The 72,089-nt window shown below is 35.4% G+C and overlaps 1 long non-coding RNA gene across 1 annotated transcript; it reads left to right on the top strand.

Moving 5' to 3' along the window:
- Nucleotides 1-36,465: 36,465 nt before the first annotated feature.
- Nucleotides 36,466-61,864, top strand: LOC132659677 (uncharacterized). The gene is made up of 4 exons (XR_009600346.1): nucleotides 36,466-36,635; nucleotides 42,638-42,682; nucleotides 47,344-47,443; nucleotides 56,752-61,864. It is a non-coding gene; the product is annotated as an uncharacterized LOC132659677 (long non-coding RNA).
- The last annotated feature ends 10,225 nt before the right edge of the window (nucleotides 61,865-72,089 follow it).

Raw genomic sequence — 72,089 nt, 5'->3', positions numbered from 1 at the left:
TTGGAGAAATGTCTATTTAGTTCTTTGGCCCATTTTTGATTGGGTCGTTTATTTTTCTGGAATTGAGCTGCATAAGTTGCTTGTATATTTTTGAGATTAGTTGTTTGTCAGTTGCTTCATTTGCTATTATTTTCTCCCATTCAGAAGGCTGTCTTTTCACCTTGCTTATATTTTCCTTTGTTGTGCAGAAGCTTTTAATTTTAATTAGATCCCATTTGTTTATTTTTGCTTTTATTTCCAGAATTCTGGGAGGTGGATCATAGAGGATCCTGCTGTGATTTATGTCTGAGAGTGTTTTGCCTATGTTCTCCTCTAGGAGTTTTATAGTTTCTGATCTTACATTTAGATCTTTAATCCATTTTGAGTTTATTTTTGTGTGCGGTGTTAGAAAGTGATCTAGTTTCATTCTTTTACAAGTGGTTGACCAGTTTTCCCAGCACCACTTGTTAAAGAGATTGTCTTTACTCCATTGTATATTCTTGCCTCCTTTGTCAAAGATAAGGTGTCCATATGTGTGTGGATTTATCTCTGGGCTTTCTATTTTGTTCCATTGATCTATATGTCTGTCTTTGTGCCAGTACCATACTGTCTTGATGACTGTGGCTTTGAGCAATCCCACTTCTGGGCATACACACCGAGGAAACCAGAATTGAAAGAGACACATGTACCCCAATGTTCATTGCAGCACTGTTTATAATAGCCAGGACATGGAAACAACCTAGATGTCCATCAGCAGATGAATGGATAAGAAAGCTGTGGTACATATACACAATGGAGTATTACTCAGCTGTTAAAAAGAATTCATTTGAATCAGTTCTGATGAGATGGATGAAACTGGAGCCGATTATACAGAGTGAAGTAAGCCAGAAAGAAAAACACCAATACAGTATACTAATACATATATATGGAATTTAGGAAGATGGCAATGACGACCCTGTATGCAAGACAGGGAAAGAGACACAGATGTGTATAACGGACTTTTGGACTCAGAGGGAGAGGGAGAGGGTGGGATGATTTGGGAGAATGACATTCTAACATGTATACTATCATGTGAATTGAATCGCCAGTCTATGTCTGACGCAGGATGCAGCATGCTTGGGGCTGGTGCATGGGGATGACCCAGAAAGTTGTTATGGGGAGGGAGGTGGGAGGGGGGTTCATGTTTGGGAATGCATGTAAGAATTAAAGATTTTAAAATTTAAAAAATAAAAAACTAAAATTAAAAAAAAAAAAAACAAAAACAAAGGCTGAAGAAGAGTAATTATGCCTGTGATTAATGAAAAGAAATAAAGAAAAATTATCAAACTCAAATAATTAAGCACATGTCAATTTATTCATATTGATAGTACTTTAATTCATTTAATAGTGTATGCTGCCGCTAAGTCACTTCAGTCATGTCCGACTCTCTGTGACCTCATAGACGGCTGCCCACCAGGCTCCCCCGTCCCTGGGATTCTCCAGGCAAGAACACTGGAGTGGGTTGCCATTTCCTTCTCCAGTGCATGAAAGTGAAAAGTGAAAGAGAAGTCGCTCAGTCGTGTCTGACTCTTTGCGACTCCATGGACCACAGCCTTCCAGGCTCCTCAGTCCATGGGATTTACTTTTAGTGAATAGGAAAAGTGATGTTTAGCATTTCTATATTCAATGAAAATATTTATTTAAGAATGCTCACTTGCTTTATACTTACCCTTAAAATATAATTTAATATTAAAAATGATTTTATCATATTGTTATCCAAATCTCTAAATTGTGATTTATGGATTTACCAAGCATAGGTAGCATATGTACTTTAAAATACTAGATTATAGTATTTTATTTTAGTTATAATAATAAAAATTTATCAGTATTTTTGAGCCTGAGAAAACTATGTCAAAATCCTAATCATGTATTGTTTTTGCCATCTCGCTTAACTTATTCCTTTTTTTAAAATTTTTATGAGAGTATAATTGACTTCTAATTTTTAATTAGTTTCAGGCATACAGAAAAGTAAATCAGTTATACATATATCCATCTTTCTAAGATTTTCCCCATATAGGCCAGTACAGAGTATTGAGTAGTAGTCCCTGTTCTGTAGTAGGTCCTTGTTAGTTATCTGTTTTATATATAATAGTGTTTATATGTCAATCCCAGTCTCCCAGTTTATCCCTTTTCCCTTTACCCCTTGATAACAATAACTTTTCTGGGGCTCCAAAATCACTGCAGATGGTGACTGCAGCCATGAAATTAAAAGATGCTTACTCCTTGGAAGAAAAGTTATGACCAACCTAGATAGCATACTCAAAAGCAGAGACATTACTTTGCCAACAAAGGTCCATCTAGTCAAGGCTATGGTTTTTCCAGTAGTCATGCATGGATGTGAGAGTTGGACTGTGAAGAAAGCTGGGCGCCGAAGAATTGATGCTTTTGAACTGTGGTGTTGGAGAAGACTCTTGAGAGTCCCTTGGACTGCAAGGAGAGCCAACCAGTCCATTCTAAAGGAGATCAACCCGGGATTTCTTTGGAAGGAATGATGCTAAAGCTGAAACTCCAGTACTTTGGACACCTCATGCGAAGAGTTGACTCATTGGAGAAGATTTTGATGCTGGGAGGGATTGGGGGCAGGAGGGGAAGGGGACGACAGAGGATGAGATGGCTGGATGGCATCACTGACTCGATGGATGTGAGTCTGAGTGAACTCCGGGAGTTGGTGATGGACAGGGAGGCTTGGTGTGCTGCAATTCATGGGGTCGCAAAGAGTCAGACACGACTGAGCGACTGAACTGAACTGAACTGAACAATAACTTTGTTTCTACATCTGCTGTGTGTTCCAGTCTACCCTTAATCTCTACTTTATATCCATCTTCACTCCTGATTTCTGTTCTTGTGAACCTCAAGCTCCCTGAATCAGACAGAGAGAACAGTCTTGCACAGTCTTGCTTAAGAAACTCCCAGAGTGCTGCTGCTGGTGGTGTTTTTTCCCTCTGGTTGAATGCTGGACAGTTAAATCAAATACTGTGACAAGCCATAAGAAAGCAGTATCTTGGAGTGGTAATTCTGTCCACATATATTGGAATATATCCATAATCAAGTATTCAAAATATAATTGTTAAGGAAAAGTTCAGATTTTCTCAGGAAAAATTAAGGAATTAGATATGACTTATCTGTCCTATAGTCTACAGAGATTTCACAGAAATATTGTATTGATTGCTTCTGTAAGCCAATAGCCAGTTATAAAAATAAGTTATTATGACAGTTATTATTTCACAAGGTCATTTTTACAAGTAGGAAAATAGCAACTGTGAAATACCACTCATTTTTGGTGTTTCCTTCTCCATATTTAATCTAATTTGGAAAGAGTAGTTTTACTAGGCCAATTTCTAAAGGAAATGCAGAGATTAGATAATGAATGCTTAAATAAAGAAAGCTAAAAGTATGTATTTAAAACTTAAAAAAAGAGTCCAAAACAAACTTTTCCTGCTGTGTTCTAAAGGAATAAGTGACGCTGTTGCCTTCATCTCGGTCTGTGGCTTTTACTCTTGCTATAATTTCTCCAACAAGGTTTTTTTTCCAGTCACATTAATAGAATTCAGAAGAAATGGTCTACAAATATGGTGATCAAAAGATGTTGCAAATGCAAAGCTGTATGCACATACCTGCCTAGTTCTGATAACTTGCAAAGAATCTTTTGGATTTGTAGTAGTACTATGTTTATCATGTCAAGAATTTGAGTTCCAAAGGTAATCAAATGTTAAGAAAATCCGTTTCTGGCAGTAAGTTGTGTAATCTTTGCATAAGCAATAATTTTTAATCATTTAGTCTCTGGAATCATGACAGATAGCAAAGATAATCATGACATCAAAGAAATAAAGCTGAAAGACAGAGTGAAATAGTGCACCTCTGTATTCCAAATATCAAATGTATGGAACAGTTGGCAACTGAACATAAGGGATTAAATATTTTCATTTTCATCTTCTTATCTGGTATGTTGAATTCCAAAGTCATAACTTATTAAAGCAAGTTATCAGGACATTTATTTTAAATTTATTGTTCATCTATTTAAAGTATATTTCAAATCCCTGATCAGTTTCTAGAACATTTCTGAAACTTAAATTTCTTTCTTATTAAAACTTCCATTCAAGCATCAGACATTTATCAGTAACCTACAGTATATTATTCCAGTTTATACACATAATAAGCTGGTTTCTGCTTATTAGATCTTATTGCTAGTGGTGAACATGTATATAAATAACTACAGAACTGTGTAATAGATACTATAACTTTGCTGCATATTTTAAAGGAAAGGAAAGGCTAAATCTGGGGTCAGAAGAGAAGTTCAGTGGGATTAAAGGAAAAGGGAGGTGAGTGGGTGAGCCCATTCCTCTGAGCAACTTTCTTGACCACCACAATCTAATGTGGTTTCTCCTTTACAATGTGCTTTCTCCTTTTACCATAGTATAATATAACTCGCAATATCTACACGCTGTGCCACTTTGAATCATTTTCTTTTCTGTTTCATTAATTGTGACTTAATATACTATGTCTCTTAAGAAATGAAAACAATATTTTGTGGCCATACCAATATTTTCATAATTTTGATATTATTTGTAATATCTAGCATTGAAATCTACTAAGCAAGTAAAATAAATTTATGCTTATAAAAAGCATGCAGGTGACAAAAATTATTTTAAAAATTGATAATACCTCTAGCCCAAGTGTAGGTAGGCAGGTAGGGTAACTATCCCCAGAAATAAGAGAAAAGCTAAGAAATAAAAGCTCCATATTTGCTTTTATTATTCAGATAATATAAAAATGAATTCGAGGACTGAGGCAATGTAACTCTTCTTAGTCATCTGTAGAGATATAACTTAGGGGTAGAAGTAAAATAATTTGAATATTACAATGTTTCTTTTCCTCTTCATCAATCTAAGAAGTATTTAATTTTGCTTAGATTGTAGTAATATATTTGGTTACAACACTTTGATGTAAAGAAAAACATCTAACATTCATTCATAATCTGAAAATGTTTTTGAAAGCTACAATTATAACCTCAGAGTACGGAAGTTAAGTAGCTTAAATTAAACATTTAAAACTACATTTTAAGGTATACTTTTCCTATAATTTAAAATTAATATATAACAACAAGACAACATTACAAAACTTTTACAGAAGAAAACTGAAAGACACAAAAGTGCTTTCACCATATTATAATATTGTTCATGTCTATATTTTCCAATATTTTATAAAATGTATTTTAATTTATATTGCTACATATATCAAATTTGTATATAGTAATATATTTTACTATAATCTAGTAATATATTTTGCTATAATATAGTACTATATATTACTATAATCTAGTAATATATTGTATTTAATATATTTTAATATATAAAAATATAACTATATTTTTGTATTTTAATATATTAGTAATATATTTTAATATAACCCTACAATATATTTCTATGTAGTTACATAATCTTTATTATTATTATTTATAATATATGTGAAAAATTTAGTTCGGTATTCTCTTATGGTTACACTTTAAATATGCTTACTCAAATTGAGGTTTCTCATCATTTATGTTTCTAATTGTGATAATCAATGTCTCTTGACAGAACAGAACTGTTCAATATTTTGCTCTCAGTTTGAGCTGGAAAACCTGGAAAAGAGTTTAAAAAGGTTATACTATTTAGTAATACATATATATCTTTATAGTATGTCTCCAGTTAGGTTTTTGTTGTAGTATTCTCCAGTTAGATATAGACTTATTTTTCTCCTAGGCGATTAAAAGAAATAAACGTGCTTTCTCAGTTAATTCGATTAATTGTATATTTCAAAATAGCTTCATTTCATATGCCATTAAGCCTCACTCAAATGTGTAGCTTAGATGTATGCCTAGATTTAGACTAAATTGAACAAAAAGATAATGAGTGAATCATGGAGTCAGTTATTAACTAAAAGTACAATGCACTTAAAATATTCACAGAGCAAGTTGTTTAATTCTAACTCCTGGAAACAGAACTATGAGTTACTCTTTGGGATCAAGAACAGGAGATAACTTCTAAGAATGCATCAGATCTCAAATATTTTCCTCATTATCCTGTCACACATCTTACCCTTTAGACATTATTTGTTCAGACATACAATAAGTGTTCTTTTGAAAAGAAAAAAACACTCCTGAGGCAATAAGGCATCTATTATACTTATCTGAAGGAAACATTAAATGAGCCCTTCATGTACAAGAGCCTGTGCTGAGTTTGGAGTTGTCAATGATTGTTCTTAAATCTCTTGGATAGGTACTAACATATAAAATGTCATAAAATTAATTGGTTAGTTACATAATAGAAAGATGAGGTAGGTCTTAAAGGACTTACTAGAGATTTGGTTGAATATGTGAGTCAAGGCAAGCAAGGGAAGTAAGGTAGGGAATGAGCACAAGTATGGAGCTCAACTGCTTAATATGTATGTAGCTCATATGTACAATCTTCATTTTTCTCACCTAATTTTAACCTCATATAGTAGTCCTAACACTAAAATCACTTAAAAGATAGGTATCATCGGCTTCTCCATCCTACTGTGACATTTAACATTTCCAAATTTAAACGGAAATCATTGGCTTTCTTCTACCCTTTGTATTCTTTGGACTAGAAGGTTGCGATGATCTTGTTATTAATACCTCCTTCTCCTAAATATGGGCTTCCCTGGTGGCTCAGACTGTAAAAGCGTCTGCCCGCAATGCGGGAGACCAGGGTTCGATTCCTGGGTCGGGAAGATCCCCTGGAGAAGGAAATGGCAATCCACTCCAGCACTCTTGCCTGGAAAATCCCATGGACAGAGGGGTCTGATAGGCTACAGTCCATAGGGTCGCAAAGAGTCGGACACGACTGAGCGACTTCACTTTCACTTTCTCCTAAATATCTATTCAGCAGCAAATTCACTATTTTTTTCTATAAATTCTTGCGTTTGCTTTCTATGACTATTTTCTCAACCACATTATTTAAATAATAACGTGGAGAATTTCTGAAAATGAAAATGTTTTACCAATGCCAATAATAATAATTTATCCCTTATTTCTCAAATTTCAGACTCCATTTCTGTGTACACAGGGTATCACAATAGCCATCTAGCTCTTTCCTTTCCAATCAGTTGTTCCTACTAATACATCATTCTCTACTCCCCAACAGTGCTTTCCTTATTTTTCTCATGGACATATAAGATTTTTTCCCTTCTTTCCTACCATATTAGTGCAGATTCATCTATAAAGTTAATACCTCATCTTTCCTTGGGCTACCTGTGTGTTTCGTCATTCTAAGTGGGACAGGATATGAATGTTCAATAAGAAACTTGACTTTTAATTTTTTTTTTCCATCAGTGATGTTCAGAATAAATGTTAGTGTATTGATTTAACTTTACCTAATTAGAAAGTTATTTAAAGTCTTTCGTATTGAAACTTCTTTAGCTAGATCTCAAAAAAATTAAGACATGACCTCTATGCTTTGAAATCTGCAAAGACTGGATCTTGATATTTGGTTAGCTGCATAATCCTTATTAGTGGATCACATACTATTACTCTTCCTTTAAAATAATAGTGTGTTAATTTTTCAGGCAGAGTTCAGAGTTACAAATAATCTTGTCACTCTGCAGAATAATAAATATATTAATTACATGGTATCCAGAATCAAAGTCCAAGGGATCATTGCCTCTCACACTAACAATGCCAACTATAGAATCCATTCCAAAAGAATTTGCTCCTTGCTTTGGTCCAGATAACTTTGTCTCAATGGAGTACTAGCAAAACAAAATAATACATTAATCACACTGAAATGAAAAGGTATTTGGAAGATCACTAAGATACAACAATGGTGCAAATATATAGTAATAGAAAGTTATTTTTTCACATTAATTTCTCTCTGTATTAAAGCCATTGTAATATACTGATGAAGAATACAAGAAAACTAAGTGTTCTTTAGTTCATTAACCCAACCAAAAGATTTATTTTTATAGAGCCACATAACACTATACATATTTCTTTACAAGAATTCCAAAAATAATATCTGATTTTGCCAGTTAATATACCTCTGAAAGAATGTACAAAATAAACTCATTGTCACTGTTTGACTTCTTAGAAATGAGATAAGAATTATAATGATATAAACTAATTTCAAATACTAATACAGCTGAAAACAGTTTATAATTTATCTTACTTCTTGATTGCACTTTTTATTTATTTGCCACCATGTTTGACAAGAGGTGAGAGTAAATAAATCTTTCTTAAAAGTGTCTGAAAAAACATTCGAAATTAGGTTAAATTTGGTTAAAGAAAAGTTCAGTTATAACCATATATTTTAAAAATGTGATAGGATCTAGACTTTAACAGTGTAACTCTGTCTATCCAGACACTAAATTTTAAAATACACCTGCTGAGCTCTGTTCTTGCAAATGACACAATTGGTAATAACTATTTTCAACTGGATCATAGGCTATTTTTTTAACCTATTGGAAAGATATTATCAAATAGGAAAAGTCTCATATTTCTTAACAGTTTCATATTAATTTTATACTGGCTGGTCTACAGCAAACTATTTTTAAGCAGAGCTTTTGAGAACCTTGGGTGACAACAGCCTTGTATCACTGGAGGTTAACTGGAAATCAACAGAACAAGGGATTAAGTGACTTCCCAAGATTAAAGCGTTAGTTAGTGGTAAAGTCCTAACTTGACCCAGGTCACCTGAAGCACCATTAGTTCACCCGCATTCAGTGCTCCATCACTTCATACTATGAATTACTAAATTGGAAGAAAACTCTCTCAATACATGTTTAAAAAGAACAGCTGCAGAACAAGCATGCTGACTTTTGTAGTCCAATGTACCACTAAAGTCTCCATTTAAAGATTTGTAGGTTCTTTTTATTTTGCCAAATCTCTGAGAGACTTTATAACCATGAGTCAATTATGAGAAAAGCAAGTTTCTTACAGTCAGATATCTAGTAATTAGGACAATGAAAGATCAAAAATATAATCACATTCACATGTGACATTGGAATAACTAGAAAAATGAAACAGTTCTGAATAGAATCCCAAAGGCAAAGCGCCAGTTTCAGCTCAGTGTTGACATCTTTCTTGCAGCTGTCCACCTCTATTAGAAGTTGTATAATTTTCTTATTTTCATCAAGAAAAATTCTTCTTATAAAAATGTTATTTCCAGCATTAATGTGAGTATTGTGATAGAGTATTTGCCAAATTCATTGTGCTCTTTTTTAATTATCAAATTAAATATATTAACCAATCTTGAAAAATATGTTCAAAGCATAGCACTGTGCTCAGAAAAGTCCCCAGCAATGCTTTCCTGATTTTTCTCATGGAAATAACAGAAATTGTTCTTTCCTACAACATTAGCTTCAAATTTATATATTAGGCTTATATCCCATCTTTCATTGGCTGCTGCTGCTGCTGCTAAGTTGCTTCAGTCGTGTCCAACTCTGCAACCCCATAGATGGCAGCCTACCAGGCTCTTCCGTCCCTGGGATTCTCCAGGCAAGAATACTGGAGTGGGTTGCCATTTCCTTCTCCAATGCGTGAAAGTGAAAAGTGAAAGTGAAGTCGCTCAGTCGTGTCTAAATCTTAGCGACCCCATGGACTGCAGCCCACCAGACTCCTCTGTCCATGGGATTTTCCAGGCAAGAGTGCTGGAGTGGGGTGCCATTGCCTTCTCCCTTTCATTGGCTACCTATGTGTTTTGCCATTCTAAGTGCATATATGTTTTTCACCCAGTGATCACCACCTACCATCAGTCTCTCACCATTTGAAGAGTCCTCATCTGTGGCTGTCACTCTATAAATGGACTGATATATGAACAGTTGTCATCAATTTCTAAGGTAGCTGTGAAACAAAAATCAACATGTATCAAAAATTAACATATATGATGCTTTCATTAGATCTTTATATAGTAAAAACAGGACAAGATTAATTTTAGGTTGTACGGTAGGGCTGGGTTAATATTTTAAGATAGAGATCTATTTTTTCTTATTTTTGTATTTTTCCCTTTAGCTTCCTGCCATCTTTCTTGCTCCTTTTCCTTACTTCCTAGCACTGTCTGTGGCAACTATAGCTTAAACAAAAAGAACATGACATGTATACTGACAGATTACACCATGAGAAGCCAGCCAGGTTTTCTATTAAAGATTTTTGTATTCCAGTTTCTAGAACCGATGGAGGTATGTGTGGAGGAACTCTTTCTTACAGAAATATGTTTGTGGACATTTGTCATGGTTGTGGTTGACCTCCAACTCTCACACACCACCTAAAATTTCCCCAAAACCTTGACCAATTGGGTTGGAAAAAAAAAGCCCAGAAACTACAATGTAACATGGGTAGAGTGACTTCAGGAAAGACGCAGGTTAGTTGTTTTATTTATTTACTTTCTGGTGTCTTGTGTTTCTCATATGTGTTTCTGTGTGTGTTTTATTACAATCCATAGAGTAGAAGTTTGGAATAGAATTTAACACAAAATGTAAGACATTTTCAACTTTTCTGTTTCTTACACACCTGTTTTTGAACTAAATTTATACATCATGGTACATTTTAATAGGTTGGCCAACTAAATTTAATTATCTTTGTTTTTCTAATGTTGTTGTTCAGTCAACAAGTCGTGTCCAGCTCTTTTCAACCCTAAGGACTGCAACACACCAGGCTTCCTCTCCCTCACCATTTTCTAATATAATTACATTTAAAGTGAGTGACTAGGAAATGCCAGGGGTAGCTGTCTTAAAGCATGTAGCAAATAATTTCTCCAAAAGCAATACAGTAATAAGGAAGAAATTTGTCCTCAGAGGAACCAGGAGATAGAATGTGACCAAACTTCATATTTTAAAAAAAAAAAAAAGAAAAAAATGAAAAATTTAACAAATCCTGGAAAATAATATCACAGTTGTTCATCCCACCATAAGGCTTGTGTCTAGCAAAGGATGATGCAGAAAAGTTTCTGGTAAGAGAAAAAACAAAGCAAACTACAGGCCTAAGATTGATGTAAAATTACCGTCAGAAAGAGTAAGTAAAACTGTAAAAGAAAAGCCCTAAAGCTTCTATTACGTTGAAAGCACCATGCTTAGTACTCTAAGGAAATGCACAATGAAAAAAGCAACTTTCATATCCCCCAATTTTTTTCTTAAAGGCAAGTAATAATAAAAACAAAACTGATTTTAAAATATAAATATTTTTAAACGGAACAGTGAATGAAGTAAACTGTGCACTAGAGATATACTGGGGGCTTCCCTAATGGCTCAGCGATTAAGAATCTGTTTGCCAATGCAGGAGGCGCGAGTTTGATCCCTGGGTTCAGAAGATCCCCTGGAAAAGGCAACAGCAACTCTTTCCAGTATTCTTGTCTGGGAAATTCCATGGACAGAGGAGCCTGGCAGGTTATAATCCATGGGGTCCAAAAAATCAGATACAACTTAGTGACTAAATAACAACAAGATATACTGGCATCTACACACTATCTCAATCAGAAATTTGCACTTAAAAGTTTTTTTTTTTTAAATTTTCCAACATTTAGACAAAAGTCAGATTCTGTAACACATCATATGTATAAGCCTGAACTATTTATTGAAAAGAAAATTAATATATAAATGAGTGCATTGGCCTCTCATTGCTGTTAAGCAAGTCCTATTCTATTTATATTCATCTTTCTACAAAAATTACTTCAAATTTTAGCCTTTTGCCTCAAACCTCTTACTTCTTGTCTATCCTACTTCCCAAAGACGAGCTCTCTTCTTACAACACAGAGTAAAGAGAAACTGTTAGACTAGTGATAGCTTACTTTTTCTCATAAGATCTGTGGTCCCACTTACATTTGCATCATTTCCCTTTCTTTTATAGTAAAAGGATAGAACTGCTTATTATTAATGATAATCCCTGTCCACTGGAAGGTATATTCCCCTTCTTATTTCTCAGGAACTTAACTCTATATCCCTCTTTCAAATACTCCCTCACTACTGTCTACTTTGTATTACCACTTAAACATACTCAAATCTCTTCCTTTAAAAAAAGCAGCCTAATTGTAAACTCACTTTAGCGATGCCTCTGTCTCTCTGCTAGAATTTCGTGTATTTCTTCACCTCCCGCTCAGTCTTTAGTCCAGTCTACTAGAGCTTCTGCCCGCTATGAACATCAATTTTGTTTTCCAAAATGTCATCAAAAGTCTATATAGATAGAGCCAATCATACTCACTGTCCATCTTATTTCATTTCTCTTTGGCCTTTATACAGTTGATGCTTGCTTTTCTTCTTGGTAGAAAAACATTATTGCAAATCAATAGGATGTGCTCTAAAATTTTCAATACCTTTGGAAAAATTGCCCTGGAAAATTAAACTTGGCATAGTTCCTGAAGAGCCATTAAGTTCTCAGATTAGACAAAATACTTGTACAGCTTTTCAAATCTGAATCAACAACTTCTAAATAACCTGAAGTCTCCTTTATCTACCACCCTAATCTGTAATCCTTGAGTGCACACTTCACCGCCTCATGTCCTGAACCTCATATCCTGGGCAGAGCCAGCACTAGGAACAGAAACAGTAAGGACACAAGTGCCCTCAGTATGACAGAGAAGGAGGCTGAGAGCCCAGGGGATCTTGGGAAAGATTATGTAGAGTCTTAACACATTGATCAAGAGAGAAAGGTGAAACAAAACAAAACAAAAAAAACTATGAAGGGATTCTAGTTAATTGTTCACATCCATAACCAATATAGTTATTGAACTTGTATATATTTTTAGATTAGTTTATTGGAGTATAATTTATTTACAATGTTGTGTTCCTTTCCGCTATATACCAAAATGAATCAGTTATGTGTGTGTGTGTGTGTGTGTGTGTGTGTGCACGCTCAGTTGTTCAGTTGTGTCCAACTCTTTGCAACCTCATGGACTCATGAACTGTAGACTATCAGGTTCCTCTGTCCATGAAATTTTCCAGGCAAAAATACTGGAGCAGGTTGCTATTTCATACTCTAGGGGATCTTCCAGACCCAAGGATAACCAAAGTCTCCTGCATTGGAAGGCAGATTCTTTACTGCTGAGTCAACTGGGAAAGCTTATATGTAAAACAGTTTTTCTTCTTCCAATTTAGAGTCCTTTAATTTCTTTTTCTTCTCTGATTACCATGACTAGAACTTCTAAAACCATACCAAATAAAATTGGAATGGATATACTTGCCTTATTCCTGATCTTAGAGGAAATCCTTTCATTATTCACCATTGAGAATGATATTTTATATGGATTTGTCATATATTGCCTTTATTATGGTGAGGTATATTCTCTGTATGCCCACTTTCTGGAGAGATTTTGTTTTATCACTAATGGATGGTGAGTTTTGCTAAAAACTTTTTCTACATCTATTGAGATGGTCGTTTGGTTTTTATTCTTCAATTTGTTAATGTGTATCACATTTCCTGATTTAAGTACATTGTTGTATCATCTTTTTAATGAGTTGTTTAATTTAGTTTCCTAGCATTTTGTTGAAGTTTTTTTTTTTTTTTTTGCACTTATGTTCATCAGTGATATTGGCCTATAATTTTCTTTTTTGGTGTTGTGATATCTTTGGTGGGTTTTGATATTGAGGTTATGGTGGCCTTGTAGAATGAGCTTGGGAGTGTTCCTTCCTCTATGATTGTTTGGAATAGTTTGAGAAGGATAGGTGTTAACTCTTCTCCAAATTTTGTTTGAAAGACTGCCTGTGAACATGTGTATGTTTTTGTGTTTGTATGTGTGTACAAGTTTGTTTTGAAAATTAATAGCACATGGTATCAGAGAACTTTAATTGTGAAAATTAGAAAGAAGAATGCTTTTGAGTCAAAATAATAAATATTACATTTCTAAATGTAATCAGTATGGTATAATCTACAGTTTTTAAGAAAATGAATGTGATATTTGAGCACAGTATAGTAAAAATGTGTGTAAAAACATCCTTATATTTTTATAATTAACTTTCAAGATAGGCAATAAGACAGTTTAATTAAATAAATAATAGATTTTGGCTTATGTGGTCCAAACTTCAAAATGGTAAATTTAAAATTTCTTTAATATTTTCTTAAAAAATTATAATTTACATTCATGATTCTTCAGAGAAAAATATAATGATCCATGTTTCCAAATACTATATATTTCATTATCCAATATAGTTGATACATAGCACTGTATAAGTTTAAGGTGTACTGTGTGATGATCTAACTTACATACATCATAAAAAGATTATTACAATAAGTATACTGAACATTCATCATTTCATATAGATGTGAAATTTTTAAAAAAATTTTTAATTGTCATGAGAATTCAAAACAACTTTCATATATAATAGGCAGCAGTGTTAATTATGTGTTCATGCTGTAATGTACATCCCTAGAAATTATAACTGGAGTTTTGTACCTTTTGACTGTCTCCATCCAATTTTCCCTCCCTCCAACTCCACCTCTGATAACCACAAATCTAATCTCTTATTTGTGAGTTTTTTTGAAATATAATTGACCTATGACACTATGTTTGTTCCTGTTAATCAACATAATGATTTGGCATTTCTATACACTTCAAAACTATCACCATGATAAATCTTACCGTACAGAGATGTTGGATAATTATTGACTATATTTCCCACACTGTGTTTCATACCTGTGAGTCATTTATTTTGCAATCTGAAATGTGTACCTCTTAATTTCCCTCATCTATTTCTTTCTTCCCTCTTTGGCAACCACCTGTTTGTCTCCATATTTATAACTATTTCTGATTTGTTTATTCATTTGTTTTGTTTTTTATATTCCACATACAAGTGATATCACACAATATTTGCCTTTCTCTGACTTATTTAGCATAATATACTCTAGGTCCACTTGTTGTCACAGACAGCAAGATTTATTTTTTCATGCCTGAATCATATTCTATTATACATATATAGGCAACAACTTCCTTATCCATTCATTAATTGATGGTTTGTTTCCATATCTTTGCCATAATAAATATTAATAATACTCCAATGAACATAGGGGTACATATATACTTTCTAATTAATGTTTTTGTTTCCTTTGGATAAATACCCAGGAGTGAAATTGTTGGATTATATGGTAGTTCTATTTTTAAATTTTTGAGGAATTTCCATACTGTTTTCCATAGTGGCTGTAAAAACTTACATTCCTACCAATGGTGTACCAGGGTTCCCTTTATCCACAGTCTCATTTCCCTGAAGTTTAGTTATGCTCAGCATCTTCCCATGTGCCTATTTTTCATGTATATGTCTACTTTGGATAAGTGTTTATTCAAATCCTCTGCCACTTTTAAATAAGGATGTGTGTTTTTTTAATTTTTTTTGATGTTGAGTTCTATGAGTTCTTTGTATATTTTGAATTTTAATCTCTTATGAGATATACCACTACCCAATATATTCTCTCATTTAGTTCGCATTTCATTTTGTTGATAGTTTGCTTCACTTGCAATAGTTTCAAGTTTGTTGGAGTCTAATTTGCTTATTTTGACTTTTATTTCCCCTGAGGAAGCATATCAAAAAATATTCTTAAGATTCATGTCAGAGAGCATATCTCCTATGTTCTAGATATTTTATGATTTCAGATCTTACATTTAAGTCTTCAATTTACTTACAGTTTATTTTTGTACATGTTGTGAGAAAGTAGTCCAGTTTGATTCCTTTATATGTAACTATCCAGTTTTCCCAACACTATTTATTGAAGAGACTGTCTTTTCCTCATTGTATATTCTTATCTCCTTTGTCATAGATTAGCTGACTATATAAGTTTGGGTTAATTCTGGGCTCTCTATTCTGTTTATTAATCTATGTTTCTAAGTCTGTGCTAGCACCATACTATTTTGATGACTATAGCTTTGTAGGACTGTTTGAAGTAAAGGACCGTGATACTCCAGCTTTTTCTTTTTCCTCAAGATTGTTTCACTGTTTAGTGTCGTTTGCATTTCCAAACACATTTTTATATTATTTTTTCTAGTTCTGTGAAAAAATGCTATTGATATTTCTATAGGAATTGCATCTAATCCATAGATTTCCTTGGATAGTATGATCATTTTTATAATATTAATTCTTGCACTTCATATGCACAGTGTCTCTATTTGTATTATTTTTAGTTTCTTTTATCAGTTTCTTACAGTTTTCTGAGTACAGGTCTTTTCCTTCTTTGGTTAGTTTTATTCCTGTGTATTTGTTTCTCTTGACACAGTAGTAAATGTGATTGTTTTCTTAAGTTATTTTTGTAATGGTTCATTTTTAATATATAGAAATGCAACAGATTTCAGTATATTGATTGTGTATCCTGAAGCTTTACTGGATTCATTGACGAGCTTGGGTAGTTTCTTGGTGGCATTGTGAGAATTTTCTATGTTTAATATCATGTCATCTGTGAACAGTGACAATTTTACTTTTTCCTTTCTCATGTAGATTACTTTTATTTCTCTTTCTTGTTTGATTGCTGTATATGCCACTTCCAGTGCTATTTTGAATAAAAAAAATGGGCGTCCTTGTCTTTTTCTTGATCTTAGAGGAAGTCCTTTTGGCCTTTGAGCACTAAATATAATTTTAACTGTGGACTTATTGTGTGTGACCTTTATTATATTGAGGTATGTTCTATCTGTACTCACTTTATTGAGTTTTTTATCAAAAATAGATGTTGAACTTTGTCAGATCTTTTTCTGTGTCTATTGAGATGATCATAGGATTTTAATTCTTCAATTTATTCACTTCTCAATTAATGTGGTGTACCATTGATAGATTTGTGGATATTGAGAAAAACCCTTCTATGTCTGGGATAAATCCCACTTGATCATTGTGTGTGATTCTCTGTGTTTTCCATTTTATTGGCCTATAATTGTTTACAGTAATCCTTTATGATTCTTTTCATTTCTGTGGTGTTGGTTATAGCTTTTTTTAAATTTCTGATTTGATTAATTTGTGTCATCTCTGTTTTTCTTGATGAGTCTGGGTTAAGGTTTATCTATTTCATTTATGTTTTCAAACAATCTCTCTTAGTTTTATTAATCTTTTCCAGTATTTTTAGGCTCTATTTTTATATATTTTTGCTCTCATGTTGATTATTTTTTTCCTCTTATTCAGGCTTCCCTAATAACTCAACTGATAAAGAATCCACCTACACTGCAGGAGACCCCAATTTGATTCCTGGGTTGGAAAGATCCCCTGAAGAAGGGATAGGCTACTCACTGCAGTATTCTTGGGCTTCCCTGGTGGCTTAGATGGTAAAGAATCCACCTGCCATGCCAGAGAGCTGGGTTCAATCCCTAGGTTGGGAGGATCCCCCGGAGAAGGGCATGGCAACCCATTCCAGTATTCTTGCCTGGAGAATCCCCAAGGACAGAGGAGCCTGGCGGGCTACTGTCCATAGGGTTGCAAAGAGTCAGACACACCTGAGCAGCTAAGCACAGCACAGCACTCACTCTGAGTTTTGTTTGTTCTTATTTTTCTCATCCCTTTATGTGTAGGTTTAGGTTGTTTGTTTGAGATTCTTCTTGTTTCCTGAGTTAGGCTTGCATCATATAAACATCCCTCTTAGAACTACCTTGTGCTTCAGCCCAGAGACTTTGGTTTGCTGTGTTTTCATTTGCATTTTTGAAATGGCATTTTTAAAATTCTTCTTTTGATGTGTTCAGTTATCCATTGAGTGTTCTTTAGTAACATGTTGTTTAGCCTATATGTTTGTGTTTTGCAAGTTTTTTAAAAACATATAATTTATTTCTAGTCTCGTAGTATTTTGGTCAGAAAAAATGCTTGATAGTACGGCAGTTTTATTAAATGTATTGAGATTTGTTTTGCTTCCTAGATTATGATCTCTTCTGGAGTATGTTCCATGTGCATTTGAAAAGAATGTGTATTCTGCTTCTTTTGGATAGAGTATTCTGAATATATGTGTATTCAGCCTCTTTCGTATAGAATGTTCTATATGTATCTGTTAAGTTTATTTTGTCAAATGTGTCATTTAAGGCTGGTGTTTTCTTATTGACTTTCTGTCTGGTAGATCTGTCCATTGATATAAGAGGAGTTCTAAATTAAGGGATAGTAATGTGTTTCCAAAATACTGCATTTTAATTGGATTGATAAAGAAAATTTCTGTCAGGCACATGATCAAATGAAGTGGTACCTTGAATTCACGCATTGATATCCAGCGATTAGAGTTGTAAGGACATTCTGAAAGAAGAAAAGTCAAAGCTTCAAGGCATTTTGAATTATGAAATATGAAAATGAATAGAAAATATAAATAGTAGTAGTAAAAAAGAAAAGCAAAAATGCTTATATTATTTTATAAGATCATGTCCATTTGTATGTGGGCTGTGCTTAGCCTCTCAGTCGTGCCACTCTTTGTGACCCTAGAACCATGACCCATCAGTCTCCTCTGTCCATGGGATTTCCAGGCAAAAATACTGGAGTGGGTTGCCATTTCCTCCTCCAGGGGATTTTCCCAACCTAGGGATTTTGTCTCGCGTTTTCTGCATTGTCAGGAGAGTTCTCTTTGCCACTAGTGTCACTTGGGATTAATGATTGATTAATTACACCTGGGCTTTGATCCCACCTGTCTTTTACTTGTTCATGTATCTTCAATCACCAAGTCAAGTGGATTCTCCCAAGTTCTTTATAAATTTACCCAAGCATCGTCCTTTAAAACCAAATACCCCAGACAAAGCTTTTACCCAAATGGTTCTGCCACTGACTTCTCTGCAGTTTCATGTGCAGGTTTCTAAAACATGGTTTCAATTTTCACAGCCTCACTCCTGATTCTGCTCCATTCTGGTTTCTTCCTCTAAAACACCAATACAATATTTCTCGCTAGATTCATTACATTTCATTATTCCCATATCACTAAATAAGTGCGACGAACATTTTAAGACCATCTTACTTGACTGTAGAATTCAAGTCTGCTAACCAAGGGCACTCTCTTTCAAGAACCTCTTCCTTTGCCATTCAGGGCACAACTTTCTCTTTTTTCTACTACCACGTTCGCTGCTCCTTACTCTCCTTGGCAAGCTAAGCTTCTCCCCCACGTTGTTAAGTGTAGGAGTTTCTTAAGGTTTGGCCCTATGCCTTACTTTCTTCTAATTCTCTACTCTCTAGCTAAGTAATTTTATCCCAGTTTATGTTTTCAATTACAAAACATTTATAGCCCTAGGCAAGACCTGTGAGCTTCACTGCTTACTTAAATCTATCCTTCGATATAACAAAGGCATAATTAAGCAAAATGTTCAAAAGTGAACTCATAATTTTTCTCCCCAAATTTGATCTATTTCTAGATTTTCCTAATTTAACTGAGAATCTCCAAGCCACTTATGCAAATCATAAACCTCAGAGTCCTCTTCACTTCGTTTATATTTAATTCAGTACCAGATATATTGACTGGTAAATAAATTGTTTATTTACCCTTAACCTATCTCAAGACTATCTTTTTATCTCCATCACCTTCCTTGGTCAAATTATACCATCTCTAGTCTGAAACAACCTGATAACTGGACTTCCTCCCTATTCTCAATGGGTCTTCAAACTACTGCTGATAAGTCAAATCTATACTGTTGCCTATTGCTGTATGGCCTTCTGAGCAAAGGATGTTTTCTTCATATTTAGGTAGTTTTAAAAAATCAAAAGAAAGAGTAATATTTTTGGCACTGAAAGTCCAATTTCAGTGTTTATCAAGCATTAACAGAATATATGTATTCTTGGGCTTCCCTTGTGGCTCAGCTGGTAAAGAATCTGCCCACAATGTGGAAGACCTGGGTTCGATCCCTGAATTGGGAAGATTCCCTGGAGAAGGGAAAGGCCCCACTCCAGTATTCTGGCTTGGAGAATTCCATGGACTGTATAGTCCATGGGATCGGAAAGAGTTGGACAAGACTGAGTGACTTTTACTTTCACTTTCAACAGAACACATACACACTCACTTGGTTATGTAGTGTCTGTTGCTGCACTTTTGCTATGCTGGTAGATTTGATAACAGAAATATAGAGCATAAATGATGCTCTCATCACTTCACACAGTATAAATTGCAGTAATCCAGTCACAATAGCATTCTGAGTACCATGTTATTTTTTTGTTACCATGCCTACCCATTATGGCTAAATAAAAGAAGAATAGAAATGTGGACTTTGAATGCCACACTTTAAAGGTGTGAGGGAGTGTGGATTACTTTCAAGGCACAATGGATGTGGCAAAGCATTGTGCTTCTTATACAAAGTGTTCTGCTTCAGCAATACGTGAACCATGAACTTCCAGATGTTCAAGCTGGTTTTAGAAACGACAGAGGAACAAGAGATCAAATTGCCAACATCCACTGGATCATCAAAAATGCAAGAGAGTTCCAGAAAAACATCTACTTCTGCTTTATTGACTATACCAAAGCCTTTGACTATGTAGATCACAATAAACTGTGGAAAATTCTGAGAGAGATGGGAATACCAGACCACCTGACCTTCCTCTTGAGAAACCTGTATGCATGTCAGGAAGCAGCAGTTAGACTGGACCAGTCAGTTAGAACAGACTGGTTCCAAATAGGAAAAGGAGTACATCAAGGCTATATATTGTCACCCTGTTTATTTAACTTATATGCAGAGTACATTATGAGAAATGCTGGGCTGGAAGAAGCACAAGCTGGAATCAAGATTGCCGGGAGAAATATCAATAACCTCAGATATGCAGATGACACCACCCTTATGGCAGAAAGTGAAGAGGAACTAAAAAGCCTCTTGATGAAAGTGAAAGAGGAGAGTCAAAAAGTTGGCTTAAAGCTCAACCAACATTCAGAAAACGAAGATCATGGCATCTGGTCCCACCACTTCATGGGAAATAGATGGAGAAACAGTGGAAACAGTGTCAGACTTTATTTTTGGGGGCTCCAAAATCACTGCAGAGGGTGACTGCAGCCATGAAATTAAAAGACACTTACTCCTTGGAAGGAAAGTTATGACCAACCTAGATAGCATATTGAAAAGCAGAGACATTACTTTGCCAACAAAGGTCCGTCTAGTCAAGGCTATGGTTTTTCCAGTGGTCATGTATGGATATGAGAGTTGGACTGTGAAGAAAGCTGAGCGCCAAAGAACTGATGCTTTTGAACTGTGGTGTTGGAGAAGACATTTGAGGGTCCCTTGGACTGCAAGGAGATCCAACCAGTCCATTCTAAAGGAGATCAGTCCTGGGTGTTCATTGGAAGGACTGATACTAAAGCTGAAACTCCAGTACTTTGGCCACCTGATGCGAAGAGTTGACTCATTGGAAAAGTCTCTGATGCTGGAAGGGACTGGGGGCAGGAACAGAAGGGGACAACAGAGGATGAGATGGCTGGATGGCATCACTGACTCGATGGACATGACCCTGAGTGAACTCCGGGAGTTGATGGACAGGGAGGCCTGGCATACTGCAATTCATGGCGTTGCAAAGAATTGGACAGGACTGACTGAGTAACTGAACTGAACTGAAACTGATAAAAAAATGCAATGTATTAAAGAAGTATAAGTCTAAGTACTCACCTCTGTATTCTCATTTGACATAAAAACAATGGTCAGAAAAAATGGTAAATATGTGACAAAATATCTCATCATGACAGCTTTTATTCACAAAAATAAAAATGAAGCTGCCACCAAAATAAGATTCCGAGTGGCTCATTTGTCATCCAAGCAAGGAAAACTATTCACTGATGTTGGCTTATTAAACCCCTTTAACAATTAAAAGGGAACCTTTCCTTCCAAAAATGAATACATTCAGTAGTATATTTGTGTTAAAAATTGTAACCAATTGTTAGTATTATTATATTTTAAAATTTTATTTCTTAATAAGAATTTATACAGATTTGTTTCCTTCGTTGTTACATAAGCACAATATAAATAATATTTTTTATTTTGCCTTTTAGACTTCAAAACCCAACTTATTTACTATCTTATCCTTCACAGCATCTGCTGATACCTATTCTACCTTTGTCACCTTCAAATCGTCCTCTCCCCTCAAACAGATGGATCTTTTAAAAACACCTATCTGCTTATAATATTTCAAAGAATTCCTGCTACCTTTAGGGGAAAGATCAACATTCTTAAAATACCTGTATTACCTTTCAGTATTCATTTTGTGTCATATTACTTAGTGATGTCTCATTTTCTGCCACTAAATTTTCAGCTCTTACCTTGTTCTGTACTGTCTCAAGGCTTTTTACATGTAGTTCCTTCTACACGAAGATACTCTTCCCTATCTTGTTTATTTACTGACATCAGAGTTTTGATCTAAAGGAAATTATCAGTTCCTTAGAGGAAGCTTCCCTAAAAGTCTGACTTGATCAATGCCTACACACAAATGCACTCACACACACACACACACACACACACACACACACACACACACACACATTATGGGCTTTCATAATATGAAAACATCCTTTGAACATTAAGAGCAGTAAAAATAAATTACTCTGAAGCATTTTCACAAACAAGGGTTTAAATTTATGTATTAAGTTGTCAAGACCCTTTATATATTTTTTTTTCTCTCCTGCCATGTTCTTCTTGATGTAAGTCTTTTAAAGAATCTCTATTGCACCTACAGGGATTGTGGGAAAGAGCTCAAGAGGGAGTGGATATATATACTTATGGCTGATTCACATTGTTGTACAGCAGAAACAAACACAATATTGTAAAGTGATTATCTGCCAATTAAAAAAATAAATCAATATAAATTTGCAAGCCACCCAAGATGGACAGTCATGGTGGAGAGTTCTAATAAAGGGTGGTCCACTGGATACGGGAACAGAAAACCACATTGCATTCTTGCCTTAAGAACCCCATAAACAGTATAAAAAGGCAAAAAGATATGACACAGAAAGATGAACTCCACAGGTCAGTAGGAACCCGATATGCTGCTGAAGAAGAGCAGAGAAATAGCTCCAGAAAGAATGGAGAGACTGAGTCAAAGCAGAAACAATGCCCAGATGTGGATGTGTCTGGTGGTGAAAGTAAAACCCAATACTTTAAAAAACAATTATGGATAGTAACCTAGAATGTTAAGTCCATGAATCAAAGTAAACTGGAATTGACCAAACAGGAGATAGCAAGAGTGAACATCAACATTTTAGGAATCATTGAACTAAAATGTATGGGAATAAGCAAATTTAATTCAGATGACCATTGTATATGCTACTGTGGGCAAGAATCCCTTCGAGGAAATGAAGTAGCCCTCAAAGTCAACAAAGGAGTCCAAAATGCAGTACTTGGGTGCAATCTCAAAAAATGACAGAATGATCTTGATTGGTTTCCAAGGCAAACCATTTACAATCAAAGAAACCCAAATCTATGCCCCAACCAGCAATGCTAAAGAAGCTGAAATGGAACAGTTTCATGAAGACCTACAAGAAAATTAGAGATATCAGGGGAACATTTCATGCAAAGATGGGCACAATAAAGGACAGAAATGGTATGGACCTAACAGAAGCAGAAGACATTAAGAAGAGGTGGCAACAATACACAGAAGAACTATACAAAAAAATCTTAATTACACCGATAAGCAAGATGATGTGATCACTCATCTAAAGCCAGACATCTTGGAGTGCAAAGTCAAATGGGTCTTGGGAAGCATCACTATGAACAAGGCTAGAGGAGGTGATGGAATTCCAGCTGAGCTATTTCAAATCCTAAAAGATGATGCTGTGAAAGTGCTGCACTTAATATGCCAGCAAATTTGGAAAACTCAGCAGTGGCCACAGAGCTAGAAAAGCTGGAATCAAGATTGCTAGGAGAAATATCAATAACCACAGATATGCAGATGACACCATCCTTATGGCAGAAAGTGAAGAAGAAATAAAGAACCTCTCGATGAAAGTGAAAGAGGAGAGTGAAAAAGCTGCCTTAAAACTCAACATTCCAAAACTAAGACTATGTGATCTGGTCCCATCACTTCATGGGAAATAGATGGGGAATAATGGAAACAGTGACAGACTTTAATTTCTTGGACTCCAAAATCACTGCATGTGGTAACTGCAGGCATAAGATAGAAGACACTTGCTCCTTGGAAGAAAAGCTATGACAAAACTAGACAGCATATTAAAAAGCAGAAACATTGCTTTACTGACTAAGATCTGTCTAGTCAAAGCTATATTTTTCTAGTAATCATGTATAGATGTGAGAGTTGGACTATAAAGAATGCTGAATGCCCAAGAATAAATGCTTTTGAACTGTGGTATTGGAGAAGACTCTTGAGAGTCCATTGGGCTGCCAGGAGGTCAAAGCAGTCAATCCGAAAGGAAATTAATGCTGAATATTTGTTGGAATATTTGTTGATGCTGAATCTGAAACTCCGATATTTGGCCACCTGATGCAAACAGCCAACTCATTAGAAAAGACCCCGAGGCTGGGAAAGATTGAAGGCAGGAGGAGAAGGGGACAAGGGAGGACAAGATGGTCGGATGGCATCACCAACTCAATGGACATGAGGTTGAACAAGTTGCGGGAGATGGTGAAGGACAGGAAGGCCTGGGTGCTGCAATCCATAGGGTCACAAAGAGTCAGACATGACTGAGTGACTGGACAACAACAACAAGACCTTCTAGAACTAACACCAAAAAGATATCCTTTTCATCATAGGGGATTGGAATGCAAAAGTAGGAAGTCTAGAGATACCTGGAATAACAGCAAGTTTGGCCTTGGATTACAAAATGAAGCAGAGTGAAGGCTAACATAGTTTTGCCAGGAGAACGCACAACTCATAGCATACACCCTCTTCCAACAAGAGACAAATCTACACTTGGACGTCACTAGATGGTCAATACCGAAGGTAGATTGATTATATTATTTACACACAAAAATGGAGAAGTTCTATGCAGTCAGCAAAAACAAGACTAGGAGCTGACTGTGGCTCAGATCATGAACTCCTTATTCCAAAATTCAAGTTTAAATTTCTTAAATTGAAGAAAGTAGGGAAAACCACTTGACCATTTAAGTATGACCTAAACCAAATCCCTCATATTATACAGTGAAAATGAAAACAGATTCAAGGGATTAGATTTGATAGATAGAGCGCCTGAAGAACTATAGAGAGAAAGGTACATGTACAAGACATGGCGACCAAAACCATTACCCCAAAAAAAGAAATGCCAGAAGGCAAAGTGGTTGTCTGAGGAGGCCTTACAAATAGCTGAGAAAAGAAGAGGCATGAGAGGTAAAAGGGAAAGGGAAAGATGCACCAACTAAATGGAGACTTCCAAAGAATAGCAAGGAGAGACACAAAAGCCTCCCGAAACAAACATTGCGAAGAAATAGAGGGACACAATAGAATGGGAAAGACTAGAAATCTCTTCAAGAAAATTAGAGATACCAAGGGAAAATGTCATGCAAAGATGGGCCCAATAAAGGACCGAAATGATATGGACCTAAAAGAAGCAGAAAACATCGAGAAGAGGTGGCAACAATACATAGATGAACTATTTAAAAAAAAAGATCTCAATGACCCAGGTAACCATGATGGTAAGATCACTCACCTAGAGGCAGACATCCTGGAATGCAAAGTCAAGTGGGCCTTAGGAAGCATCACTACAAACAAAGCGAGTGGAGGTGATGGAATTCCAGCTGAGCTACTTCAAATCCTAAAAGTTGATGCTGTGAAAGTGCTGCATTCAATATGCCAGCAAATTTGGAAAACTCAGCAGCAGTGGCCACAGGACTGGAAAAGGTCAGTTTTCATTCCAATCCCAAAGAAGGGCAAAGCCAAAAATGTACAAATTATAGCACAATTGTACTCTTTTCACATGCTAGCAAGATAGTGCTCAAAATTCTTCAAGCTAGGCTTCAACAGTACTGAACAGAGAACTTCTGGATGTTCAAGCTGAATTTAGAAAAAGCAGAGGAACCAGGGATTAAATTGTCAACCTCCATTGGATCTTTAGAAAAGCAAAAGAATACCAGAAAATACATCTACTTCTGTTTCATTTTCCTCACTAAAGCCTTTACTGTGTGGATCTCAACAAACTGTGGACAATTCTTAAAGAGACAGGAATATCAGATCTCTTCCATGGTGGCTCAGCTGGTAAAGAATATGCCTGCATTGTGGGAGACTTGAGCTTGATCCCTGGGTTGCGAAGATAACTTGGAGAAGGGAACAGCTACCCACTCCAATATTCTGGCCTGGAGAATTTCATGGACTGTATATTCCATGGGGTCACAAAGAGTTGGACACGACTGAGCAACTTTCACTTTCACTTTACCTCCTCTTGAGAAACCTGTATGAAGTTCACGAAGCAACAGTTAGAGCTGACATGTAACAACAGACTGCTTCCAAATTGGGAAAGGACGTGAAGGCTGTCACCTTGCTTATTTACCTTATATGCAGAGTACATCATGCTAAATGCTGAGCTGGATGAAGCTCAAGTGAAATCAAGATTTTTGGGAGAAATATCAATAACCTCAGATATGCAGATGATACCACCTTTATGGCAGAAAGTGAAGAGGGACTAAGAGCCTCTTGAAGAAGGTGAAAGAGGACAGTGAAAAAGCTGGCTTAAAACTCAATATTGAAAAAATGGAGATCATGGTATTAAGTCCCATCATTTCATGGCAAATAGATGGGGAAATAATGGAAACAGTGACAGATTTTGTTTTCTTGGGCTCTAAAATCACTGCAGATGATGACTGCAGCCATGACATTAAAGGATGCTTGCTCGTTGGAAGAAAAGCTATGACAAACTTAGCATATTAAAAAACAGAGACATTATATGCTGACAAAGATCCGTGTAGTCAATGCTTTAGTTTTTCCTGTAACCATATATAGATGTGAGTGTTGGACCATAAAAAAGGCTGAGCACTGAAGAATTGATACTTTTGAGCTGTGGTATTGGGGAAGACTCTTGAGAGTCCCTCAGACTGCAAGATCAAACCTGTGTATCCTAAAGGAAATAACCCTGAATATTCATTAGAAGGACTGCTGCTGCAGCTGAGGCTCCAATACCAGATGCAAAGACCTAACTCATAAGAAAAGACCCTGATGCTGGGAAAGATCGAAGACAAGAGGAGATGCGGATGACAGAGGATAGGATGTTTGGATGACGTCACCAACCCAATGGACATGACTTTGAACAAGCTCCTGGAGATGGTGAAGGACAATGAAACATGACGTGGGGGGTCCATGCAGTCACACAGTTGGACATGAGTGAGCACTGAACAACAACAACAATTTTTAAAAAGAATCTCTATTGTTGTTTTAATGCATTTGCTTTCTAACCTCTAATGCAAAGTGAAAATTTCTACATGAAAAACATTTTTTCCAGACTGTTCCATGGAGAGGTTATATGTTTTCTTATTTATTTGAATATCTGCACCTGATTTTTGTGTATTTATATAAACACACATTATATGCATTATTAAAAAAATCACTGAACATATCCAATCAGGGAAACATGCCTGGCATCTTTCATTATAGATAACTGTGAAAGTAAACTATAAGAAAACCTGGTATCATACTTGTACTTGAAGAAAACTGGGAATCAACAGTACAGTCTGAAGTTTCTGGAACATCAGTAATATTAATGGTCAAAACATGTCCGAAGAGACCTCCAGTAACAACTATTAGTAGAAACCTTCTGAGATCAGTTTCATAATTAAAGATTTTTGTAGATGTGATTATACCAGAATCTAATTAAGATATAATTCATAAATTATAATTAATTCAGAAAATATATTTCTATAACCATAAGTATATAGAAACATTTTCTGAATTTTGAAAGATTTTAGAACTATATATTTTAATTCTTTTATAAAGAACTTAAATGGGAAATGAATGTCATATACCCAGAGTCACACAATTAATAAGCATGGCATGAATCTGTAATTGAAAGAAAAGAAAAAAGCAGGAGGTAAAGTAGTCCCAATTTTTATTTTTTCACTACCTCACAAGGAAAAGATTTAAAATGTGAAAAAATAGAAAACACTAATTTCTTTTTAAAGAAATTATTTTCTTTTCAAAAAAGAGTTATCTTCTTTTCAAATTGTTTCACAGTTCAAACTTTTATTTTTTATTAAACTATACTTTGCTGCCAAGCAATTTCATTGAAAATTATTCCAAAGCTTACAGGGACCATAAGTCATGGAGAACATAATGTGATTGTAATATATGTCTATTTATTGTTAGCAGGAAAAAACCTGTTTTGTCTATTTTATATCCAACATCATTAGTTATTATGAGTTTACCTAAATCATAAAATAGATTTGGTATAATTTGGCACCAAGTCTTTATCAAGAAGATATCTTTGTTGTCAGAGAAAGCATATTGCTACTGTAAAGGTATTTTATATGTTACTAAGTACAGCTACAACTAATTCCCTGCTGGGCCAGTCTAAAACTAGTGTGTAAAATAATAAGCTGTTTTAAGTTAAGACAAGAACATAATGTATGGATGAAGGGGAAAAAAGACACAAACACCAATAAAATGATATTTTTTAACAGTTTTGTTAATGTGAGCTAGATTAGTCCCATTAAATCTGGTCATTTTATGGAAATGTCATCATTTGTAACAAAGAGTATCTTTTAAAGGGAGTGAAATGTTTTGGATATTCTTAGAAAGCCCTGAACCACTAAGGCTATTGAATTAGAGGTAGAAATAGTATTCTTAAATTTGGAAACGTCACGATTAGTGATAGGCAACACTTTAAAAGTATGTACTAACAGATCAAAGCTAATGAATTTAATATAAACAAAAGCTATTCTGTAACAAATTAATTTCTTTCAAGGTTTTGTTTCATTTTATGGAATGATATGTCAATTACAATTAGATCACAAAAAGAAATAGTAATAACCCAATGTAGAACTTCCTTCAAATTGAAGTAGATGTTGCATATCCCTTCCAAAAAGGACAATAAACAATTTCAAAGTGTGCTGGCAGATGAAACCTACAGGGAATGTTAATAGATTTAACCATTGCATGGTTATTTATTATAATGTTTACCAAAAAGTATCTTACAGCCATATTAATAGAAGTGAAACTTAACTGAATAATTTTCTAATTCTCCTTGAAATCTCCAGCTCAAGAAAGATTTTTTTTACTCCTTATTTTGGCATGTAGACTATAAAGGAGTAAGAGTTCCGGTATCAGTATTGACAATATGTCAATTTTCGGTTCAAGTTAATTGGTTGCACTCATCTAGGGACTCATGGTTAGACTCAGTTTCAAAGGATAAGCTGGTTTTTCTTTTTGAATAGATGTGAACATACCCTTGGAATTCAGACATAAGAGCAAACTAGGCAAAAATAGCAGATGAATCATTCAGCCAACCCACAGAATTCTGAGAAATACAACAGTGTTGTTTTAAGCAACCATATTTTTTAGTGATTTATTATGCAGCAGCAGACAATTGAAATATGAGGCATACAGAGTTGGATTAAGAATTAGAAATACAACCAAGTGTCTATTGATGTAGGAACATATATAGAGATACAAAATTAGGAGAGGGAAAATGGAATCAGGCATAGGTCTTGTGCTCAAGAGATTGAACCAGAGAAGAAAAATTGCTGCAAGTGATAGCAAAGAGAGATAAGAAAGTCTTCCTCAGTGATCAGTGTGAAGAAAGAGAGGAAAACAATAGGATGGGAAAGACTAGAGATCTCATCAAGAAAATTAGAGATATCAAGGGAACTTTTCATGCAAAGATGGGCACAATAAAGGAGAGAAATGTTATGGCCCTAACAGAAGCAAAAGATATTAAGAAAAGGTGGCAACAATACCCAGAAAAACTATAAAACAGAGATCTTCATGACCCGGATAATCATGATGGTGTGATCACTCACCTACAGCCAGACATCCTGGAATGTGAAGTCAGTGGGCCTTAGGAAGTACCACTATGAACAAAGCTAGTGGAGGTAATAGAATTACAGTTGAGCTATTTCAAATCCTAAAAGAATATGCTGTGAAAGTGCTGCACTCAATATGTCCATAAATTTGGAAAACACATCAGTGGCCGCAGAACTAGAAAAGGTCAGTATTCATTCCAATCCCAAAGAAAGGCAATACCAAAGAATACTCAGACTACCACACGATTGCACTCACCTTACACGCTAGCAAACTAAAGCTCAAAATTATCCAAGCTAGTCTTCAACAGTATGTGAACCGTGAACTTCCTGATGTTTAAGCTGGATTTAGAAAAGGCAGAGGAACAAGAGATCAAATTGCCAACATACGCTGGATCATATAAAAGGTAAGAGAGTTCCAGAAAAAAACATCTACTTCTGCTTTATTGACTACACCAAAGCCTTTGACTGTGTAGATCGCAATGAACTGTGGAAAATTCTTCAACAGATGGGAATACCAGACCACCTGACCTGCCTCCTGAGAAATCTGTATGCAGGTCAAGGAGCAACAGTTGGAACTGGACATGGAACATCTGACTGGTTCCATATCAGGAAAGGAGTACATTAAGGCCATATATTGTCACCCTGCTTGTTTAACTTATATGCAGAGTACATCATATGGAATCCCAGGCTGGATGAAGCACAAGCTGGAATCAAGACTGCCAGGAGAAATTTCAATAACCTCAGATATACAGATGACACCACTCTTATGGTAGAAAGTGAAGAACTAAAGAGCCTCTTGATGAAAGTGAAAGAGGAGAGTGAAAAAGCTGGCTTAAATCTCAACATTCAGAAAACTAAGATCATGGCAACTGGTCCCATTACTTCATGCGAATAGATGGAGAAACAATGGAAACAGTGGCTCAGTTTATTTTTAGAGGCTCTAAAATCACTGCAGATGGTGACTTCAGCCATGAAATTAAGAGATGCTTACTCCTTGGAAGAAAAGCTATGACATTCCCAGGAGCATACTAAAAAGCAGAGATATTACCTTGCCAGCTAAAGTTTATCTAGTAAAGGCTATGGTTTTTCCAGTGGTCATATATGGATGAGAGAGTTGGACTATTTAGAAAGCTGAGCACCAAAGAATTGATGCTTTTGAACTGTGGTGTTGGAGAAGACTCTTGAGAGTCCCTTGGACTGCAAGGAGATCCAACCAGTCCATCCTAAAGGAAATCAGCCCTGAATATTCATTGGAGGGACTGATGCTGAAGCTGAAACTCCATTACTTTGGCCACCTGATGGGAAGAGCTGACTCATTGGAAAAGACCCCAATACTGGGAAAGATTGGAGGGAGGAGAAGCAGATGACAGAGGATGAGACGGTTGGATGGCACCACTGATGTGATGGACATGAGTTTGAGTAAGCTCTGGGATTTGGTGATGAACAGGGAATCCTGGTGTGCTGCAATCCATGGGGTCGCAAAGAGTCAGACAAGACTGAGTTACTGAACTGAACTAAATTAATGTAAAAATACATAAGAAGGTCATTCTATGAAATGGGATCAGGATGTATACTGAAATTTCTTCCTGCAGGGAATTATTTCTTAACTAGTGCCTGAAAAATGTGAAGAGGTTGGTCACATGAAGTGAAATGAAGAAGGAAAAAGACATGATATATGTAAAAGCACACAGGCAGAAGACAGTTTTTGCCTTATGAAATGCTGCACATATGTGTATGTGTGTGCTCAGTCCGGTCCAACTGTTTGCAACCCCATGGACTGTAGCCCGCCAGGCTCCCCTTCCTTGGAAATATATAGCATGTAATGGAGAGTGACTCATTTGAATATGGAGAAATAAACAGGAAACACATCTTAAAGAGATTTGTATGTCAATTTAATGAGTTTGGGTCTTACCTTGAAGGAATAGAACTGTCAAAGATTCTAAGTGGAATAGCATTGATAAATGGTAAATGATAGATAACAAATAATCAGTGCTGTTGATCTGTTGGTACCTTACTATGCCAAAGCCTTTGACTATGTGGATCACAATAAACTGTGGAAAATTCTGAAAGAGATGAGAATACCAGACCACCTGACCTGCCTTCCGAGAAACCTATATGCAAGTCAGGAGGCAACAGAACTGGACAAGGAACAACAGACTGGTTCCAAATAGGAAAAGGAGTACGTCAAGGCTGGATATTGTCACCCTACTTATTTAACTTATGTGCAGAGTACATCATGAGAAACACTGGGCTGGAAAAAGCACAAGCTGGAATCAAGGTTGCCGGGAGAAATATCAATAACCTCAGATATGCAGATGACACCACCCTTATGGCAGAAAATGAAGAGGAACTCAAAAGCCTGTTGATGAAAGTGAAAGAGGACAGTGGAAAAGTTGGCTTAAAGCTTAGCATTCAGAAAATGAAGATCATGGCATCTGGTCCCGTCACTTCATGGGGAATAGATGGAGAAACAGTGGAAACAGTGTCAGACTTTATTTTGGGGGGCTCCAAAATCACTGCAGATGGTGATTGCAGCCATGAAATTAAAAGATGCTTACTCCTTGGAAGGAAAGTTATGACCGACCTAGGTAGCATACTCAAAAGCAGAGACATTACTTTGCCAACAAAAGTTCGTCTAGTCAAGGCTATGGTTTTTCCAGTGGTCATGTATGGATGCAAGAGTTGGACTGTGAAGAAAGCTGAGTGCCAAGGGATTGATGCTTTTGAACTGTGGTGTTGGAAAAGACTCTTGAGGGTCCCTTGGACTGCAAGGAGATCCAACCAGTCCATTCTGAAGGAGATCAGCCCTGGGATTTCTTTGGAAGGAATGATGCTGAATCTGAAACTCCAGTACTTTGGCCACCTCATGCGAAGAGTTGACTCATTGGAAAAGAATCTGATGCTAGGAGGGATTAGGGGCAGGAGAAGAAGGTGACAACAGAGGATGAGATGGCTGGATGGCATCACGGACACAATGGGTGTGAGTTTGAGTAAACTCCGGGAGTTGGTGTTGGACAGGTAGGCCTGGCATGCTGCAATTTATGGGGTCTCAAAGAGCCGGACATGACTGAGCGACTGAACTGAACTGAACGGCAGCTTACCAACTCAGTGAAGGGAAAATTGTTGAATTGGTCTGGAGATAAGAAGACAATGAGGAGGTAGATGCAAAAATCTGGAGAAAAGTTAATGGGAAGTAACTTCAAATAGTGATAATGGGATTTGGATGCATATACCAGGTTTAAAAATCCAGAGATTTTAGTGATAATCAGAGTCAGAAGGTGTGGCAAAATGAGTCAATAAGTCATGCCTATCACACAGTTTTTTGAAAGGTAGATGGCAACAAATTTATTACATATAAAGGTGTTTGTGATGTCCCGCAAAATAGTAGATGATAGAGGTTTCAGAATTCTTTGCCTCATTGTCTGACTGCTTCTGCTCCCTAGGTTACTTTTACACAAAATTTAAAGTAGTTTAGTGGGTAAAAAACAGTGCAGGTTAGAATAACTAATTTAACTTGTGGCTCAGACGGTAAAGTGTCTGCCTACAATGCAGGAGACCGGGGTTCGATCCGTGGGTCAGAAGGTCCTCTGGAGAAGGAAATGGCAATCCACTCCAGTACTCTTGCCTGGAAAATCCCGTGGATGGAGGAGCATGGTAGGCTACAGTCCATGGGGTCGCAAGAGTCAGACACGACTGAGCGACTTCACTTCACTTGGTAACTATTTCAGTAAAGTAAGTATATTAGTCTGAATTCTAGTCAGAATGTTTGAGTTTGTATATATACTTAAAGATCATCAGAATATATGTTGTAATTGTAGTCAAGAGATAGATGAGATTGCTCAGAATATGAAGCGAGAGAATAAGAAGAGTTTGAAGAAAAGAAAACCTTAGATAGCCTTGAAACACACATACATGGACAAAATAAATAGAAGAAAAATATATGTAAAAAAAAAGAACATAGAGGAAGAGTCGGAAAGGCAGGACAATCAAAAGGAGGTCACACGGATGGGGGAAAACCACCAGCAGAATGTAGTGTCATAGGAATCAAAGGATGAAAGTGTTTCAAAAGAATAGAATGCTACTCAATGTTCCAAATGCTAAAAGGAGATTCTGTAAAGTGAGGGCCAAAATACAGTACTGAATTTAACAATAAGCAGGATTGGTACATATGGTGACATGTCTCGGTGACATGTCTCAGTGCCATGATTCATCAAAATGTACGCTGAACTTTGTTCAAGAATAAATGGAGGGGCTGGAGTGGTAAAAGTGCTGTAGAGAATTGTTTAAAGATGTTAGGGCAGTTGGAAGAGGAGTGAGACACTTTATAAAAGGTCAAAAGGAAGACAAAGGAAAGAGACAGCAGTCAGGAGTGGATTTTATTAACATGGGTGGGGACTGTAAGAGACTACTGTAAACCTAATAGAAGGGAACCAACAGAAAAGAAGAAAAAATATAAGAAAAGGGGTATCAACTGTATAGCAAGATGTCTGAAGAGGGTAAAAAAGTCAAATTCAGGATAAAATTGAACCGAATGGAAGTACATGAAAGCAAGCGTGCATCTTCCTTTATGAAAAGAGAGCAAAAAGAAGTAGATCAGAAAGAACCATCTGTCTGCACGTATCAATAGAAGAATATTCCTTCTTCATTGCTTTTACTGCTAAGTCGCTTCAGTCGTGTCCAACTCTGTGCAACCCCACAGACGGAAACCCACGAGGCTCCCCCATCCCCGGGATTCTCCAGGCAAGAACATTTATTTTCCCCCAAATACATAAGTTGAATTTATCTGATAAGACAAAATATTTAACTGACTAGAAGATTTGAGATGAGACTGGAGAATATTTTAAATAGCCAAGTTGGCATGAAAGAAAATTCGACTAAAGGAATTTTGAAGGATTACTATAAAGGATGAGTCAAGTGAAAGTTAGAGTTAATATGCCGTCTTATGTTATTCTAACAATACTCATTAGCCCAAGTGTAGTGGGAAATATAAGCTATTGGATTTATCTCATGTTGAGTTTTCCTGGGTAAAAGGATAGAATAACAACAAGGCAAGTTGTCTAAGGATATTATCATGGAGAGGTTGAAAGATGGGTTCTAATGCTATATAGAGAAGTAAAGAGGTGAATAGTTGAAAGAAAATAAATCAGTGGATGTGTACCCTTGGTGATGCTGATGAGACAGTGCAGTAGTGAGGATAACTGAGAAAAAGAGGTGAAAAGAACATCAGAGTGAGATGTCCAAGATCAAGAGTGCAGAAGTGGAATTGTTCTGGTTGCTGAAAGAAGCGCTGGCTGCAGCCATGGGAGGGTGTGGACGGAAGTAAATTTAAAGTCTCCAAGATTTACACTAGAGAATGTAGAGGGGTTGTGCTTGTGGAGTGCTGGCTGGGCCATAATGTGAACATTGAAGTAACCTAAGAGACAGTGGTGGGACTTGTTATTGGGAGGAACAGAGTGATGTATTCAAGTCCCCAAGGCTTGAGGGAGAGTGATTAGTATACTTGCTAAGGAGCCAAATGTCCTGAGCTCCAAATGAGCAAGGGAATTTCCAGAGAGAATTGGAGTAATCGTAGGACTCAGCTTGGAGAATGAGAAGAATGCTGAATTCCCACTTCGTGAACCAGAGGTATGAGATGTGTGGGTGAATGAATAACATCAGCTTGAGGCATGCTGTGATTGTCCTACAGATAAACAAAGTTCAGTTAAAGCAAGAGGTAGAGAAATGTCACAAAATAAGTTGAAAAGAAAGTGACTTATTTGTTTGTTGCTGCATAATGGGGATTTTAAATCCATAAATGAAAGGTGTGAGAATGTAAGAAGAATGTGAGGTTAGATGAGGGGAGAGGAAGCCTGGAGTTGTATGGAGATGAAAATAGAAAAAAGAAAAGAGGACAAACATATATTTGTTTATCTTAGGCAATTTACAAGGATAGCAGGGATATGAGAAATAGGGAATTTAAGTGGATATACATTTTTCATATAATTAGGTTCAGATATTTCCATATTGACGATGGATAAAGACGATGAGGAATTCTTCTGGGATTCTAGCCAAGTTTTGTGATGTCACTCCCAGCAAAGATCAATTAAAAAAAAAAAAAAACTTTAGGACCAAGAGGCAGGTAATCAGGAAGCCTAAGGAGGTGGGCATTATTATAGTCTGACTATAAGGAATCAGAGCTCTCCCACCAAAGGAAGTCATCCAGTATCTTATACCTTGTAGGAGAGAAGTGGAGGGTCTAGGATTATTCAGATATTATTCAAAATTTGGAGATTTTGAGCAAAATCTCAGTTATTGAGAAGTGAGAAGGCAAGTCAACATAATTTAGTATTGACTTCTGCAGAAAGAGGCTAGGCTTGTTATCAAAGTGTGGTACTGTATTGAGCCACAAGCCTCATTGTCGAGTGAAGTCAAGTTATGCAGTGAGTGAGACAAAAAACTGTCTATTCCTGTTTTCAAAACTATTTTCTTAAATTTATAAAAATCATGTCTAGCAATATTTTAACATTTCCTGAGCATACCACACAAATATATACACAATATTGCCACTGTTTGAAATGTAGAAAACAACTATGCTATTTTAGGTCTCAGTTTAGAATTAGTACATAGTTAATTGCACTTAGCTAGGCTGCAGTCCATGGGGTCGCTAGGAGTTGGATACGACTGAGCGACTTCACTTTCACTTTTCACTTTCATGCATTGGAGAAAAAATTGGCAACCCACTCCAGTGTTCTTGCTCCCCAGGGACGGGGGAGCCTGGTGGGCTGCCATCTATGGGGTTGCACAGAGTCGGACACGACTGAGTGACTTAGCAGCAGCAGCAGCAGAGAAATCATAACCTGAGTAAAGAGCAACCTGGTAAGAAAACAAGTGGACCCTATTTCGGAGGAATTCAGAAATAGCATTTGTATTTATGACCGATCCTGTTTGAATTATGATTGTGAAAGCAAAGGGTTTTTTAATTTGGATTTTAACTGAGAGACACCATTCTGCTTTTCCTTTGAACTTATTGAGGACCTACTGTGTAGGCCACCACTTTGGCTCAGGGTACTATGGGCAACACAAGGCACAACATGTATTTCCTGTCTTAACTGACTCATTTATTAATTCTTCCTTTTAAGAAACTTTTCCATTCACTTGGCCAGAAGTTTTTTTAAATTATTTTCTTGAAATTAATGCAAAATATATATTCTGGATGATTTTTCTTATTACTCAAAGAACACTTTTTCTCTGAAAAGCATAGGATGACTCTCATGACAATTTAATAACTAAAGTTTTTATTTCTTTTGAAAATGTTTGTGGCAACACTGGAATTGTGAATCAGGACAGTAACAAGAAGCTTCTCGGGGAATTTTGTTTATTTAACTATCTGCAGCAGGTTTTACCCAAGAAATCTATCACTTAAGTTTAATTAAATATTTTTCTTTAAACTCTGAATCTTAAAAGTCTAAAATAAATAAATAATGCTGAAATTCTTTACTTGTGTCGATGGTAAAATCCTTTGTTTTACTCAGAAAGTAATAGACATCTGCATTTCCAGCTACATCCTTGTCATAAGCTCTACTTAGTTGTGTCCCAGGAAGCATGTTTTCAGGCAAATACACTGGGTTAATTAAGAACTGAATTTCTGCTGCAGTATGTGAGAACACTAAAGGGAAGCACAGATTTTAAATAAAGTGAAACATATTAAAGTTAACAGCTTTATCAGTAATTATTTCACATATTTGTCCCTATAAATTACATTTACAAATGAAATTGTAATTTTGAAAAAAGTTTAATCTAAAATTAAGTCAATTTTTTTTTTCTTTTAACCCATTTCAATATTGTTCTTCTGTGGTATACTACATGGAGCAAAACTATGAAAAATTTGAGCTACTAGCTTTACTACAATTTTATTTTAGACCTTCATTGGAAACTGTAATATAGAATGGTTATTTCTGTTAAAAGCCAGTTTCGTTAATTCCCTACTTTAGCTTATTTATCTTTTCTATCAAATCATTTTGCATATTTGAAAAAGCTGTATTTTTCATGTAAACATTTGTTGTTTTTTATTTTAAAATGCTAGTTGAAAAAAATCAGTGAAACATCCTTTCTGCATTAATTTATTTAGTTATTTTTTATTGCTTTTATTTCTGTTAGGAAAAAAGAGGCTCTGTTTTTGCTTAAGTTGTGACTCATTGTAAATTGTGTTACGCTGCACCTCTAGAGCAAAAAGCAGAAATAGCCATATCCTGTAACTCACTTCCAGAGTATGTAGTGTGACTAAAAGGCAATATAAATGATATTTAAAATAGTGCAATATTAAAACAGTTAAATTAAATATTTTATATAAATTTTGTTATATAATAGAGTTTTTGTATAGCAAATTACTCTAGGGAAAAGAGGACTCTAAAGGTAAAAAATAATACCAAAAGTAGAGTCTTGTTTGAAATAATCAAAGAATAAGTCCTGAGTTTTCTTTTTCATTTAAATACACAAACATACACACACAAGAAGAGACAGAGTAAGAGAATAAGAAAAAATAATATTCAGTGATTGAAAAGGATCTCAAAAAGGATTCAAATTCCTTAACTAACATTTAACCTTAACTTTCTTAAGAGCTAAGGAAACGTCAGAAGTTGAACAAACCTGTGCACATTAATAAATTGTTAAAGATGTTCATATCGAGACCTGTTTCCCTAATGCCCTAGCAGTACCCACTAACAAATGCATGGCTTTGTCTATTTATACAGATTCAGTCTTTACTAGAATTTAAACCAAAACGTTAATAAATATTACTCAACATTGAAACCAATAATGTTATTCTGTGTAACTGAGTGGTTAAGCACGCAGGTCATATTTCAGCGTCTGGTTCTGCTTCCCATGTGTATCAGTGAGAATATTATCAGCGAAACCAAGATCATTGTGTCGCATCAACTTAAATTACAAGTATTCGAATTTGAGGTGAGGTATCCTAAGGAGGTGTTTTGTCAAGCAGCCCAAGTGATTTGCAATTTAATCTCTCTTTACCTAGGAGAAAATGCTCTACAATTGGATAAAGAGTTATTTCTAACAAGACTCCGTATATATTTTTATACCCTAAGACAATTCAGTCCACATGTATTTCTGAGAGGCACTATCAATGGACTCAGTACCTGTTGATGTCTGAGGAGCTCCAGAGATGAGCAAGAACCATTCTTCCGTTTCCTGTTACCTAGCAAATATAATGGCGGGTTAAAATTGCTACACCACAGCAGAGTGGGTGATATGTTTCAGTAAAATAGTATCAAAATTCAGGAGACAGAGGAGACACTTCCAAAAAGGGGAAAAAGAGGAAAGCTGCAAGGAGGTGACTTCTACAAATGAGACTGTTAAGCATCAGAGTCTTTTGCTTATTCTAGTAAAATGGTTTCAGTGGGTATCTATAGATATATGTACTTTTATATATTTATAAAGTATTTATATCAAACATAACATAATAAATAATATGCTATAAAATATAAATAAAAATTAGAATAAATTTAAAAGAATGAGATAATATAATGATATATAATTATATAATGATATAATGAAGATTTCTATATAGTGTTCTACATAATGTGTTGTAATGATCATAAATATTACTGTAATGCAAAATGACATGAATATGCTACAGTAAAAAGCTTTTCTCTCTTTAAAATATTGTAAATAACATAAATTACTTTTTATGATTTTATTAATAATATTCATAATGTGGTAAAGAATCACCTAGAGAAATCTAATAATATTTCTTTAAACTTATTAATCATACAAGATACATTTGACATGTTAAACTCTTAATTTTATTTTATATAAACTGTATAAATATAATGTTGATTGTTATTTAATAATACTGAAAAGTGGGAGCAAATGAATATGCTTCATTATTATTGACAATCTAATTTTTGCATTTTATGATATATTCAGAGCCCGGGTCAATGTTCAATTTATATTTAACTTCAGTTCAGTCACTCAGTCATGTCTAACTCTTTGTGACCCCATGAACTGCAGCATGCCAGGCCTCCCTGTCTGTCACCAACTCCCGGAGGTCACTCAAACTCATGTCCATCAAGATGGTGATTCCATCCAGCCATCTTATCCTCCGTCGTTCCCTTCTCCTCCTGCCCTCAATCTTTCCCAGCATCAGGGTCTTTTCTAGTGAGTAGCTCTTCATATCAGGTGGCCAAAGTACTGGAGTTTCAGCTTCAACATCAGTCCTTCCAAGGGACACCTGGACTGATCTCCTTTGGGATGGACTGGTTGGAACTCCTTGCAGTCCAAGCAACTCTCAAGAGTCTTCTCCAACACCACAGCTCAAAAGCATAAATTCTTCAGTGCTCAGCTTTCTTTATGGTCTAACTCTTACATCCATACATGACTACTGGAAAACCATAGCCTTGACTAGATGGACCTTGGTCACAAAGTGATGTCTTTGCTTTTTAATACACTGTCTTGGTTTGTCATAGCTTTTCTTCCATGAAGCAAGTGTCTTTTAATCTGTGGCTGCAGTCACTGTCCACAGTGATTTGGGAGCACAAAATATGAAATCTGACACTTTCCACTTTTCCTGTTTAAATTTGCCATGAAGTGATAAGAAGACCAGAAACCATGATCTTCTTTCATGAATGTTGAGTTTTAAGGAGTTTTTTCACTCTCCTCTTTCACCTTCATCGAGGTCCTTAAGTTCTTCTTCACTTTCTGCCATTAAAGTGGCATCATCTATATATCTGTTTATTTTTCCTGGCAATCTTGCTTCCAGTTTGTGGGTCATCCAGCCCAGCATTTTGTATGATGTACTCTGCATATAAGTTAAATGACCAGAGTGACAATATACAGGCTTGACATATTCTATCAATCCCTTAAAGATAAATGTGGCATTTGGTGATGAATAAGAAAGCAACTGCTTTCTGAAAAAAATTCAAGCTATGAAGATGTGTTTGTAAATGTTTCCGTCATTCTGTGATTCAAATCACTGAAAGCATGCTACCTACAAAAGTTCCTATGTCAGCCCACTTGTATAGGAAAACAGAATTTTCTAATCAGTTTTAAACTATTTCACCTGAAAAACACAGCACATTTTAAACTAATTGATTAAAGAATGTAAAATGCAATACTGTTCTATTAGTTTGAAATACGATCAGATTTGCATTAAAGATTAAGAATATTTTATGCTATCAATATTCAATACTTTTGGCAACTGGCAGATAAAACTAAAAGATGACTTCATGATATTTTAAATACATCCATTTAGTTCTACACATATTTGCAAGGCTACACATATTTGCGAGGCATCTGCAGCATCTTTTCCATCTTTAACAACCACCAAGTTAAGTAAACCATCATGAACTTCCAGATATTCAAGCTAGTTTTAAAAAAGGCAGAGGAACAAGAGATCAAATTGCCAACATCCACTGGATCATCAAAAAACCAAAAGAGTTCCAGAAAAACATCTACTTCTGCTTTATTGACTATGCCAAAGACTTTGACTGTCTGGATCACAATAAACTGTGGAAAATTCTGAAAGAGATGGGAATACCAGACCACCTGACCTGCCTCTTGAGAAACCTGTATGCAATGTTAGGAAGCAACAGTTAGAACTGAAGCAACAGTTAGAACTGGACATGGAACAACAGACTGGTTCCAAATAGGAAAAGGAGTATGTCAAGGCTTATTTAACTTATATGCAGAGTACATCATGAGAAACGCTGGACTGGAAGAAGCACAAGCTGGAATCAAGATTGCCAGGAGAAATATCAATAACCTCAGATATGCCGATGACACCACCCTTATGGCAGAAAGTGAAGAAGAACTAAAAAGCCTCTTGATGAAAGTGCAAGAGGAGAGTGAAAAAGTTGGCTTAAAGCTCAACATTCAGAAAACTAAGATCATGGCATCCGGTCCCATCTCTTCATGGGAAATAGATGGGAAAACAGTAGAAACAGTGTCAGACTTTCTTTTTGAGGGCTCCAAAATCACTGCGGATGGTGATTGCAGCCATGAAATTGAAAGATGCTTATTCCTTGAAAGGAAAGTTATGGCCAGCCTAGACAGCATATTAAAGAGCAGAGACATTACTTTGTCAACAAAGGTCCATCTAGTCAAGGCTATGGTTTTCCAGTGATCATGTATGGATGTGAGATTTGGACTATAAAGAAAGCTGAGTACCAAAGAATTGATGCTTTTGAACTGTGGTGTTGGAGAAGACTCTTGAGAGTCCCTTGGACTGCAAGGAGATCCAACCAGTCCATTCTAAAGGAGATCAGTCCTGAGTGTTCCTTGGAAGGACTGATGTTGAAGCTGAAACTCCAGTACTTTGGCCACCTAATGTGAAGAGCTGATTCATTTGAAAAGACCCTGATGCTGGGAAAGATTGAGGGCATGAGAAGAGGACAACAGAGGATAAGATGGTTAGAGGCATCACCGACTCAATGGACATGGGTTTGGGTGGACTCCGGAAGTTGGTGATAGACAGGGAGGCCTGGCATGCTGCAATTCATGGGGTCATGAGGAGCTGGACATGACTGAGCGACTGAACTAAACACCAGCAGCAAGCATGCATATCCAGTGTCAGTTCCTGTTCCCCCTATGTTTTGCTTCATTCTTGTTTCATTGAATTTAAATTTATTTTTTAATTAGTAAAGGGAGATTTAATTTAAGCAAAATTATATAATGCATAAATTCACTTCAGTCATATTTACATGATGTGCAAATGATTGCAACATGCTGGATGTGAGCAGATATCCTTTGTACAATAGCCTTCCTACTCTGGCCTTCATGTGACTTGTGACTGTTTGACATGAGGATCCATAAGAATACCACGGCCTAAATAAATATTAAAACTTTGCCTCTCTTTTATATTTCAGATTTAATTGTAAATAGAAGTTCTGATGTTTCCTTATGGAAGTACAGTAAGTTATTTTCCATGTGTGTGAGTACACCTAAGAGAATGTTGTCTTAATTTACTTCATTTATATGAAATATTTCACCAGTAAATATTTGCTAGTTTTTGCATTCATGTGATAAAGGGAAGAAGAAAAGAAGAGAATGAGACATTTGTGGTGAAGGCAGTATGAGCAAAATTAGGATGTTGGAAAATATTTTTGTAAAACAAATAAGCTGTGGCATGACTACAGATGCATTTTAAAAATATTCATATAAGGGACACTAAGTGTTGACTAGCAATGTGAGAAAGATGAGGATACAATGGTAAAAAGTCTTTTATAGCTTTCTATGTGAGAAGGCAATGGCACCCCACTCCAGTACTCTTGCCTGGAAAATCCCATGGACGGAGGAGCCTGGTAGGCTGCAGTCCATGGGGTCGCGAAGAGTCGGACACGACCGAGCGACTTCCCTTTCAATTTTCACTTTCCACTTTCATGCATTGGAGAAGGAAATGGCAACCCACTCCAGTGTTCTTGCCTGGAGAATCCCAGGGATGGGGGAGCCTGGTGGGCTGCCGTCTATGGGGTCGCACAGAGTCGGACACGACTGAAGTGACTTAGCAGTAGCATGTGAGATATAATGAGTATCCAAAATAAGTTGTCAGGAATATAGAAAGATGCTTATTCTTTATACTTATAGAATAATCTCTGGTGTGTAGAATATATATTAATATTATAAACCATTTTATATGTACACACATATATAGATAGGTAATTTAAATTGATGGATATTTATTTGATTCACTGTATTTTAAATGAGAATAGAAATGTTTTCTTTGTAAAAGAAAAATATATATATCCAGGTTAGTTTGAATAGTGCACTTGCTTTCTTCTTATCATATAATTTAAGATACAGAATAGAAATCTTTTCTCTGCCATGGCAAATTGTACTATTTCTTTCCAGATTGGATCAGCCTCCCATACTTTATCCTATGTACTTCCAATGTCTTTGAGATTTCCTTTAATGTGAAGTTTTTGACAATGTCAATACCTCTGGGACAGTTTCATCCTTTTGGCACAATTTTTTTCTTCATTTATGGTGATAGGTCACCTTCACTGTGTTCCTCTGGCTTCATATCTATAGAGTTTCTCAAAAGGTGGCAGCATCAATATTTCAACAGTCTTTAATTTTTCTGTTAACTTCATCTATTTTTGATTGGAATCCTGCAGTAATTTGCAAGTATGGTAAATGTTTTGCCACATTACATGCATATTCTTTGCTATTCCTTCTTTCCTGGATGCTCTCATGATTTCCCATTCATGCTTTAACTCATATTTTATCCACTAAATTGCCTGATCTTCAGTTTTTGTGTCAATAGCCTGTTGTGAGAATCCATCTTAGGTTACAGGCTTTACAAACTGAAATAATTTCTTGATCTATTGACTGGAAAAATTAAATTGTATTTGGTAGTTAAAAGAAAAACTTCACATTTTCATTCACGACTCTGAGAGAATCAGGATCATCTATATTAGAAGTGCTTTAAAATTTAGATTATTTTGCCAACAGTGACTGTGACCAAGAACAAACAAGGTTATATATGATTCAACCACTCACAATGCTAGAAAAATTCTTTCAAGTACATTATCCTTTAATGATGATGTCAAAGTCTACCAAGGAATGAGTGTTTTCTATATTAGATTAAAAATAAAATTCCATACAGCCTTATTAATAATGAATTGAAATCAACAAGTTTCTTTTTAGCTCTGGCAGTAGAACTGAACCTGGTTTGGGCTGTGTGTGCCAAATCACTTCAGTCAGTCATGTCCAACTCTGCAACCCCCTGGACAGTAGCCCACCAGCCTCCCCTATTCATGGGGATTCTTCAGGCAAGAATACTGGAGTAGTTGCCATGATCTCCTCCAGGGATCTTCCCAACCCAGGGATCAAACCACGGTCTCCTGCATTAAGGCAGATTCTTAATCAGCTGAGTTACCAGGGAAATTTTTTAGGCAATATTTGTGTCCCAAAGGTGCCATGGGATTCCAAGTATGTAAGGTAGAAATGGTGGTTGATTAGACTTCCAGACATATACTCCAGCACAGCTGCCTTTTGAGTGAGATCCTAGGAGACTATTCTCCATGGGTTTCTTACATTTCTGTTTATCTTTTAAACTCAGAACTTGACCACCTTTGTTCTAGACTATCTTTAAGGATTTCTGTGTAGGGAACAATTTTGAAAGAATGAAATGGTATATATCTAAACTAAGGGATTAGCTTGTTTACTGTCTAGTATAATAAAGTCTCTCTCCAATGCAAAAGTCATGCAGACGTTAAGAATCCTTAGAAAAAATCTGAGATCCCTAAACTCAAAGGTCATCTCTCATAACCCAACCTGTGGCAATATATCAGGCATCACACGGCCTTTTTGAATCGCTCTTTGAAATTCAGGACTTAAGATCCAGTGTGAATGCTGACACTCTGGCATCTGTAGTTCCCTTGAGTAACAATTTCTTTTGTCTCTGACCCAAGAAACTCATATCTTCTACCGTGAGCAATCATGGTTCTCACAGCAGCAAACATGAAGCTAGGAGAAGCAAACCTCTCTGCTTGGAGGTATAGCAAAATCTTATACCTTTCACAAGCTCTTGCCATGATAAACCTCAATATGTCTTTCTAATCACTCAAACAGATCTCAGTGCATACAACAGAGCAAGTTCAAAATCTATAGAAAGGAAATGTTTCCAATGTGTGTTATCCCTTAATGGCAAACTGCTAGAGATTCTTACATAGTAGATTTTCAGGCCAGATTTTCCAGGAAGTAGTAGAGCAAAGCACTTGCAATCAAAATGTACCTAATTCCAATAGAAGTTTTACATTCAAGGATGTTATTTAACCTTCCTACTCATCATGTCCCTCATTTATAATACGTGGAAAATTACGTAACTACCTCAGAGCTATTATGGAGAGTATATGAGGTAATCCATAAAAGGAAAAAGCACAGTACAGTACAGGATATATGAGAAGCACTCAACAAATATTTTATATTGCTTTAAAGTTACTTAGGATACCTCACTAAATAGCTCAAAATCTAGAACAGAGTTGTGTAGACCCTCACATTGTACACTCCCTGGGAGTGTGATTTGAATATTTTCAGAAGTAATCTATCCTATTCTGAAGTTCTGTTCAACATCAACTCTTGCAGTAAGATTCCTATGTAATGTTATAAAGCCTTCCCTAAAGAACTGAAGCATCTCTATACATGTATCTACAGGGATCTCTTATAAACAGCTGGTAAATGTAGAAAGTTGCTTGAACAGTACAATTCATCCTCCACATCCACCATCAAACAGTTCTAATTTATGAACCTGATTATGTTAGTTTTCTACTGAAACATTCACAAGAGTCCAAACTGAGCAGACAATATTTCACATTTTGTTCATTTCTCCTTCCACCCTCTCTTGTACCACATATCTAGTAAAATCAAGGCATTTTCATATTATCTTCAAAACCTCTGTTTTTCCAGATATGATTCTGTGCCCAGAAAAGCCTGTTCCTGCTTTAGTCCTTGTAAAAGCTTACTCATTCTTCAGCAAGCAAATCAAATATCACTTCCTCAGTGAAGAAATTCATGATTTTCCCCAGATGGTTAGTCATCCAACTTGCTATCATCTAAAAGAGGTTTGCACACGTTCTGTTATGGTGCTTATAAAGTTTAAAGATGTGCTTCCATGAGTGCTTCCTCATTGTCTAACTCATGTTTGTGTTTCCAGTGCTCAGGACAATGAAAGGCTTATTGCTTATCTTTTGGGCTTTTAAATAAATGAATGAACAAAAGACTCTTGTGTCAACTATGATATTATGGATTAAATTATATCATAAGAATGTACTTCCTTTGTGTCTCAAGAATGTATATTCTTACAGAATCTTATATTAAAGTCCAAAACTCTCTGGCAAGCACATCCTAACAGAGTGCTGCCTTTGAAATGACCATTCTCTCTGCCTGGAACATTCTCCCATTGGGTGTTCACATGTCTCGATCTATTATCTCCTTCAAGTTTTTGCTCAATTATCATTTTCTTTTTAAAGTTGGTAAACTTCGAGCATAAACAGCAATTCTTCATTCTCCCCTTCCCCTGTCTTATTGTTTTATATAGTAATCATCCTTTAACATGTGCAGTTGTTTATATTATCAATTGTCCATTTCCACTCACTGCAATGTAAACTACATGAGGTCAGGGATTTTTTTCTGTGTGTTCATCAAGGAGTCATCTCAATAACTGGAAGAACACTAGGATTGAGGATTATTTGAAATAATTACTGTAAGGGACAAACTATGGACAAAATTTTCTCATTGAGTTCTTTCTGAATTCAGCCTATTATAAAAACTGATTCAGAGAAAAGTAAAAGGATTTGGTTTAATATATTGAAGTGAACTTTAGAATGCCTCTAGTATAGATTTCATATTTCCTCCCAGGACCTGGATAGATGTATAGATAGATAAATATGTTTATATGCTTATATAATATTTAAATCTCTCAGTGAGTATCTGTCAGTCAACTCCTAAAATATAGTTTACTGTGTGAAAAAACTGTAGTTTTTTAAAAGCATCTTTGAAAGACAAGAACTAAAATAAGCAGCAGACGGGCATGCTGAAAGCAGTTAATTAATCTGTGTGTTTGGCTAAGCAGGGGAGGACTGAGGGCGGTGGAGGAAGAATAAAGAGGACTGGTCTGCTTGTTACTCATCCTGTGAGTCACTGCTTGCGTGTCTGAAAACTACAGATCTTTCGTGAGTAACTCAAACTCTTTTTAACTAAAAGCTTAAGTAATCCTTGGAGGAAATGAGAGTTTATAATTGGATTACCAGATCCTATTTAATCTTATAACTGGAGCAATCCCCTTAATACATAAATTCTCTGATATAGGATATCAAACTGACAGATACAGGTTTTACACAGTAGTAGTCTTTATCTTGTTGATCTGTTTATGTAGGATCATATAATTTATTTTAGTAAGACTAAAAGAAACATTCTGGTATTTGCCTGTTATTTGGTTAGTTGGTGGGTTTTTAATACCTTCTATTCTTAAATCCCCAAAAATATGTTAGTCTTTTTTTTTTTTTAATTGCTAATTTAACTCTTGTAGAAAAGGTGTACAGATAACAGGCACTGTGGTTTGGGTTTTGTTTTTCCTGAATAGAATCTTTATGATAATGAGTAGAGAATGAAGAGAAAAAAAGCAAAGACAAATAAGTTTTTTTTTTCTTTCTTTCTCTTTTGCTTCCTTAAAATGTTCCTTTGAAAGTTTCATTGTTTATATAGTTGGGAGTAGGCAGGCTTTGAAGTCTTAAAGTTATCAGCCAGTATATGGGTCATGCCTAATCAATCTGTCCCAAAATAAAAACTGGAAAACATTTTGCTGAGATTTAAACAGTCTTAAATAATCAAAGTTAATTACACTAACCCCTCTATTTCCTAAAGTAGTGATAAAAAAATTATTATAATACTTTAAATATATGAACTGAACATATGAAAGCAATCTAAATAAGTGATGAATCTAATAGAATAACATGGGGCAATCTTTTCTGGAACTAGAGAGAATACAATCTTGACTTCCAGAATCTCTTTTTGCACCTAAAAGAACCAAGATCACGAAGGATATGTTGAATGTTTCACTCCATTCTTGGAGAACTCTATTTATATACAGGGTTTGATTTGGAACAGAACCGGCAGGCCGCTTACCACTTAATAGTTCTCTTATTTATAAGTTCTCCAAACACCCTCACTTTTTTCCTCTTTAAAATGAAATCTTCCTCACAGAGTTTAGAAATTATTATTATATATAAGACATACATATGACATTTCTCAGATCATAGGATATTAAAAGCCTTCATTTCCATAACTTCTTTATCTTCCACTCACCATCCCAAATTTGTTCTCTGGAGCTGCATTAAATGAACTTTGTTGACTTTCTTTTTATTGCCTGATTAATTTGAAAAGGAATGTCAATATTTTCCTTAAGTATTCAATGGTCCTATTTTATACTTTAAACATCACTAGACCTGTCATTTTTTTAAGGTAATATAATCTTAAGTGTTCTCCTAAATGTAGTTATTTTTTCCAAAGACATGTCTGAATATTTCTGAAATGTGATATCCTGAACTTTATTAATACCTGCAAAGGAAGGTTGATTGGTTCCAAGTAGAATGCAATTATATTGTGATATATATTATACTTAATTAATAATCAGAAAACCAGGATTATGGCATGAGGTCCCATCACTTCATGGCAAATAGATGGGGGAAAATGGAAACAGTGACAGACTTTATTTTCTTGGACTCTAAAATCACTGTGGATGGGGACTTGAGCCATGAAATTAAAAGACACCTACTCCTTGGTAGAAAATCATGAAAAACATAGATAGTGTATTCAAAAACAGAGACATCACTTTGCTGAGAAAGGTCCATAAGCTATGATTTTTCCAGTCATCATGTATGGATGTGAGAGCCGGGCCATAAAGGCTGAACATTTAAGAAGTGATGCTTTCAAACTGGTGCTGGAGAAGACTCTTGAGAGTCCCTTGGACAGCAAGGAGGTCAACCAGTCAATCCTAAAAGAAATCAATCCTGAATATTGATTGGAAAAACTGCTGCTGAAGTTCCAATACTTCGGCCACCTGATGCAAAGAACCTACTCATTGGAAAAGACCCTGATTCTGGGAAAGATTAAGGGCAAGAGGAGGGGGTGGCTGAGGGTGAGGTGGCTGTAGGGCATCACTGACTCAATGGACATGAGTTTGAGCAAACTCTGGGAGATAGTGAAGGACAGAGAAGCTTGGCATCCTGCAGTTCATGGGGTCACAGAGTCAGACATCAGTGACTAAACAACAATAAAAAAAGACAAGCTATTTTATTCTCTAGTAACTTTCGTTTATATTCTTTTATATTGGAGAACAACACGATTGTTAATAGTTATATTCAGAGTAACTTGGGTTGGAACACTAACTGCATAGTCACAAAGCCTATTTTTTATCCCATAATCTCTATTATATTATTTTGGGAAGTACTCTGTTTAAGTTTCCTGGGTATTTTTCATAAAATGAGTATAATAATCATGTTATAGGTTCTGTTAATTATTGTATCTGGCATGTTCAGTTCAGTTCAGCCACTCAGTCATGTCCGACTCTTTGTGACCCCATAGACAGCAGCACTCCAGGCCTTCCTGTCCATCACCAACTCCCAGAGTTTACTCAGACTCATGTCCATAGAGTCGATGATGCCATCCAGCCATCTCATCCTCTGTCGTCCCCTTCTCCTCTTGCCCTCTATCTTTCCCAGCATCAGGGTCTTTTCCAATGAGTCAGTTCTTCCTATGAGGTGGCCAAAGTATTGGAGTTTCAGCTTCAGCATCAGTCCTTCCAATGAACACCCAGGACTGATTTCCTTTAGGATGGATTGGTTGGATCTCCTTGCAGTCCAAGGGACTCTCAAGAATCTTCTCCAACACCACAGTTCAAAAGCATCAATTCTTCAGTGCTCAGATTTCTTTATAGTCTGACTCTCACATCCATACATGACTACTGAAAAAACCATAACTTTGACTAGATGGACCTTTGTTGGCAAAGTAATGTCTCTGTGTTTTAATATGCCGTCTAGGTTGGTCAGAGCTTTTCTTCCAAGGAGCAAACATTAATGGAACACACATTAATTAACTGATATTAGCAGGTTATTATCATGTCATAATTTTATTTTTTCATCAATATTATAGATTGTTCTAGGAAGCCACATGTCTTTTAGCTGATTTTCCATTTTGTTTCTTGAAAGGAACTGAACTTGAAATTATAGGTTTGAAATATTCCCTTTCTTCATTAGCCACAAGAATTTTAAGGTGCAAAGTCCTTTTGTTGAAGTTGAGGAAGTTCATACATTTAAGGTAAAGGAGATGTCTTTAACCATGCTCAGTGTTTTTTGCTTTGGCCATCACACACATTTAAATGACATGATCATTTTCCCCAAAAAAACATTGTCACTTAATCCTTATTCTTTCAGATTTAAATTTAACATAGCAGTTCTACTAGTCACTTCTTTTACTTTCTTGAGAAAAGAAGTAATCTCTAGACAAAATAAAAATGTAATAAATGCTCATCTTTTAGTAAAGCAAAATTTATATTTGCTATATGAATTATCAAATTCCTATATCACAAGTAGTTATTTTCTGTGACTCAGTTTTGTAATCAAATAGTATGTCAATGAATATAGTTTTAATGATAAAGATCAGTGTTAATATTTAGCAATATTATAAATACTGTGTCAGGTTTTGTTTATTCTCACAAATCTATATTTTTGGTTTCTACCACTCCCAACAGCATCTTCTGCTCATGCCATATAGAACTTCTTCAGGTTTTCCCAACTGTATTCTGCTGTTTTAAACCACCTAGGCTTTCTGGACATGGCAACCCACTCCAGTTTTCTTGCCTGGAGAATCCCATGGACAGAGGAGCCTGGTAGGCTACAGTCCATAGGGTTGCAAATAGCCAGACACGTTATATATACTAACACATATATATGGAATTTAGAAAGATGGTAACAATAACCCTGTATGCGAGACAGCAAAAGAGACGCAGATGTACAGAACAGACTTTTGGACTCTGTGGGAGAGGGAGAGGGTGGGATGATTTGGGAGAATGGCATTGAAACATGTATAATATCATATAAGAAATGAATCGCCAGTCTATGTTCGATGCAGGATACAGGATGCTTGGGGCTGGTGCACTGGGATAACCCAGAGGGATGGTATGGGGAGGGAGGTGGGAGGGGGTTTCAGGCGTGGGAACTTATGTACACCCGTGGCAGATTCATGTCGATGTATGGCAAAACCAATACAGTATTGTAAAGTAAAAAATTTAAAAAAAGAAAAAAAATCCTAAAAAATAAAAAACAAGACAATGCTAAATTGCTTTTACCTTCCTTAGTCTTCCCATATATTTTTGTTATTTTTCCACAATCATTACTCTTTTTAACAATCTAGTATACCATTTATAAACACTTGGGTCTATTGGCTTTTTTAGTATTTTCCTGTGGAAGCTTTCATATACATGTAAAAAATGTATATGCTTTCATCTTATTGATCTGTTTTATGTCTATTTAATCCCAAGACCTAGACAGAGACTCTAAAACACTATAGTAAAATTTTTTCTTCCTTACAAGTGTGTACACCTCTTATAGCCTTTTTTTCATTTTGCAACTGAACATTGCATGAATTTGACATCACAAAGGTCTATGCTGTCTTGTCTTTAAATGTGCATAGTCGTTGAGACACAGCACAGTGTAGCAGATGACCATCAGTAGATGGTGGCAGACGTAGCAGTAAGGGGTACATGATGTTTGAAAATAGTAGAACACAGCAGTTGCTAAGCAGATAAAAAGTGGTGTGGCAGTAGTGGATGTGTTCATGTATGCCTGTGACACATTTTCAGAAGCACATTTGAGGGTTAATTTATAGGTAGCTGATATTCTTTGTGAAAAGGAGAGACAAAGTTCAGTGACCCTGTTCTGATATGTGCATGAGATATAATGAAACTTAAAATGCTTTCTTTTAATATTTCAAGAGCTTTCTGTTTAACTCCATTTCTGAGTACAGCAGAGACAACTTTGCATTTACCGAAACCTGTATACCGTATGTCCTGCTACACAGGTAGATGACAACTTTGAGACTTCCTTTCACTAGGCATGGCCAATAAGATGTGGAAGGCAGTGTATTACACAGCTTCAGACCTAGCATGTGAAAATATCCAGCATAATTTTTAAATTCTTTGATTTACTCAATGTAGAAAAACCTTCAGTAGCCTTTGAGCCCTACAGATTGGAAGCACCATCTGCCTGAAAGAACCTAGATCTAAAAGACAGTATAGAAAGCTGCCCACCAACCTGAAACATCGGCATTAAACTTGAAAGAGAAAGAAACTTCTACTCTGTTAAGCCATTGTTATGGATTACCTATGCTAACAAATGGTCTTCCCTGGTGGCTCAGATGATAAAGAATCCACCTGCAAAGCAGGAGATCCAAGTTCAATCCCTGGGTCAGGAAGATCCCCTGAAGAATGAAATCGTAACCCACTCCAGGATTCTTCGCTGGAGAATCCCATGGAAAGAGGGGCCTGGTGGGTTGCATTTCATGGGATCACAAAGAGCTGAACATGACTGAGCGACTAAGCATGCATGCACAATAACAAACTTAGTCAATCAATCAGTCTGAGATTCTCTCTCCACATCTTTTTAGTTGATTATCTCTCTGTGTCAATGTAAAAAAAAAAAAAAAAAAAAAAAAAACTATCTGAAACCAGAAACCACAAGCAGTCTTTGTCTACAAATAAGTAGCTATTTGATCTGTCCCCCAACCATCATTATTTCAATCTTTGCATTGTCTACCTGAGAACTATCAAAAGCACTGTCTGTCGTATTTTGTTCCTTGTCTGGGAAAAAAATAGACATATTCAAACTTCATGGCCATTCCAGTAGTATTGTAAAACAAAAACAAAACAAAAAAAAAAACACTGCACACTTACAAATCTGTACTTTCCTTCTTAAAATAGGGTGCTGACCTCAAACAAAAACAGTTTTAAGCTACATCTACATGGGTGACCATGTGTGGCATAAAATAGATTTTCCAGCATGCGTTTATTTGGCAATGACTTAAAAGTACAACCAGATGTTTTTATGGAGAATAGCTCTTTTACCCACAAATGTTTCCAATTTAAATACATTTGTTTTGACTCTATTTTGCTACAGATGGAAAGCATCCATTTTCTTTCTTTCCAGTGGGGATAGACAGTGAACACTGGCAAATATCATAGACAAAGATTACCAGTGTAGACAAAACTTCAGTGAAAGCTTGTATTTCCATAAGGAGAATTTTTAAAAGACAATTTTGCATTTTAAACAGTTGGCTTTTTAAAGAACATTTCCCTTCCTCTAATTTGTACCATAAGTCTTAAACCTTGTATGTGTTTGATCTAAAGGAAACTACCTTACTTTTAAGTGATAAGTTAGACAGATCTATTTGGAATGACAGCATAGCTTCTGGGTGTGCCATCAATGGCTACTGCAAATACATATTTCAGAATGTCTTATCAAAAGGTGTGTAAAGAATAAACTTTTAATCAAATTTTATTTGCAATTGGCAGGCTGAAAAATAACATAAATTTTAAATATCATTAAAAATAACAGAAAAAGTTTTTCTTATTTTTTTCAAAAACAGACTACTGTGTATGTGACGAAGTAAAAAATAATCTTGGCAAAAGTATAGTTTTGTTTTAAGAACCTAGTTTTATTTTAAGTCATATAGTGTTTTCTTTAACCAAATTATTCTTAACATTGCTTTTAATCTATGATTTGTGAAGAGTTTCCTGAAAGACAGGAAGATATTTAAGATTGTATTCCCTGTCTTAGGTATCTAAATGAGTAAAAGTAAGTCTAAATATTCTTTTAGGTAGCAAAATTATAATTATTATATTTCCATTGAAAGAATGTATCTCTGTCATCCACAATATACCTCCATAGTCTGAGCACTGTGATATATAAATGTTATTTTAAAAAAGAAAACTGTGAAATGAAATTACAATGTAAAATTCACATTGATTTTTTACTTTACTCATTAAATTGATACAAAAACAATTATTTAAAAAACAAGCAAACATTATTTGTTTCTTCCCCCATGCCTTTCCACTTTCAAATGGTTTCATTTAAAATATCATTCTTTGGGGAAACTATTTGTATTTATGTTATATAGCATTTTCTTCCAGGTAACATTAATTTTTATATGTTAGATATATTTTTATTATTCTCTTCTCTCCCTGATTATCCAATAAAATTCGTTATTCAAAAAAAGGTCATGTTTCTAAAAATACCAGTCTATATGGTAAAAATACCATTGTATGTTAATTGCTTAAGTTTTTGCCATATGATCACTCAGCTTCATTTATAGGATATTGGTCTCTCAATGGCTACATGTTAGGGAAAATCTGGGGCTCTTCTAGAATTCAGTTGAGGGAAAAAACACTGAGATCTTGACCCTGTTCCAAAACCGATCTAGTGGCCCTCCCAGTTTGATATCACTGAGGTAAAAATTCATTTTTCCATATCATAGAGCTGGACATTGTCCTGAGAATGTGAAATAGTTATAGATCATCTAAATGACCTATTGGAACTGGCTATTGGCTGGAAAAAAATATGGATTAAAGGCAGTTTTTAGCAGTAGAGTGAAATGTATGTTTAGAAATATTTTTGTGTTGTCTAGAAAAGGGAAAACAACACTTCTCCACTTATATTTTTCCTTAATAGCAGTATTCTGTTTTATTTGCAATTTAAATGATAAATAGAAAACATGACCACTTTACTATTACCTCAGTCAAGCATATATGCTAGTGTATGGGCTGTCAATTCAGTTGTGTCCGACTCTGTGTGACCCTATGGACTATAGCTTACCATGCTGTTCTGTCCATAGGGATTCTCCACGCAAGAATACTGGAGTGGGTTGCCATGCCCTCCTGCAGGAGAATTGTTCCAACCCAGGGATCAAACCCATATCTCTTACATCTCCTGCATTGGCAGATGGGTGCTTTACCACTGTCTCCATCTGGGCAGCCATATATGTGTGTGTGTGTGTGTGTGTGTGTGTGTGTGTGTATGGGAGTTTTAATGAAAGAATAAAAGAATAGCTCAAACTGAATAGATAATTTTATACTACATTTAATTAAGATTTGCTACATCTCTATATTTTTTTCTGAAAGTTGTACTGTTTTAATGTTATAAAAGCCCTCTTGATTAGGAACATTGCATATTATCATGAAATATCATCCCTTCTTTTTAATTTGTTGATAACTGCTGGAATACCTATCTTGGGTTCAAGCACAGTTTTTTGTGTTTGTTTTATGATATGATGACTTAATACCTTTGTCTATTTTAAAATACTGTTCAGAATACTTCTGTCTAAAATTTCACATGTATTCAGTTCAGTTCAGTTTAGTTCAGTCGCTCAGTCGTGTCCGACTCTTTGTGACCCCATGAATCGCAGCTCGCCAGGCCTCCCTGTCCATCAGCAACTCCCAGAGTTCACTCAAACTCATGTCCATCGAGTTGGTGATGGCATCCAGCCATCTCATCCTCTGTCGTCCCCTTCCCCTCCTGCCCCCAGTCCCTCCCAGCATCAGGATCTTTTCCAATGAGTCAGCTCTTCACATGAGGTGGCCAAAGTACTGGAGTTTCAGCTTTAGCATCATTCCTTCCAAAAGAACACCCAGGGCTGATCTCCTTTAGAATGGACTGGTTGGATCTCCTGGCAGTCCAAGGGACTCTCAGGAGTCTTCTCCACCACCACAGTTCAAAAGCATCAATTCTTCAGCACTCAGCCTTCTTCACAGTCCAACTCTCACATCTATATATGACCACTGGAAGAACCATAGCCTTGACTAGACGGACCTTTGTTGGCAAAGTAATGTCTCTGCTTTTCAATATGCTATCTAGATTAGCATACACATTTTTATATTAAACCCAGCTTATCTTTCTCCAATTTTATTAACATAAAATTGTGTAAGTTATACAATGTGTTGGTTTGATACACTCATATATTACAAGCCAGGTATCGCTATGGAGTTAGCTAACACCTCCTATCATTCATTTTGTGTGGTTAGAAATTTTAAATATACCATCTTAGCAGTTTTCAGTCACTTTTCTATGTATAGTATCATTCATCTGCAAACAGTGAGTATTTTACTTCTTCTCTTCCAACCTGGATTTCTTTTTTTTATTTTTTAATTTCTTTTTCTTTTCTGATTGCTGTGGCTAGGAATTCCAAAACTATGTTGAATAATAGTGGCAAGAGTGGGCACCCTGTCTTGTTCCTGACTTTACAGGAAATGCTTTCAGTTTTTCACCATCGAGAATAATGTTTCTCATGGGTTTATCATATATGGCCTTTATTATGCTGAGGTAGGTTCCTTCTATGCATATTTTTGAAGAGTTTTTATCATAAATGTATGCTGAATCTTCTTGAAAGCCTTTTCTGCATCTATTGAGATAATCATATAATTTTTATCTTTCAGTTTGTTACTATGGTATGTAACATTGATTGATTTGCATGCATTGAAGAATCCTTGTATCCTGGACATAAACCTGACTTGCTAATGGTATGTGATCATTTTAATGCATTGCTGGATTCTGTTTGCTAGAATTTTGTTGAGGATATTTTCATTTATGCTCATCAGTGATCTTAGCCTGTGATTTTCTTTTTTGTGATGTTTTTATCTGGTTTTGGTATCAGAGTGATGGTAGACATGTAGAATGAGTTTGGAAGTGCCTCTGCTATTTTTTGGAAGAGTTTGAGAAGAATGAGCATTAGTGCTTCTCTAAATATTTGATAGAGTTCACCTGCACTGTTTTCTCTCAGTTGCATGGAATATCTTTTTCCATCTCCTCACTTTGGGCCTATGTGTGTCTTCAGGCTGAAGTTAGTCTCCCATAGGTAGAATGTAGTTGAATCTTGCTTTAAAAAAAAAAAAAAAATCCAGTGATTCTGTGCCTTTGATTGGAGAATTCAATCCACTTACATTTAGAGTTTAGAGTAACTATTTATATATAGTGAAAGTGTTAGTCACTCAGTCATGTCCAACCCTTTGTAACCCAATGGACTGTAGCCAGCCAGGCTCCTCTACCAATGGAATTCTCCAGGCAAGAATACTAGAGTAGATAGCCATTCCCTTCCCCAGGAGATCTTCCTAACCCAGGAATCAAACCCATCCCTTTTATGCTTTGATGTCACAATTGACCTCTTTTTATATTGTATAGTTATTAACATTATGTTGTTATAATTATTATAATATTCTTGGAACTTATTAAGTTAGTGTCCTGTGAATTAATTTTTTTCATAGAATGTTTGCATTCTATATTTCATGTGTACTAAGAATAAATTAAGATAGATTTTAGGGTTTCTGAATCTATTTATATAACTTTCATTTATTCATAAAAATGTATGTATACCCTTTTAAAATCAAAAATTCAAAAAGACCCAGTTGGTACTTTAATGTTACAAATGTAGTGAGAGCGAAGGTAAATGACATTTTAATGAGTATCTGTGCTATAGTAATCTCCAAAGAACACAGATGTTGAAAGTCAATCTTCCATGCTCCATGAAAATGAAAATAACTTGATTTTAGGAATTTCCAATCAGAGTATATTTGTGACATCATTTTCTTTTACACTAAGTTTAGAAAGCCATATTGAAATATATGATACCAAAAGACTACAGTGATTAATTCATAAACAATAGTTTCCTTTCATAAATGGTCTTATGGGCCTATGGGAAATTGATAGGTTCTGCATCTGATAAATGGTGACTAAGACTGAGCAAGCAATTTAGAAGATCTTGATTCAATAAAATTGAATAATCTTGAGGAAGTTAAAACTTCTTATAGCAATTCAATGTTAGAACACAAAAAGCATGGTCATTAAATCAAAGAACATTTTTTTAAATTCATTTAATAAATCTTTAACAAATATATTGGAATCTACAGAAAATCAAAGTCCCTATTACTTTCAGCACAAAGAATTACTTAAAATTCAATGTGTCAGGAGCCATGATCTAAAACATATAAAGTAGTTCCTAATAAATGAAATTTTAAAAAGAAACCTCAAAATGATAATTGAGTAGATAAACAATAGACTTATTTTATGACTCATCTCATTAATTGGTGATTAATACCTAAATCTATGCCAATTAAACTTTGGACAAAGTAAGAATAATTTAGTAAGCCCATCAGCCAATTAGTAGTAATCTTAGCATATTCATCATATCTTTTCTTATATCCTTTGCCTCTAAATACATAGGAGCTTATATCCTTGATGTATGTGATCATTTTGTAATATATACATATATCAAATCATTATATTTTACCTTTGAAACTAAAATAATGTTTTACATAATCTGCATCTCAAAAAGTAGAGGTCAAAGAGGAGGTACACAGTTGTTGGTTCATAGTAATTTCATAAGCCAGGCATGCACACAAACCAGTTACTTAATTTGGGCTCAGTCTTTTTTCTTGAAAATAATTCTCTGCAGCATGTGGCTCTGCCTTGTTTGTGTTCACATTTGAGTTTGATACTCACAGCATTATAAGCATATAAAGAACACAATTTCTTTTATATTGTATTTATCCCCTTAGGGCAGACTGGTGTAATTCCTTTAAAAACATCTCTTTAATGCATGATTCATAATTCAGTCCCTTAGACAAAACTTGTAACTCCAAACATCTTCCACTTAAGTCTTTCACTATTTTAGGTTTCATAACTTTGAGACTGCTGTATGAAAAGCCCTTAGAACTCTTACTCTCTAACAGTATCTGCAAAGTCTAACTCTAAGATTGTTAGAAGACCTTATGACTTTCTGAAACATCTACAAGAAAGCACCTTAAATCTCTCTGGACCTCAACGAAGAATTTTTCTCTCAAATGTTGCCTTCATTTCTACTCTGAGGCCATGTTTTTCTGACAATACTCCAGCTTCTATTTTATTTACTTATTTTTTCAATCTTTCTTACTTTGAGTTCCATTTACAGGCTAGAAAGACTGTCAAAGAAAAGAATTTTTTTTTTTTCCTTGAGCTTCCAATAACATTTTCCTCAGTTTCTTTCAATCTTCCATAGACAGGCTCTTTAAGGACTGGTGGGAGTCCATATGTTTACTCCCTAAATCAGCATGTCATAGGTTTTTTATGAAACTCTCCAAATTTTTGGCTCTGTGCCCAAATTATGGTCTGGTTATCTACCTTTTAAATGTCAAATCACCAAAACACAATCATTTTATTTTGCTTATGGTATCATGGGTTAAGACTTAAAATAGAATGGGGTGAGGATAGCTTGCCCCTGAGTCATAATATTTTTAATCTCAACTGGAAAAGCCAGAACAACTGGAAGTAACTCAAATGGCTGGAGGTTGAAATGATTTGGAGGCTTCTTCACCCACTTATCTGGCTTCTGGACTGGGAAGACCCAGTGCATAGGCTTAGCTGAAAGTGTTGAACAGACTTCTCCCTTTGGTTTGGCTTATTCATGTCATGGACTTTACCAGGTAGTCAGATTTCTTATGTGAATACATGTTTCTAAGAGTGAGTGTTGCAGCAAGAGGTGAAAACCATGTAGTCTTTTATTACCAAACTTGGAAAATCTCATAGAATTATATTTCTGTTATATTCTTATGGATGAGGAAAACAAACAGACACAAAAGAAAAATTTAGAATCCACCTCTCCATAAGAGAATTATCACAAAATGTGGGACTGTGTTCTAAAGCAAACATAATAATATATAAATAATAAGCAAATAACAATGACTGTTATCTTTGGTAATATGAAATAAATATTTTTTAAAGTTCTGTATATTAATTCTGAATTTGCTTCATATATTTTTAAAACTCTAATATAGATTTCTTATATAAATATCCATTTTAAGGTGGATATTTAGTTTGTATTTGGTTGGAATGGGTTATGAAATACATTTTTAAATTCTAAATTGATGAAAGTGTGAATATCTAGAATAAAAGTAACTTAAATAGAACCATATAAATTATAAGTTGTATAGACTGACAAATTTATCAGAGAACAAATTAACTTTAAAACTTCAAAAGTTTGCAAAAGATATTGCCTTTTATTTTTATTAATTTTTCCAACAAAGTATATTTTCTTTTCTCATACTAACTTATTCAACAGTAAGTTCTTTTATATTATATTGACAATTGAAAAAGTAGAAATTTTGAAAAATAAATTTTGGACAAAAGTAACTGTTTCACACCAATTTTATAGTTGATATCTTATTGAGGCATTGGAGAACTAAAATTTCAAGGTATAATACAGAATAGAAAATAAGAATAACAAGAATTTTCTCCTCTCCTCACAGCAGATTTTTATTCTGAAAGCTAAAAGTGAGAAGCTGAATAGCTAAGCATTTCTTTCAGTAGAATTTAGACCTTCTAAATAAGAAGATACTAGTAAATTTAACAAGTTTTCAGATAAGACCCTTAAACTACATGACAGGAGTCAGAGTATAATGCAATAGAAATTTACCAGATGTCACAAGGTCTAAGGCCCAGATTTGAAAAATTTTGCTAAATAGAAGATATAATCACAAAATAGGAAACATAAAAAATGAACTCACTGCAAAATTAAAAATTGAAAAATTGAATAACTTAAATTAAGAAATTGATAGATGAGATTATATAAAGTTGAAGAGACTGAGTGAATGGGAAGATAAAGCAGAAGAATATATCCATCCTATAGTCACAGATGAATGTAAGCATGGAAATTACATGTGAAAAAAAATATAGAAGAGAATTTTTAAAAATAATACTATATGTGTAATTGTTTTTACAAAGGAGAAGAAAGGATAGAATTGTAAAGAAACAGTATTGCAAGAGATAATGGCCAAGAAGATTCCAAAGAAGAAAAAAGATAACAAGCCACAGATTGAACCTGTACTACATCAACCCAAGTAAAATAACTATAAAGAAAATCATATCTAATTTCATTACATAAAACTCACATACATTAACTTAAAACCTAGATACAAAGAGAAAAGTTTTAGGCAATCAGAAAAAAAGACATATTATCCTCAAAAGAGCAACCAAAAGTCTAATCATTAACTTCTTGATAAGAATATTGGACACCACAGTAAAATGCAATTATTGTATTTTCAAAATATACTTCTAAATCAGAGATATATATCCATGAAGCTTCTAAAAGAAAATGCAAGAAAATAACTTCATGGATTTTTTTGTAGACATTTTTATAGGTTACAGAAACACAACAATGAAAAAATTTTAACTTCATCAAAATTACAAATTTCTATTCATGAACAGATACCATTAAGAAGTGAGTTGACAAGATCTGTCATTAGAAAATGTTCATTATATGTTAATCTTTCAAAGAAATTTTAAGAACAATACATCATAAATGCTAATAGTAAGTAATAAAACAAGACAAGAAGCACATCTAAAATTGGTAGAAGTCTTGAATACACACTTTATAAAAGATTTTTGAGTGGCCAAAAATTCATTAAAAAGTGTGATAACAATTTAGGCATCAGGTAGATGTAAATTAAAAACACAATGAGATTCTATTTAAAACATTGGAAAGCCCCTCCCCCCCCAAAAAAATCCAAAACAATAAAGAAACCTGACATTTCCAAATGATGGAAGATGTGAAGCTGCTAGAGTATGCATACCTGGTGTGGGAGTTAAATTTGAAACATCTTTGAAAGCCTGATCTGCAGCTTCCTATAAACTTAAGTACATGGAATTTTCTGGTGGCAGAGTGGTAAAGAATCCCCCTGCCAGTGCAGGAAACACCAGTTCAATCCCTGACCCAGGAAGATCCAGTGGAGAATGAAATGACAACCCACTCCAGATTCTTGCCTGGGGAACCCCATGGATACAGTCCATGTGGTCGCAGACAGTAGGACACAACTTACCAACTGAACAGCAATAACAATTAAGTTAAGCACACATTTGCCAATGACCCAACAATCCTTTCCTGGGTATTTACCCAACGAAAATATATTTCCACACAAACACCTTTTATAAAAGGTCATAATGGTCTTATTCATGATAGCCATAAACTGGGAAGAACCTAAATGTCCATTATTAGATAACAGATAAATTGTGATATATTCATATAGTGGAATAAGACTACGTGCTAAAGAAGGAATAAACTACTCATATATTCAGTAACATGGATGCATTTGAATGACATTACTTTAAGAGAAAGAAGGCAAAGGCCAAAGGATATATTCTATATCATTCCATTTATATAAAGTCCAAGAACAGGTAAAGTTAATCCAAGGAGACAGAAATAAGAAATTTGTTGTATCCCAGGAAGGAAGTAGGAGTTATCAGGGATTGCTAGGAAAGGACACAAAGGAATACAAAGTTGGGCATATAATGTTATTAAAATTCAAGGAACTTAACACTAAAGATATAGACATTTTATTATGTATATGTTTTACCTTAATAAATAAACAAAAATGACATAAACATTTTGTACTCTTTAATCATTAAAGATACTGAATAAGAAATTACTCCACCTCCAACAAAATAAATTCCAATTTACACACTCTCAACAAAAATAAGAGTAACACATAAGAGCTTGGTTTAAGACTATCTTAATACCAAACCTGACAAAGACAATGTAAGAAAATGCAAGTTCCAGTCAATCTCTCTCATAAATATAGGTTTTAAAAATCTTAATGTAACATTGGCAATTCAAGTTAAATTAATTTTGTGTGTGTGTGCATGCACACTTATGTATGTGTATAAAACCACAATCAATTTGGATTTATCCTAGGAATACAAATTTATTTTAAAAGTTCATTAATATAATTTACTGCATTACAAAGATACAAAAGGAAAGTTCATATTTTATGTGCAAAAAAGGAATTGATAATATTCATTCATTTCATAATAATGTAAACCAGAAAAATAAAGGAACTTTCTTCAAAACTCCATGGCAAACATATACCTGATGATGAATTTTAATTACTTCCTTACTAAATTATTAACAATGAAATCTTTCTGTTTGAGTTCGGGAATTCTCCAGGTCAGAGTACTGGAATGGATAGCCTTTCCCGTCTCAATCTTCTCAACCCAGGGATCAAACCGAGGCTTCCAACATTGCAGGTGGATTCTTTACCAGCTGAGCCACAAGGGAAGCCCAAGAATACTGGAGTGGGTAGCCTATTCCTTCTCCAGGGGATCTTCCTGACCCAGGAATCGAACTGGGGTCTTCCACATTGCAAGCAGTTTCTTTACCAACTGAGCTATCAGGGAAGCCTCCCTTGGGAATGAAGCAATACTATATCATATCATATCATTGCTTCTATTTAACATTTTTCTTGAGGTGGTTTCTATCCACTGCAATATATCAAGTAAAATAAATCATCAAAAAGAAATATAATTGTTATTTCAGATGGCATGAATTTGCATGAGATAATCTATACTGAATTATTCAAATAAATACATAAATTGAGTGAGTTTGCACTGTGGAAAAGTTAATGTATTTACATAAACCAACCCAATTAGAGGCTGAAAAAAATGTTTAAAGGTTTATTAACCATTACAACAAAAAGCATAAGGTGCCTAGAATGAACCTAACCAATGTTTCATAAGAGTCCAGAGAGAAAATGACAAATCACAGGGATATTGAACTGCAAAAAGCCAAAAGTAAAGAAAAAATATTAAAGGAAGGAAATTAGAGGATTTAGTCTACATTATATCTAGTGTTACTATAAAGCTATAATAAGTAATATTTTGTTATCTTGTTAAAATATTAGATAGCTAAGACAATGCAGTATTATAGAACCCAGAAATAGATGCAAATAAAACAAAAGTAGGCAGAAGAACAGTAGGGGGAAGGGTAATATTTTCAATAAACAACCTAAAAATCTGTTAATTAATAGAAAATATTAATAAATTATATGTATTCACATAATGAAATATTTTACAATACAGTTGTTCTCAGAGGGTAGTTGGGGAAACCCTAATGGGCCCTGAGGTTCTTGCAGGTGTTTTACAAAGGCAAAACTGTTTTCATAATAATGCTATGATGTTATTTGATCTTCACTTCTGTACTCTCTCAAGTATTCAGAATCAGATTCCACTTACATGAAGTCTGAAACCAGGCAAAATTAGTGTAAAGTGGTAAAAATAAAGTATTTGTTGTATCTAGGGGTGGAAGGGGCTTCCCTGGTGGCTCAGCTGGTAAAGAATCTACCTGCAATGCAGGAGACCCCAGTTCAATTCCTGGATGAGGAGATCCCCTGGAGAAGGGATAGGCTACCCACTCCAGTATTCTTGGGGTCTTCCCCGGTGATTCAGATGGTAAAGAATCTGACCACAATGCAGGATATCTGGGTTCAGTCCCTGGGTTGGGAAGATCCCTGGAGGAGGGCATGGCAACTCACTCCAGTATTCTTGCCTGAAGAATTCCATGGACAGATGAGTCTGGCGGGCTACAGTCCATGGGGCTGCAAAGAGTCGGACATGACTGAGCGACTATGCACAAGCACAGGGGTGGAAGAATGGGAGGTCTGAGGGTGAGAGTTTCAGTTCCACACTCTAATGTACCTTTAAGAAATTACCACTTGTAGAGCTTTTCTGTTGTGTCAAAGTTAAATATATGCACAATTATTGAAAAAGATATTTAAATATCCTTTCCAAGTACATACTTGCGTGAAATTACATGTCCTTCAAAATATTCAACTGAATAGCATATAGCAAAAAAAATGCAGAAACTGATATAAAAATCTAACTTGCCTCTACTGATACACTTATTAAGGAGTTTTGGAAAATGTGAAACAGTGACACACTTCCTATATTTTTGTTTAGAAAAGGATAGTTATTTTACATAAAAATATAGTTATTTTGCACTATTTATATTACCTTTAATGATTTTATTAATGCTATATTAAATATTTTATGTTTTATTTTCGATTTTAATACATTGATGGATATATATCTGTTTGTGATGTGATGATCTGCTCTGTACACTTATGACATGTGTACTTTTATATCTGTATACTGTATTTAATTGTTATTCAGTCCCTAAGCCATGTCCCACTTTTTGCGACCCCATGAGCTGCAGCACAGCAAGTCTCCCTGTCCTTCACTATCTTGTGGAGTTTGCTCAGATTCATCTCTATTGACACGGTGATGCCATCCAAACATCTTTTACTCTGTCATCTCCTTCTCCTCCTGCTCTCAATCTTTCCCATTATCAGGGTCTTCTCCAATGAGTCAGCTCTTCGCCTTAGGTGACCAAAGTATTTTAACTTCAGGTTCAGCACCGTTTCTTCAAAGAATATTTAGGGTTGATTTCCTTTAGGATTCACTGGTTTGATCTCTGCTTTCCAAGGAACTCTCAAGAGTCTTTTCCACCACCCCAGTTCAAAGGTATCAGTTCTTTGGTGCTCAGCCTTCTTTATGGTCCAATTCTCACATTTGTTCCTGACTACTTGACTACTGGAAAAACCATAGATTTGCATATAGGGACCTTTGTTGGTAAAGTGATGTCTCTGCTTTTGAATACGCTGTCTAGGTTTGTCTTAACTTTCCTTCCAAGGAGCAAGTATCTTTTAATTTTATGACTACAATCACTGTATGCAGAGATTTTAGAGCCCGGGGTGGGGGGGGGGGGGGAAATCTGTTACTGTTTCCACTTTTTCCCCATCTATTTACCATGAAGTGTTGGGACCAGATGCCATAATCTTAGCTTTCTGAATGTTGAGTTTTAAGCCACCTTTTTCACTTTCCTCTCTCACTCTCATCAAGAGGCTTTTTAGTTCCTTCACTTTCTGCCATTAGAGTGGTATCATCTGCATATCTGAGCTTGTGGATGTTTCTGTTGGCAATTTTGATTCCAGCTTGTGATTCATCCAGCTCATCATTTCACATGATGTATTCTGCATATTCCCTGTTGGCTCAGATGGTAAAGCATCTGCCTACAATGCGGGAGACCCGAGTTCAATCCCTGGGTAGGGAAGATCCCCTGGAGAAGGAAATGGCAACCCACTCCAGTACTCTTGCCTGGAAAATCTCATGGACAGAGGATCCTAGTAGGCCCCAGTTCATGGGGGTCGCAAAGAGCTGGACACAACTGAGCAACTTCACGTCACTCTGCATAAAAGTTAAATAACCAGAGTGACAATACACAGCCTTAATGAGCTCCTTTCTCAATTTTGAACCAGTCCATTCTTGCATGTCCAGTCCTAACTGTTGCTTCTTGACTTGCATATAAGTTTCTCAGGAGACAGGTAATGTAGTCTGGTATTTCCATCTCTTTAAGAATTTTCCACAGCTTGTTTCCACTAAATCAAAGGCTTTAGTGTAGTCAATGAAGCAGATGTTTTTCTGGAATTCCCTTGCTTTCTCTATGATCCAATGGATGTTGGCAATTTGATCTTTGGCTCCTCTGCCTTTTCTAAATCCAGCTTGTACATCTGGAAGTTCTTGATTCATAGGCTTCTTGTTGAAACCTAACTTGAACGATTTTGAGTATTACCTTGCCAGCTTGTGAAATGAGCTCACATGAGAATTGAGCTCATTTCACATTGTATTAAAAAAAAACCACTTTATCAAAACATAAAAATATTTTATTGGCAGTAATGATTTTATGTGATAGGGTAAATGAATCTGGAAATGAATAGAATCTTTACTTTTAAGTTTAGAAACATCAACTTTATTTTCTCTTCATTACTCCTGTTTCCCATATTTAAACAGAGATGGAGAGTAAAAAAAGTATTTACCAAAGTTCTCATGATTTTTAATGAGGTAATTGTTTGGCTTTCCTTTAACCATTCTGTTATCTGAATTAATAAAATAAAGCAATCAAACAGTTTTTTGTAATTCAATTTCAGACTGGTTGGATAAACTCACTCAAGATGATTACCAGCAGTCAAGATGTTATCTCAATAAAATCAAAAATTACCAAAGGAACTCAGAAATATCTGCTTAGTTTTTTAGGTCCAAGTCCAAAGATGTCAAGGAGAAGGAGCTGAGGTTTTGGAGAACAAAAAGAAAGATGAAGTGTTAGAAAGAATGGAGAACAAATATTTGCTATCTCCTACTATGTACAGGAAGTGTTGATTTTTATAAGATAGGTGATTTTTTGTTGTTGTTGTTATCAAAGAGGCTTTTATATAACAATCAATGATAAAATCAGAGGGCAAAAACAAGTCTGTCTAGTGCCAAAGTTGGTGGCTTTCTAATTATCATAAAAGCATCACAATCACCAGAAGTTGTTTAAAGATGGTAAATCTTTATTCATAGAGTTATTATTCTATATTAATCTGTTATTCTATTAGTTGCTAGAATTACACTCTTAGAGAAGTAGAAACGAGCTTGACTGTACTTGATGAAAACATTATTCAATAAGTCAGCCCATTTTTGATATCTTTGGTGTCCCCAAAATAATCCATAGACTAAAACATATGAAAAATAGTATTCAAGAAGACATTTCCTTAGCCAAAACCCTGTCTACTTTCATATAACCACATTTCAACAAATTTATCCTTTGGATGAACTAATTCTCTCTGGATGTAAGTGACTCTTCACTTGAGTCTCCTGATTTGGACACACTTATAAAGGTCATATATCATATTTCATTTTTAATGTATAAGAACTTGAACAGTAAGATTAAAGAACTAGAGGTAAAAAATAAAAATAGGGAAACAAAACTTTTCTTTTTTTCCCCCAAACTTTCAACTTTTTCTCTCAGGATCCAGTATTAACTTTCACTTTCACAGCAATCTCAAAAGTATGCCTCTTAGTCAGTTCCCCAGAGAAAATGGTAAACCAGTAAAAACAGAGACAGTACAGTCATTTTTGGCATGAGAGCATAACTTATTTGAACATATCAGGAAGCGTTAATAAAATGTAGTGACACAATATAAATGGAAATGTGATATACTGTAGAGTTATAGATTAAAGAGTCTCTTCTCCTAATATACATGTCAATCTAGCAAGGGAATGGTCTAAAGCTCTCTGGTGTCTATCAGGCCATGGGGTCATCCTGGGAAGATACAGTCTAGTTTGTTCAGAGATCCACAAATAGAACACTGTGAATAGGCAGAGGGATTTATGTCTTTAAGCATTTCAAGAGATAATGTTTCAGTTGGATAATTATAGTGTTTAACTTTGTGGAATATCAGAGCCCAGATTTGAAAAATACCTTAGTTGAAGCAGCCAACACCATTTATGAAAAATAGTTAATTCATTGATTTAGAAAAATTTAAAAAGAAAAGCAAAAAAAAAAAAACCCACCATATATTATACTCCATTTCAAGTAATAGCCAAAATAACAAAGATTTCACAGATTTCAAGTAATAGCCAAAATAACAAAGTTCTCTGAGATAATATCTTTATGGGATGTAAACTCTCAAACCCTTGATTTATATCAAAATTATTATTAATAGTTTGTATTTTGTTAAATTTGTTGTGTCAAATTTTTTAAAGTGGAACATTTACTAATTTTATCCTTTGAAAGTAGTATATTTAAATATATAGATTGATAAATAATATTTGGCAGACTCCAGTTTCACCTTATTTTTAATACTACAGTATTACACTTTAACACAATTAATATACTATTATTAAAATGTCTGTAATCAAAGAAAGAAAGAACTAAAAAGTATAAAGGTTATTCCATTTTTCATACCATTTAAAAAATTTTAAGCACTAAAGCACTTCAATTATGCATTTTTCCCCAAGGCAACATGTAGTACGTATATTTGTTCAATTCAAAATGCCCACAATTATTAAGGACCCACCACCTACCTCACTAATGAACCAAGCACTTAAGGAAGGGAAGATGAATATGATACCGTCCCCTCCCAAAGGGAATTAGAATTTCATGGGGAAATGAAGAGGCAAAAATCATTTAAATCTATTATAGTAATTTAGGTGAGGGATTAAGTCTAAAAACAATTTGAAAACTCCCTCAGTAAGTAATATAAGAGTCAAGCCTAAATGCATTATGTATTCTAACCAAGAAATGCAAGAAAGTCTGTCCCGGGAGAGGAAACGATATGGACAGACAGCAGTATGTAATGATATAGTACCTTCTGTTCTCCATCTGTGTGTGTGTGTGTGTGTGTGTGTGTGTGTAAAAAAGGGAAGAGGAAGTCAGTTCAAATAATGAATAAAATATGAAGAAGGTCATGACAGATGATGTACCTTAAAAAGAAGTTGTTAGGTGATGACTTTTTTTCAAGTATGATATAATCAGATATGTGTTTTAGACTCATTGATTTGAGTGTGTTGCAAAGTTTTGAGGGGTAAAATCCAATACACAAATCACATGGAACTCTGTTGTAGTTACTCAAGTGATAAGTAATAAAGGTCCAAGCTAAGTCAACATAAACACAAATGGAAGAAAGGCAGACCACCTTTTTTTGTGCTCGGGTTTTCTAGTCGTGGCAGGGACTGCCCTGGTGGCTCAGACAGTAAAGCATCTGCCTACAAAGTGGGAGAACTGGGTTCAATCCGTGGGTTGGGAAGATGCTCTGGAGAAGGAAATGGCAACCCACTCCAATACTCTTGCCTGGAAAATCCCATGGATAGAGAAGCGCGGTAGGATACAGTCCATGGGGTTGCAAAGAGTCAGACACGACTGAGTGACTTCACTTTCTTTCTTTCTTTCTAGTCGCAGAGAGTTGGAGTTACTCTTCTCGTTGTGGTAGCTTCTTGTGGAGCACAGGCTCTAGGTATGAGGGCTTCAGTAGTTGCAGCAGACTGGTTTGGTAGTTGTGGTGCAGGCCCTAGAGAGTGTAGCCATCAGAGTTGTTGCCTGCCGGGTCAGTAGTTGTGGTGCATGGACTTAGATGTTCCACAGCATGTGGATTCTCCCCAGACCAGTGGCTGAACCCATCTCCCCTGCATTGACAGGAGGATTCTCAACCACAGCACCACCACTGTAGTCTAGGAACCACTTTTTAAATTGTATGTAAATGATGAAATGGTAGATGTGGCTAGCAGTATTAAACTGTACCGGGCTCCACAAATTCCTATCTTGGGTATTATATAGATGGAGGTGTTATTAAGTAATATGAGAAATGCAGAAAGAACACTGGGACATTGATTGAGAGCGAGGAGACAGTAGTGAATGATTATTTGAGTTTGGGTCACATGTGAAACATCCAAGTAGTAATTCACTAGGTAATTTGTATAAATATTTTTCTAAAGTTTAGAATAGAGATCAGGTCAAGAAGCAAATATCTGGCATAGAAAACAGCATACATTTTAAGAATACAGCACACTTTTAAAAAAAGCCACTATTTAAGAAGTCTTAGAAAGACAATACCACAATGGAGGATGGTAAAATATGATTTAAAAATATAAAAGACAAAATAAAGAAGGCTGAGCACTGAAGAATTGATGCTTTCAAATTGTGGTACCAGATAAAACTCTTGAGAGTCCCTTAGACAGCAAGGAGATCAAATCAGTCAATCCTAAAGGAAATCCACCCTGAATATTCATTGGAAGGACTGATGCTGAAACTGAAGGTCCAATACTTTGACCACCTGATCAAAGAGCCTACTCATTGGAAAAGACAACATTGCTGGCAAAGACTGAGACAGGAGGAGAAAGGGGTGGCAGGGGATGAAATGGTTAGATAACATTATTGACTCAATGGACATGAATTTGAGCAAACTCCCCAAGATAGTGAAGGATAGAGAAGCCTAGCTGCTTCAGTTCATGGGGTTACAGAGAGTCAGACATGACTTAGCGACTGAACAACAAGAAGAAGACAAAATCAGTAGAAAGATTGTCAAAATGATGAATGGGAAGGATGACTTGTAGATTTCACTCAAAAGAACTCCTCTGAAAAGGGAGAGTGGATGAGAGAAGGGCAGAGAGCAAGGGAAAGAATGATTGAACAAGCAGAAAGAATTGTTTGAAAGGATCTTAAAACTGAAGAATAGATACAAAGTTAGTTAGAATAGGAGGAACTTGAACCGTGCAGCTGATAGAGAAGAGCACCAATGTGGATAAGCATTGGTGTGGCGCTTCTTAAGAAGAGATGAGATGGAATCAGGAGCCCAGACGTGGGAACTGGTCTCCTTCTGGAGAAGAAGGGGAACACCTCTCAAGTATTGAGGAGAGAGAGAAAATATAACCATAGGGTAATGTAGATAAATTGACCTGTAGGATGAAAGTGAAGTTTGGTTCTTTGTGATTGTTCATAATTTCTTGAAGAAAAATAGGATGTGAGCTTGTAGGGGTTGAGGAGAACAGATCTGAGTAGATGGATTAAAGAAGGCAATGAAAAGTATGACAAGGAATCTAGCAGAAGATAGGAATGGTAAAGAAACACAGTATTGTACATTGTTAATTAGAAATTGACTGACGATGTTAAATTCAGTATACAAATTCAGCCTACTCCATCTATCCAAAGGCTAACTGTATATGAAATGGGCTGTAATGTAATGGCTTAGAAAACCTAAAAGGGAACCCTAAGCAATCTGAAAATTTTGAGAAAATGCTTGAAAATGTAAAACAAATGGAATTGAATTACAGGAGAAATGGAAGAAAGAATATTGTAGCTAAAGTAAATGAAACATATAAGAAAAAACAGGAAGCATAGCAATAATTACCTTACCTCATCTTATTCCTAAAATAATAAGTTTGTTCTCAAAATCAAAGAACAAATAGTAATGAGAGAGCAGTGTGAGTGACCATTTCACTATACAATATTTTATTTTGAAAGATTCAATCTCAAAAGATAAAGACTGCATGATTTATAAGATATCCTCAATAAAAATATTATTTTATACAGGAATCCTTTTATAGATATTAAATTATAAAATAAAAAAGTTCAAAGTGAAAATTTTAATTCAGAGCATGTTAA

This window comes from Ovis aries, chromosome 4, assembly GCF_016772045.2.
Source record: "Ovis aries strain OAR_USU_Benz2616 breed Rambouillet chromosome 4, ARS-UI_Ramb_v3.0, whole genome shotgun sequence".
NCBI lineage: Eukaryota > Metazoa > Chordata > Mammalia > Artiodactyla > Bovidae > Ovis > Ovis aries.
This window is presented reverse-complemented; position numbering and strand designations above follow the sequence as displayed.